The following is a 72,089-nucleotide window of genomic DNA, read 5'->3' on the forward strand; positions in this document are numbered from 1 at the left end:
GAAAGATTTTAAATATGTTATTCATTTTTATTTAAAAAATAAAAATAAAAGAAATTAAAGTATATTTAAACTTAATATAAAAAAAATGTCTTTAAGTTATTTTCTACGATTTTACAGGTTCAAATAGTACTACAGAATCTAGAAATGCTAAAGAGAGGAGAAAAATTAGAAAGTTATATTTGGATAATAGAAAATCCAAAATATTACCAAGCACATCAAACCATCAAAATTCATCTATTACATATACTTCTTACATGTCAAATAAAGGTATTTATATTCGTTTATTTTACAATTGATTTGCAAATATAAAAATTATATTAAATTTGCAAAACTATTAAATTTAGTGTATTTATAATAATTAATATTTTTTTATTATTACTAACCATTTTTCCTAATTATATATCAGATGTCTTCAATCATCGTGTTAGATTAATATCTACAGGTAACTATACAGACGTTACCTTAGATAAGGAAAATATAAACTCAGCCAAATCATGTGTATATCAACATATAAGTATTCATCATACTTCAAATGGTACGGATTTCTATATATACGAATTTAAAAATATATGTTTCACATTTATATAACTCATAACAATTAATAAGAGCCAAGGACAATCTTTATCAAATGTTGGTTTGTTTCTCAAGGATCCTGTTTTTACACATGACCAATTGTATGTTGCTTTATCCAGAGTTCAAAGTGGAGAGGGATTAAAATTGTTAATTTTAAATAAGGATGGTAGACTATAAAATAAAACATCCAATGTTGTGTATAAAGAAGTTTTTAGAAATTTATAAAAACTTTGTATAATTTTATTGTTTATATCAATTTTTGTTTTTGTTTTATTTCAATTTTAATTCAAATCTACAAAAATAATATTTTTCTAACATATCTACAAATGCAGATTGCCGATCCGATATTGAAACCACTATGCTTTCGTAATTTTAACGAATCATCATTTCACTATCACATGACTGATAAAACATCTATAATTATTACTTATTAAAAATTTTATTATGATTCTTCAATTATTAAGTATTATTATAAATAAAAATATTTTTAATTTTCTCATCTGTGGTGTCCACGGGTTATAACCTAGTTAATTATATGTTTAGACTTAAGTCTTTTGGTATAGTTTCCCCCAAATAATACTCCTTTTCAGATTATGTGTCTTCCTAGTTCCTTTAATTCTCTCTAAAGTCATTTGAACAATACATTATAGATGTTGTATGAGAAAGCACATAAAGTCTTTTAAAGGGCATTGAATTTGAACAATACATTATAGATGTTGTATGAGAAAGCAAACAAAGTCTTTTAAAGGGCATTGTTTATGACTTCATGTTTAATTATATTATGATAATTAGAATAAACCATAGTTTTATATAGACACAATTGCAAGAATGGTTCATGTGGTTAGCTGAAAAATGCTACTTTTGTCCAAACAAGTTTGGACTAGTACTAGAAGTCCAAAGTTTTTATTTTATTAAGAGTTTGGTCCAATTAACTTAAAACTTTTTGTAATGATGATTTTTCCCTTGTTTATGATTAAATACTTTTATTATTAAAAGAAAAGTAAAAAAAGAAAATCTCTCTCTCTCTCTCTCCCCAAAAATATCACCACCTACCCATATCATCTTCCTCATGACCCAAACATTCACCACCTGATTATGCACCCTTTGCATTCCTCTTCGGAGCAGTAGATCTGACATCCCCAAATTTCACGGCCAGAAAAGACCGATTTGTTTATGTTTTGTTTTAAAATCAGAGTAATCTTTTAAAGAAAGTTGTTGCGGAATTTGTTCCCAGAAAAACATGATAAATACTTTATCCAAGCATCTCTGAAGAGATGTATTTTATTCGTTTTAAAACATTTGAGATGTCCTGGTCAATATAGACACATAAGCATAAACCGTACTTACATTCATCTACACTAATGATATACATCTCTTTAATCTCTAAGTGTAATATGTCTTTGTATCGATACCTGTGATACAAAAATATTGAGTGTGTCAGGTTTGGAAAACCTGGTGAGTACATAGGGATTTCAATCCCACAATGTTGTAACATATATATATATATATATATATATATATATATATATATATATATAATTTAGAATTCACACCATATAAAATTTTCTCTTTATATATATATATATATATATATATATATATATATATATATATATATATATATATATATATATATATATAACCAACTCTTACCCCACCCCGTCAATCCTCTCAACGAGACTAAAAACTAACCTCTCGACCTGATCTATACTCCCGGATCTAAAACTAACCTCTCGACCTGATCCATACTCCTGGATCTAAAACTAACACATAACTATGTCCTGTCCATACTCCCGGACTAAGGACAACTGACTATGTCTTAATTCATACTCCCGGATTAATGACATATTATATGTCCTATCCATACTCCCGGACTAAGGACAACTGACTATATCTTAATCCATACTCCCGGATTAATGACAATTAACTAAGTGCACTTCATACTCTCGGACTAGGGACGAATAACTATGTCTAATCCATGCTTCCGGATCAATGACATATTTTAAAGTTCTATTCTCCGTATATATCTCACTCGTACTCATAAAGAGATACTACCCCATAACCATTATAACAAACCTTAGGTTTACTCTTTAACCTAAGTTATCATAAACAATCAAGTATGTTCTTTAACACTTAATTCAGACATCATCAAATAACTCACACAAAACATATATTTAATACATTCAAACAATACTTGTATTAAAATCATGTTCATGAAAGAGACTATGCACTCACTTGATAATACGATGATCGGACAAAACTACGGCTCTAAATGTAGAATTCTTCAGTGAAACTGTGATCTCTTCACACACCGGGCTTCTCGTGGACAGAGTTTCGGCTCGAAACTCTTTTCTTCTCGGGATCTCCGGTGCTTCGGGACTCGCTACGGGTCTCGGGATGATACCGGGGCTTCGGGGGTATAACTTGCACGTAAATCGAGGCAATATGGAGTGAGAGGAAAGAAATTGAGCAACAAAACTCGGCTGCCCTTCGATTCTATTTATAGGGCTGATTTTTCGATTTTCATGTCGTGAACCGCTTGTTCACGTTGTTACCTTTGACGTCATCAGGTGCGTAGTCGCGATGTGACTCTGTCAGGCTCTGAAAGGTCAAATCACTGAGTTCACGTCGTGAACCCTGACACAGGGTTGGGGTTCGTGCCCCGAACTTTAGAAATTCATATTTTTCGCATACGAGCTCCGTTTTCGACGTTCTTTATATCCACGTGTAGGTGAGATTATGATCTACAACTCTTGTTTAGACTCCGTCGGCTAATTTTGACTTAATTTTTATTATATTATTTTTAGTAGACCGAAACAGGAAAACTCCGTTAGGAATTCATAACTCCTTCATCTAACGTCCGTTTTCGTCTGTATTTTTATCGTTGGACTACTATCGACGAGATATTCGATTCTCGTTTAGAATATTTTGGCTAGAAACCACTCGATCTCATATTCGAACTTTGGGCTGCATACCGCTAAGTCGAAACTTCGAAAAATCATAACTTCCTCATATAAAGTCAGATTTAGCCGTTCTTTTTATGCACGCTCTCGGTTTAACGTACTCTACGACTTTCGTTTAGATCACTAAGGCCAAATATCTCTTTATCGTAAATTCACTATTTACGGCGCGCTGTGTCGTGCCGGTTTTGTCGCGAAACTTCGACAGGTCATAACTTCTTCGTTATAACTCGGATTTCGGCATTCTTTATATTTTCGGAATCCTTGTCACGACCACTACAACTTAGTTAAGATTATTCATTCTAAATAATCTTCTATCAAAAAGTCATTTTTGACGCTCATTGTCCTTAAATTAACTAGCCCGGATCTACGGGCGTTACAATTATCTCCCCCTTAGGATGATTACGTCCCGGAATCATCAACGAAAATAGGGCTTGTATAATGATTCCATACGTTATCTTTCCATCCTAAGTAATAACCGTGACACTAAATCTTGCACCTGTTCTTCGTACTATGTTGGACTTTCGATCGTAACCTATAAGTTACAAAATAAATCCTTATTAAGGACTCCTTCTTCTTCTTAGGATAAGTACTTCCCCTTATCTATTGTAACAAATCGATGGGCCATGCCCTAATGATCTCCCATCGTATGATGCAACGCCTAGACTCAAGTCTCTTTGAGTCAAATTCCAGAATGGAATATACCTTTCTTCATATTCTAATGTGATATAATCACATTTTAGCATATAGCATTTCTAGCTACAAGCTTCATTAACAACGAGCGCGATGCTATTGATCGCATTGATTTCAATCTTCTAACTTAAGTCAGATGTTACATCGAACTTGGTTCTCTGAACCACGTAACAAACTCATCGTAGTCGGACTCAATTTGATATGACCACTAGGGTCAGAATATCAATCATCTTTTTAGTCATTACCGAAACAATGGTAACGACATACTTGAATAAAACGAACTCAATTACAAGCTTCTTGGTAACCTTGTGACTTTCCCTGATCCAAGCGTGAGTCCTGTGCTTCCAGTAGCATAGATCTCTACTACTATTCACACCTACTCATACTCGTCCCAAGTATTGTGTCGCAGTCCCCAAGCTCTAAAATCACAAAACAATTTAACACATACGAATGTGTCCAAAGAATCATAGAAATTTTCCTAGACTCTACTAGGACTTCTTCCATGCGTATCTTCAATCATCAACTCTACTTCGACTCGGTTGGTGATGGAAATTCCAGACGATGGGACAACTTCAAGAATTACACCAATCGTTCCATCATCCTGCCAATCGAAGGTGTACTTCAGACGTACCATACTCCTCTAAACGTTCCACTATTTTATAAGACATATTCTAAAGGCAAGATACCACTCTTACGATATCTTCCGATAGGTTTCATTCACTATCATAAGCCTTTCATTTCCTCCATTTACTCAATTCTTTACGAGTCTTCACCATAACGTTTTGTACACCCCAGCAAACGTTCGGTGTACCGGGCGAGAATTTAAGATAAGAAAGCTTATTTACGATAGACGTATAAATCTCCTTATCACTCCGAAACGTTTACATGCTAGTTCTAATATCGTATTTGTACGCTTAGAATCCTAAACACATAAGGTTTCCAGATCTGGTCGGCAACAGACCATAGATCCGAAGAAATAATATCATCTATGGCAAACATATAACATTTAACACATAAAAACATTTTAGCCATCTTTCCTAAAATATACTAGTGCTCGTGTCTATTCAGGTGCATTACCTAAATTTATTAGACACACTCCTCACAATCTTCACTTAGCATTTTAAGTTTAAGTATAGAAATCCTATAAATTCCTAGTTCGCTTAAACTATTGCTCTGATACCAACTGTGACATCCCCAAATTTCACGGCCAGAAAAGACCAATTTGTTTATGCTTTGTTTTAAAATCAGAGTAATCTTTTAAAGAAAACTGTTGCGGAATTTGTTCCCAGAAAAACATGATAAATACTTTATCCAAGCATCTCTGAAGAGATGTATTTTATTCGTTTTAAAACATTTGGGATGTCCTGGTCAATACAGACACATAAGCATAAACCGAACTTACATTCATCTACACTAATGATATACATCTCTTTAATCTCTCAGTGTAATATGTCTTTGTATCGATACCTGTGATACAAAAATATTGAGTGGGTCAGGTTTGGAAAACCTGGTGAGTACATAAGGATTTCAATCCCACAATGTTATAATATATATATATATATATATATATATATATATATATATATATATATATATATAATTTAGAATTCACACCATATAAAATTTTCTCTTTATATATATATATATATATATATATATACATATATATATATATATATATATATATATATATATATATATAACCAACTCTTACCCCACCCCGTCAATCCTCTCAACGAGACTAAAAACTAACCTCTCGACCTGATCCATACTCCTGGATCTAAAACTAACACATAACTATGTGCTGTCCATACTCCCGGACTAAGGACAACTGACTATGTCTTAATCCATACTCCCGGATTAATGACATATTATATGTCCTGTCCATACTCCCGGACTAAGGACAACTGACTATATCTTAATCCATACTCCCGGATTAATGACAATTAACTAAGTGCACTTCATACTCTCGGACTAGGTTCGAATAACTATGTCTAATCCATGCTTCCGGATCAATGACATATTTTAAAGTTCTATTCTCCGTATATATCTCACTCGTACTCATAAAGAGATACTACCCCATAACCATTATAACAAACCTTAGGTTTACTCTTTAACCTAAGTTATCATAAACAATCAAGTATGTTCTTTAACACTTAATTCAGACATCATCAAATACCTCACACAAAACATATATTTAATACATTCAAACAATACTTGTATTAAAATCATGTTCATGAAAGGGACTATGCACTCATTTGATAATACGATGATTGGACAGCACTACGACTCTAAATGTAGAATTCTTCGGTGAAACTGTGATCTCTTCACACACCGGGCTTCTCGCGGACAGAATTTCGGCTCGAAACTCTTTTCTTCTCGGGATCTTCGGTGCTTCGGGATTCGCTACGGGTCTCGGGATGATATCGGGGTTTCGGGGGTATAACTTGCACGTAAATCGAGGCAATATGGAGTGAGAGGAAAGAAATTGAGCAACAAAACTCGGCTGCCCTTCGATTCTATTTATAGGGCTGATTTTTCAATTTTCACGTCGTGAACCGCTTGTTCACGTCGTGACCTTTGACGTCATCAGGTGCGTAGTCGCGATGTGACTCTGTCAGGCTCTGAAAGGTCAAATCATTGAGTTCACGTCGTGAACCCTGACACAGGGTTGGGTTTCGTGCCTCGAACTTCAGAAATTCATATCTTTCGCATACGAGCTCCGTTTTCGACGTTCTTTATATCCACACGTAGGTGAGATTATGCTCTACAACTCTCGTTTAGACTCCATCGGCTAATTTTGACATAATTTTTATTATATTATTTTTAGTAGGCCGGGACAGGAAAACTCTGTTAGGAATTCACAACTCCTTCATTTGACGTCCGTTTTCGTCTGTCTTTTTACCGTTGGACTACTATCGACGAGATCTTTGATTCTTGTTTAGATTATTTCGGCTAGAAACCACTCGATCTCATATTCAAACTTTGGGCTGCATACCGCTAAGTCGAAACTTCGAAAAATCATAACTTCCTCATATGAAGTCAGATTTAGCCGTTCTTTTTATGCACGCTCTTGGTTTAACGTACTCTATGACTTTCGTTTAGATCACTAAGGCCAGATATCGCTTTATCGTAAATTCACTATTTACGTCGCGTTGTGTCGTGCCGGTTCTGTCGCGAAACTTCGACAGGTCATAACTTCTTCGTTATAACTCGGATTTCGGCAATCTTTATATTTTCGGAATCCTTGTCACGACCACTACAATTTAGTTAAGATTATTCATTCTAAATAATCTTCTATCAAAAAGTCATTTTTGATGCTCATTGTCCTTAAATTGACTAGCCCATATCTATGGGCGTTACAGTAGAGTACGTCACAACAAACAACCCCAACTCCAATTTACCCCACCCCCAAATTTACTATTTCCACTGCACCTCCCATCCGTCGGTGAGAAGCACTATGGTTCAGTGGTCGCCGAAGATCTTGATCTAAATCTGGAATATGTGGTTGGGTCTGAAAGAGGAGTACCACCTGAGAATCTAAAGGAACTTTGTTAATCGGGTTTCACATCAGACCGAATAAGGCGAAAGTAGGTTTGGAAGAAAACGAATGTGATGACAGCGGCGATGGAAGGAAATGGTGCTTGTTCGTCGGAGTTCACATCGAAAACAACAAGGCAATGATGGCGTTGGAAGGGAAAGGTTGTGGCGATGGCGGTGGTGGAAGGAAACAATGTGATGTTCCAGTGGTCATCGGTACTTATCTACGGCTTGATAGTGTATGAAATTGATGCTACGAGAAATCTAATGGTCGGGAAAGATGATGTTGTTATATGTTTTTCTTCCCAATATTTGTTTTGTTTGCTTACTAATTTGTGTTGGTTCTTCTTCATCATGTTGATTGTTCTTCATCATCTTCAGCTTCTAGTTCTAGAATCACTGTTTGAATCTGGATTTCAAGCTCAATGATCCCGATTGAAACCTTTGTAGCTTGATACTCGAATCCATAAGTCTCTGATGTTGAAAAGATCAGGAGTGTGGGGATATCGAAAGTGTTTATTTTGTAAGCTTAATATGGGAATATCGGAATCCGAGTTTGCACCACACCTGTAATTTAGAACCCAAAAGATAGGGATGAGAGTGTTTGGGGTTGCGATTTTTTACAGCAGGAACCCATAACCTCTTCATCAATGTCAATATTAATGGAGACAGACAGACAAGGAGAGAGAGAGAGAGAGAGGTATTTTCTTTTTTATTTTTCTTTTAATCATAAAAGTATTTAGATAAATAAATAAAACTGAAAAAGCAAAAAAGCAAGGGTAAAATCATCATTACAAAAAAAATTAAAGTAAATTGGACCAAATTCGCAACAAAATGAAAACTTTGGACCTCTGGTGCTAGTCCAAATTTGTTTGGACCAAAGTGACATTTTTCAACTAACTATAAGGACCATTCTTGCTATTTTGTCTTTTATATATTTCAATGTTTTCTCTAAGGTTTGAATGAGAATAATGATTTGATTTGATGCTACTAGGTCAAATTTATGGGCTTTGACTTTGATAATGGATCTTTTAGGATTTGAAAATGGATTTTACATAGTTCTGAGCCCAAATATCTAGTATCATATATTGAATACCAACAACCGGTTCTGCCTTTGGTTCTGTATTTCATAGTTCATATCCCAAAAATATAAGGATCAATAGTTTCGGTTTCGGTCCGATCTTGAGCTAAGACAATTTTTCTTAATCTTATAGAAGATCTTTGTTAAATTTCATGATATATAATAACCGAAAAAACATTATACAAAATTTATATGCAATAAATACCATAAAGAAAAAAAAATTATTCAAATAAAATATTTATAAATATAAAAACAATATTTATTAACCAATTTATATGTAATGAATACTAAAAAATATTAATCAAATAAGATATTTTTTTTAAAGTTATTATTATTATATTTTAAATGTTGTAAAACAATATCATATTTTAACAAATGGTTCGGTGTCATATGTTTTGTAAAAGAGTATGTGTTTCGTTCGGTGCCAAATTTTGTACACATATATAGATAACCTATCCAGTAACATTGAATTTGTGGATCATTAATGTTAACAACAAAGATGTGCAGGGATGCGATCATTTCTGGTACCGGACCGAACTGACGTGGAACCGAAAACCAAAAAATGGGAAAATTGAGAACCGAGAATCGCACTAAATAAGAGGGCATGGTTCCAGTTTCGGTATTGGGTTTTCGATTCCAAAACTAAACTAAATCAGTTTTGAAAGTGCATTGCCATTTTTCTCACAATGCCTTGAGTTGTTATTTAGAATGGTTTTTGAAGGAAAAAATGAAACATATTTGTAAGGTTGTTGTATGCGTGGTTTTGAAATGGTTTAGCTTCATATTTTGTAATGCTTTTATTCATGTCTACAATCCAAATGTTTTGTTGTTTGGAATGGTTTTGAACTTGTTTAACATTTTAGATTAATGTTTTCAAATGGTTTTGCTCATGTCTATAATCCACTAATATTAATGGTTTTGGAATAGTTTAGCACTTTAGTAAGAACTACAAAAAAAAACATATAAGAAGTACTAATGTAAGCACATTAAAAGTTTTAATTAGCAACACTTTTTAACAATGAAGTTTCAAAAAAATAACTATTTGACACATACAAAAGCAAGTATCAACTCTAAAATCTCTGTAAGTTTTTTTTTCCCATTTTGTTGTCCATTTATATTGTGTATCTCCTCTTCAAGCTATAGTATAAACTGAAATAAAACAAAGTTGATGGTTAGTATGTAATCATTGATTTGTAAGAAATAAGGTGGAAGTTGTTACATATGGCTACGTCATCATCTTTTAAAATATCTTCAATATTGTCCACAATTGGTTTTCTCTATTCTCTAACCCAATCTTTGGAACAAACCAAAGCCTCTCCTATCTACGTGGACAAGTTTGTTCGCTAAGGATCTAATATGTGTCCGTTAGTACTAAATGCGGACTAGGATCCACTGTGTAGGACAATCATTTCTTTGATTCCACACCAAGTTCTTTCATGCACTCTTTAAACTTTGTGATCTTTTATGTGGATAATATAGTATATTGTACCATATTTTACAAACATTGTACATGATTCTTGTTATGACTCAACCCATCTTTCACAATAAGGTTGAGAATATGAGTCATACACCTTATGTGGAAGTGTTTGCCCCCAGTAATTTTTAGGTTTAAATTTCTATTGATTTGTAATTAGAAGTTGTATTATCTATCGTGATAGTCATCACTTTCTTGATTCCCCAACGATGAATGCACTCTAATATCTTACTTCTAGTGTTCTCTCTCTTATGAGTATCTATAGGTATAAAGTTAATGATCCTTTTGTGAGGTCAATTTCCATCAATGAAGTGTGTGGTGACTACCATATTGTTCACCATTTGACACAAGCTAGTCCAATTGCCTATGATCAAATGTACCCTATTTAGTGGACTACTTAAGTAATTAAGCAACTTATTCCTTTTCATCAACATAATAATTTGCAACATCTTTTGAAATCTTATGTCGCAATGGCAAAACAACCTTCACATTAAGTTTATTAGCGTATTCAACAAATGATTCATTTTCAACAAAATTAAAAGGTGGATCATCGGCTACAAAACAAATTTACTAAAGGCTTCATAATTTTATTTTTCATCATGCATGTTTCCAAGTAGACAACACATCCCTCTCCATAAACTTATTTCTTAATTAGTAAAGTAGTTTAATTTTTCATACTATCTTGATTTTGTTTGCACAATTACTATGTTTTTAAAACTAGATGTATCGTTCAACCACATATCGGCTTTTTTAATATTCTTGGAACAAAACTTGCATTTTTCATACTTCCATTCAACTTCCCTATCTTAATATTCTTGGAACAAAACTTGCATTTTTCATACTTCCATTCAACTTCCCTATCGTCTTTAATGAAAACCTTCTCAAAGGATTTCCATCTATCCGGCCTCTCTTTTTTTTTTTTTTTTTTTTTTTTTTTTTGTTGTTGGCTTGTTGTTGTGTTTGCTGTACATGGTCTTCTTTTTGTGTGTTTTCAACAAATGCATCATCATCATCATCATCTTAAAACACAATAAGATTTCAATCAATAACATGACACTCCAAGGTCCATGAATGATCACAATTTACACATCATAAAACTAGAACAAATTTAACTTGAATGCTACGCTACATTCCATTAATGAATAGACATTAGACATAAACATACTTGAACAATATTGAAAAAAAAAAAAAAAAAAACCTTGATGAAAAAACTTTAAAACTTACTTGAGAGTCTTCATTGGGGGAACCCAAATTTCCAGCAAAACTAAAACTAACTTGAAAATAACTTGATCTTTGGTTCATTTGTGATCTTAATATCAAACAATGTGAACTTGGGAAACAAGAAACAAGTTGCGAACATGGGTGTGTGCAGCCTAAGTCGACAACAAAGAACGAGGTCATGTCTTTTTGTTTAATCCTGTGGTTTTTCAAATTCTGATTCCAACCTGGCAACCTCCAAAAAACCAAAAACCAAATTTCAGAAAAACCAGGAACCCAGAACCGCACCGATTAACCTATTCGGTTCTGGATCTGGTTCGTTTCCTTTGGTTCTTTTTCTCATCCCCTAAAGATGTGCTTTATATGTTCTCTTGGGTTAATATATAAGAATATATATATATAGATCAGCTTATAATTTCCATATATATATGATTTAAATTGAGCATAAAGGGCTATATCGTATAATATACATAACATTAAAGCTTTCAACACCAATCGTCCAAATCCCATATATATAAACAAATATATCATGCAAAAATGTGTTTTACAACATGACATTAAGTATTAAGTATTTACCAATTAAAATTTAAGCAGCGGAAACCAACAATCCTACTGCCAAACTTCAAGATACCGAATGCCTTCGATCTTTATCAGGTTTATTCCTGCCACGTGTACTCGAAGGCAAAAACCCATCCGCATGTAAAAATGGTGTAATTTTCCCAAGCTTTTTCGTCACTGAACTTATCAACGACTTTTTAGGCAATGGTGGCTTACCACTACCAGCTGTACTCGTATTGTTATTAACCACCCTTGGTTTATTACCACCTGATCTCTCAATCTCCTTCAATCTTGTTTTCATCTTCAGAAGCTCGAATTTAAGTTCTTGATTTTCTTTTTTTAAGCTTGAAATTTCATCTGATACTGATGCTACTGAGCTTGGAGATGAAGGAGTAGTACTATTAAACGATTTGCTATTAGTTGCGCTATGATCATATTCATTACCACCTGTAGTTGTTTCTTGCAATCGTTGTTGTTCGTAGTAAAGAACTTGAACCACAGTTTGAACAGGAAGCCTCTCGTTTTGAGCTGCATGAGCACGTGCTTCACGTGATAGCTTCTGACAATCCATTAAACTGCAAACTTTCTTTCGATCCATGTCACTTATTGCTGGATGAGCCTGAAAAGATTATATTTACAAATATTAATTACAATCAGTGAATCAGACCTTTAACTTTCTTGTATTTTTACTAAAAATGTTACCTTCAAGTAGATATCAATGGCTCTATACATTCCATCTTCTGTAACCTTTACTTGAGGTGGAATACATTCAACAAAGTTTATAAATTTTGAAACCAACATGTTTCGATCAGAAGCTATTTTTGCAAGAAAGCTCTCCATGATCTTCCCGACATTTTCGTTATCAGTTTGTGTTGGTGAAACATGGTCTATAGGACACGTGTCTGTGAAATTGTTTTCAATATAAATCATCATCATTTGTTGAACTGTATCAACATCAAACAACGTGTCACCATCAAAGCAAAAGGAAGGAATCAAGATATCGTCTAAAACTGCATGCCCTAATTGTAATCCCATTCTTTTCTCTAAATCGAGCTTGCATGAGACTGTTGTGTCTAAATAATTGGAAGCTCGAAGCAACATTGAAAGAAAGCTTATTGACACTGCGTTCTTTTCTCTTGGCAAGAGCCCGACTATTGTTTCCAAAATTACCCTCTTCTCGTGTTCTTGGTTTGGCTCCAGCTTTTTCTTGGATTTTCCAAAGATTTCCTGTTTGATTGATTGTATAATGACAATTTTACCTCTTGTAAAAGATTAGAAAATTGACTACATGATTAATAAATACAAAAGTTAAATCCGAAAAGAAAAGGGGGGTAATTTAGGGATCTTACCAAACCTCGAAGACATTTTTGAGCATAAAGCATTAAAACGGGACCAAGTGCAAATTGTTTGAATCCTCTTGAAACTAATGCAAGAAGAACCCTTTCAAAGATATCGATTCTAAGAACAATCAAATCTTCAGCCCACCAATCAACTACAGATCTTGCATGAGACGAAGATGACAAAGAATTCGAATTCAAATCATTGCTGCTGTCTGCACTTCCAAACAAACAAACTTGACTTTCTTCAGTCACCATGAACGCGATAGTGTCAATACATCGATCAATCAGTTTTACTTTTTCAGAGATTGGTAAGAAATCTGCTGACGATTGCAAAATGGAAACTGCAGCTGATAAGTTTTTGAATCCTGATTCGTTTAAATAGGATTCTGTTACTGATACCAGGTTGCCAATTGCATATTCTTCGGTCATTTCTAGGTATTCTGCAACACATCTTGCCATTGCAATGTTGTCTTTTGATAACTCGATATTTGTTTCATAACAGAATTTTGCAGCAAGTTCAAATCCTTCAGGTCCTCCTGGGATATCAGGGATTTCCACTACAGAAAGATCGGAATGATTTGGGTCTGCTAATAGTTTCTTTATATAACCACACTTTGAGACTAAAGGAAACTGCACACAGTATGAAAAACGTTAACTTTTATCGTTGTTTCAAATCTTTATCAAAAAATGAGTTATAACTTATAACTTATAACTAACAAGAGTATAGAGAAAGCGTACCTTGTGTATGGAAAAAGAAACACCTCTTACACAAACTGTGACATCACTTGGGATCTCTTGGGAGAAAATCCTGCAAATTTTTGGAAGAGAAATTAATATGGAGTTATATCTAACAATATAGATTAAGAAACAAGATGAAGAGAAATGAAAAGAAACCAATCGCTAATCCTCTTCATGGCATCAGAATTAAGCTCCTTTTTTGTAGCAAGCATGTCAAATCCCTCTTGATGAACATCGACCATTGTAGATTTGTAGTAACAACCTTTGCAAAATCATGGACATGTTACTTTGTCATATACAGGGTTTAAATGAAAGTGTGGTGTATGCTATTAAGCTTAGATTCTGTAACATGTGAGTTGCGGATTAAATTCAATCGACATATGTAATGAAATACCCATAATGGGTATCATTATTAGGCTAAAAGGAGCATGGAGTAGGGATAAAAGAGTCTTATCAAAGTTAGGATTATGGTATGTGTGAATGTGTGGTGTGGGTGCGAATGTCTGTGGAGAGAATTGGCTGTTTATCAATGAGACATTTTATCAACCACATAATGCTCATCTTCTACGCAGTGAAATGAACACAGTCACCGAGTCACGATCAGGTTCTTCGTCAAATTGTGATTCAACTTGGTTAATAAATCACGGCGGCGAAAGCATCGGACCAGAATCGTGGGTAACTAATCGTCGATTCTTGGTCACACCCACATGCGAATGCCATTAATGAGTCCAAGAAATAAGAATGTGAGTTTGACATGTACTAAAAAGATGATGTATATAGGGTAATTTTGTCCTTTCTTCATTGTCCATGGATCATATTCATGATGCGGTCAATGAAAAAGCTCCATCAAATTAATTACTTTTGTTTTTATTTTGTTTTTTCTATTCAATAACAAAAATAGGTTGCCACACACGATTTTCTAATTGAATTTTATCTAATTATATTGATTAAATAATAAAATCGATTGGAATCGATTAGTGATATTTGATCTGGTTTTTAGTTCTTTCAATTCATCATTTTCGGTTTTCAGCTATTTCGGTTCCGGTAACAAACATCTTATTTGATAACACACTTACTACTAGAAATGGACAGGTTGTAACCAATTAATAGTATCTAGTCATGTTCTCAGTTCCTCATTCACTCCTTAATCGACCTTTGGTTATTTGGGTTTCGGTCCGGTTTCAAAACAGATTACATCCCTTATTATGTGTAGAATTAGAAACTCAATCTTTGGTATCTTACTATTGTCTTTTGGTTTTATTTACAAGACAAATAAAGTAATTATATGTTTAGTATTATTTTTTCATAATAACCTAAAACTTTTAGGTTATAATCTTTATGTTGGTATGTTGACGATGGTAGGTGGTGGTATTGGTGGGGGTTGACCCAATGATGGTAATGATAGTGGTGAAAAGGTAAGGGTTAAGTGGTGGTGGTGGCGGCGGTAGCGATAGCGAAAGCAATGGTGGCAGGATGGTAGTTGTGATAACGGTGGTGCTTATGGTCGTGATCGGTGTGTGTGTGTGTGTTTGTGGGGGCGGGGTGTTGGAGCTTGGGAGTGGGTGAGTGGGGGTAAGGTGGGATGGATGACGTGAGAGTAGGTGTGTATATTTTTAAGAAAAATGGAAATAGAAAATATAAAAAACAATAATTATCGGTTTTCTAAAAAAAAATTAAGTTATTTGAAAATTTAGAAAACGAAAAATTTTCGTTTTCTGTGAAGTTTAGAAAAATTATTGGATTAAACATGTTTCCAAAATTCTTATGTTTTTAGAAAATGTTTTTGGAAAACGATTTATTTTCCATAACTAAACGCACCCTTATTGTAACACCCCAAATTCAGAAGGCCAAGAAAGGAAAGGAAAACCCCTAAGTCAATGAGTCAACTCGTCGAGTCCAAGGAAGAACTCGACGAGTCGGAGCGAGTTCCGTGTCACGGATTAAGTGGCCGACTCGGCGAGTCTGGTCTGGGTTGGGAAACCCTAATTTCGGGACTTGGTGCCCTATTTAAGCATTATATTCTCATTCCCTCAGCCTCATCTTCAGCCACTAGACCCTAAACCCTCACCCACGAAACCCTAGTGCATCTTGTGAGTGTTTGACCCACCTTTGTGTGATTAGTGTGCTCTTAAAGAGGAAGAAGGAGAGGAAGGAAGTTGAAGGTTCAAGGAGGAGGAAGTAGATCCAGAAGATACACTCCATTGGCTGCAATTCTTGGTAATCAAGTCTTTATCTTGGCTTTTGGTTTCTTAGATCTAGTTATGTCCCTTTTATGAAGTTTTTGGTCCAAGAATGATTATTTGTGGGATTTGGACGTCCCCAAGCAAGATCCTTTCAGATCTGAGAGTGTTTAGGGTAGTTAAGGCATAAAGGTGGAAACCTTATGCCATTAGAACTCCCCATGCAAAGTTTAAGAGGTTGTTTTGGCCTTTTGAGCAAAAAGGGGCCATGCATCGATGTAAAGGCAGTAGCCTTGCGTGTTATTCCGACCCTAGAAGATTAGATCTGGGTCCTGGATGCTTTGTGCTTGACTGAAATCGTCTGAATAGAATTGGACATAGAGGGACTCGGCGAGTCACTTGTGGGACTCGGCGAGCCAGGCCGTTTCTTGCCCCAAAACCCTTCTGTTAAAAGGTGTGAGTTGAGTCTGGTAGGAAGGTGAGTTGAGTCTGGTACCCGAGGCAGTAGTGTATGTGTAGTTATACTTGTTGTCTTTGTGATACTTGTATGTGTCTGGTAGGAAGGTGAGTTCGGGCGAGGCTCCGTATCTCATCATTAGCTGAGTACGGACGGGGTTCTGTATCTCATTAGCAGCAGAGCAGGGGCGAGGCCCGAGTTAGGAGGGAGGTGAGTGTGGGCGAGGGCCCGCATCTCACTATCAGCAGGAGTGTGGACGGCGTTCCATGACTCATAAGTAGCAGGACAGGGACGGGGCCCAAGATAGGCGAGGCCTTAGATGAGGAGTATAGTAGAGTATGTTTAGCTTATTTGTGTTATATCATATATGCTTAGCGGGCGGGGCCCAGAGACAGGCGGCGCCTAAGAGAACAGATCTGTATACCGAGCGGGCTCGATGCCAGGCGGGGCCTGATGCCGGGTGGGGCCCGATGACGGAGCTAGTCCGATGCCGGGCAAGTCCCGATGCAGCGGGCGGGGGCCCAGTATGTGGTTATGTATGTGGTATGTGGTAGATTGGGGAACTCACTAAGCTTCGTGCTTACAGTTTTCAGTTTTGGTTTCAGGTACTTCCGGTAGCGGAGGGAGGAGCTCGGGGTGATTGCATGGCACACACCATAGTTTGTTTAGCCTGGGATGTTTTACTCTGATAAAAGAATATGTTTTGATGTTTTACTCTGATAAAAGAATATGTTTTGATGTTTTACTCTGATTTGATATAACAGTTTTGTTTATGAATGAAATGGTGGATAATTATGGCTTTCACTAATGATTTAAAAATGAAATTTTCGGACCGTATTTTTGGGATGTTACAAGTTGGTATTAAAGCCTTGGTGTGAGGGATTCAGATACACTCTCGGGTGTGTCTGAACTCAAACCGAGGACTTGGTATGAAAGTTTTCAAAGGAAAATCATTTTTATAAAAGAGCTTTGAGAAAAAGAAAAAGGATTTTGAAAAGAGAAAAGAACTTTGAAAAAGAGAAAAAGGGTGTGGTGCATGCAATCAGCCGAGCTCAAGTAAGTTCTCCCAAATTACCCATACAAGTTTATGTTATGATATGTGTATTAGAACTGCATGCTAGTTTAGGACTAAGGATCTAGGAGGATGCCTTATGTGCCTGTTATATGTGTATGAGTTGCATGCTAGTACAACTTCCTGATTAGAGGATAGAACAGCTTCATTGGATTATGTGGTTAGCTTTCCCAATGCCCGAATGCTGAATGCTTTGTGCTATTAGGAGTTCTAGTTATCTCTGATTAACTAGTAAACGAATATGTTAAGTTACATATTGCAAGGACTAAATAATTTCAGAAGGTTAGGTCTAGCCCTATTTCCCAGCTCTTGTCTGAGTCCAACCGTTGTAGGGTAGGACCTCTCATTCGAAGAATTATCTAGTCTGAGTGATATGTAATGGTATTCGTGAGTTAGTTAGGGGGAGATAACAGGAACTTCTTATGCAGCTGATGGCAGATAGTGAGTTGGAGGTTACCCTAGGGCAAGCCTAGGATGAGAGTAGTGCTGGGAGCAGTGTTAGTAGCAGTGAAAGGGACTTGGTGAAATCGAGGCAACTCTTGAGGAAAGTACGGATAGATGTGGAAGGTAGTAGGGGCCCATACTACTGAAAGCAGAGGATATGTACTCGATTCAAGAAGGGCTGAGATAAGACCAGGGAACTTGTAGTGAGTGCGTGAGATCCCTCGATAGTATTGAGCATTCAGATGGTTGTTATGATATGTCTGCAGCATGGTGACGCTACAAAGTAGACCAGTTGGCGGTTCAGACGCCGGTGAAGGATCGGGCTCAGGTTCAGGAGCCAGTCAGCTCGAGGAGCCGATGAGAGAGTTTGTATCAACTGAGATTACGCGCAGTATTCTGGATTAGACTCCTTTGATCTTCGGTACAGTCAAGGAGGGAATTTTGGAGCTTTTGGATAGCCGCCTCGAGGCCTTCCGGGCCGAGATTGCTGCGGGGAAGTTAGAGGCTCCTCTGGGGCCCGATGTTTATCGATCTTTGGGATCCCTCGGGAGGAAGGATCCGGTTATTAGCTCTTGTCGTCAGGGATCGGAGGTGGGTTATGCACCTTGTTTTCAGAAGAGTTCACTGCAGGATTGGATCGTTGTGGAGGTTTCGCGAGCTGTACGCGAGGAGTTACCCGACATTATTGAGCGTGTTACTGACAGGGTAACCACCAGGTTTCAAGGTCAGACAGCGACTGTGCAGACGGTTGATGGGGTAGTCGGGGTAACTCGAGAGCAAGAGATTGGGTTATATGTACAGTTAGGGAAAAGGAAGTGGACGCCAACATCAGGACGATTAAAAGAAGGTGGAAGGTCCGACTCGGCTGACTTGGGTGTTGGAAGTCAGGAAGATCTTGAGGTGTGTGGCAAGTGTGGGGGAACCCATGGGTTTGCTTGTCACAAGTTTAGGTGTTTCAAATGTGGAGAAAGAGGGCATGTACATCGGGATTGTAAGAAGGATCAGATATGTTTTCATTGTCACCAGCCAGGTCATTTCAAGTCCCGTTGTCCTATTTTGGAGGTGGAGAGAGTTCAGGATCTAGTGCCTATGGTCCCGCAGGAAGTCAAGATGGAGCCGCAAGAGATCGTTGGTATGTAATTTAATTCAGCTTCTGTTTATGATTTTATTGTTATGGTACTGTATCGATGTCAGTAAGTGTGTTTCAGAAGATTATGTTTCATGCTTATGATTGAGTTATATGTTATCTGCATACCATGGATGTTGGAGTAGTAGTTCGAAGATGTTTCCCTTTAGAGCAGATTCTCAGGATGCAGTCACTGTAGCAAGTGTAATTTGGGACTCGGGAAGTATTTCTCTAGTTTCCAGGGGCGGTAGCGTCACGGTATTGGTTAGTTTTGGAGCACTAGCAGCGGTAAGCATCAATTTTTTTTAGCAGATTGACTATGGAGTGGTAAGAGGGATTGGGAATCCTTTCCAGACAGTGAGCTGTAAGGAGCTAGTTGAATCGAAATGGGAGAGGAACCCCTATATAGTCAGGAACTGAAGTAAGTGTGAAGGTGGGATGAGTTCGCAACTTTGATTGAGCAGGATAATAGTCTGAGTGGCTGTTCGGATTGAGAAACGCGTGAGTTGGGAGTTTGGGAAACTTCCCATTGTTGAGTTCGTGTAATTGTGATTAGTAGATGAGTGGTTTGGGAGACCAGGTTGAAGATTTTCTCGGCAGGATGTGAGTTTAGCCAGGATGTAAGACTACGGGATAGCCGTAGCATTCACCAGTAGGTAGACAGTGCGGGAAGTGTAGTGAGGCTACGGGATGACCGTAGTATTCATGTTAGCTGATGGCTGGTTTGGAAGACCAGGTTAGAGGACCGCCATCAGGACTCGAGTGAGTCAAGATGCAGATTGAGTGAATGTCCAACATGGGATGCTTTCAGATTAGTAGTCAGTGTAGAGACCAGCATGGAGAGTCTGGTAAGACTGTGGGATAGCCGCAACATTTTTTAGTAGCCAGTTAGAGGAGTGTGGGAGAGGGCCCGTATCTCCTAGTTAGCGGAGTGTGGGTGAGGCCCGTATCTCCTAGTCAGCCTGATAGGGATCGAGAAAGGATAGTTCGTTGAGAATTCAGGATGGTTTAGGACCCGAGTAGCCCTAGATAGGTGAGACCGGGGGCAGGGTCGCTCAGTAGTATGGTTTGGGTGGGACCCGTGGGCGAGGCCCTTGCGATAGTAGCAAGACAAGTGAGACTTGCGGGAGAGACCGCTCTAAGATATAGTTTGGGTGAGACACGTGGGCGAGGCCCGTGATATTTTAGCAGCGCAGGTGGGACCTGGTAGAGACCTTAGAGTCAAGATAGGGGATCGAGGATCCCGGGACTTATGGAGCCAGAGTGGTAAGGTATATAAAGCAGTTTTAGTTAGCCGAAGTTTTCTTCAGAAGTTGCTGAGAGCGACTGAGCGATTGAGCTTGGGTGCAGTAACCGGCGGGAGTCCGGTAGCCCAGATTATGGCAGATTTGTTGGGACCAGGGTGGTCTCGGTTCATCCGGAGAGCAGATAAGAGACAGCAGAATCTTCGGACAGGGACATCGATAAGAGGATTAGTGCATGGAAGTAGTTAGTTGACTGAGAGGTGCTAAACCACTAACATTAGGATTAAATAATCTCAGGGTGAGTGATTTGACCCTGTTGCATAGCTCTTGTCTGAGTCTAACCGTTGCAGGGATGAGTCTTTTACTCGAAGGATTATCTGATCCATTCGCTGGGAGGGGTTTTCAGCATCGGGATATAGAAAGGGAACGCATTCAGTAGGTATCAGTGAAGCGACCAGCACTGGGAGTGGCTGGAGATGTAGATACGACGAAGGATATGTCCTTCACAGAAAGAGGAAAAGTTGTGATTTGGGGAGTTGCCTTGGGAAGCCCAATGAACGTGCAGGAGAAAGGGGTGAACCCCTAATATGCCCAGCATAAGTACCTGGGAGTACCGAAAGGATCATCAGGCGGGTAAGAGTAGTGTTCCCAGAATTGTTAGTGATTAGAAGAGCTCACGAGGTTTTTACCTCCAAGGAATTGCTAATGCGGAAGATTGGACGTTAGGCCAACGGAGAGGTTGTAGAATAGTAGACGTGGCGGACTTCGAGGACGAAGTCTAGTTTAAGTGGGGGAGAGTTGTAACACCCCAAATTCAGAAGGCCAAGAAAGGAAAGGAAAAACCCTAAGTCAATGAGTCAACTCGTCGAGTCCAAGGAAGAACTCGACGAGTCGGAGCGAGTTCCGTGTCACGGATTAAGTGGCCGACTCGGCGAGTCTGGTCTGGGTTGGGAAACCCTAATTTCGGGACTTGGTGCCCTATTTAAGCATCATATTCTCATTCCCTCAGCCTCATCTTCAGCCACTAGACCCTAAACCCTCACCCACGAAACCCTAGTGCATCTTGTGAGTGTTTGACCCACCTTTGTGTGATTAGTGTGCTCTTAAAGAGGAAGAAGGAGAGGAAGGAAGTTGAAGGTTCAAGGAGGAGGAAGTAGATCCAGAAGATACACTCCATTGGATGCAATTCTTGGTAATCAAGTCTTTATCTTGGCTTTTGGTTTCTTAGATCTAGTTATGTCCCTTTTATGAAGTTTTTGGTCCAAGAATGATTATTTGTGGGATTTGGACGTCCCCAAGCAAGATCCTTTCAGATCTGAGAGTGTTTAGGGTAGTTAAGGCATAAAGGTGGAAACTTTATGCCATTAGAACTCCCCATGCAAAGTTTAAGAGGTTGTTTTAGCCTTTTGAGCAAAAAGGGGCCATGCATGGATGTAAAGGCAGTAGCCTTGCGTGTTATTCCGACCCTAGAAGGTTAGATCTGGGTCCTGGATGCTTTGTGCTTGACTGAAATCGTCTGAATAGAATTGGACATAGAGGGACTCGGCGAGTCACTTGTGGGACTCGGCGAGCCAGGCCGTTTCTTGCCCCAAAACCCTTCTGTTAAAAGGTGTGAGTTGAGTTGGTAAGGGACTCAGCCAGTCTGGGTCCATAGTGGACATGATGATCATCATACTCGACGAGTTCAAGGAGGAACTCGGCGAGTCCAAGGCAATCTCCTTAATTTATGAAGGTGGACTCGGCGAGTTCAAAGGAGAACTCGGCGAGTCAGATGAAGAAGGGTCCAGATGTGTTGAAGGTGCACTCGGCGAGTTCATAGAGGACTCGACGATTTGGATCGAAGTCCAGAGTTTTGTGTGGATTGTGGGACTCGACGAGTTGGTGGGTCAACTCGGCGAGTTGGGTCAGCTCGGAGCGTTGACCTTGACCGTTGACTTTGACCAAGTTTGACCTGGGTTGACTTTTGAGGGTGTTGTAGTCTAAGTGATGTTTGGTATTGGTAGTTCGGGAAGCCGAAGGGTTAGCAGTTCAGGAATTTGGCAGTCAGCAGCCAGAGGAGTATCAGCAGGGTTCAGCAGTGCAAGGTGAGTCTCCTCACTGTGTGCATGGGTCTACGGCCATAATGCCGACCCATTATGTTTATGTTTATGTATAGTAGGAAGACCCGAGGGTTAGCCCTAGGCACTTATTGTGATATGTTTTGGATTTAGATCCGTTACTGGAGTTAGCCCGATGCAGTTTATATGTTCCGGATTTCGGTCCGATGTCGGGTGGTACCCGAGGCAGTAGTGTATGTGTAGTTATACTTGTTGTCTTTGTGATACTTGTATGTGTCTGGTAGGAAGGTGAGTTCGGGCGAGGCTCCGTATCTCATCACTAGCTGAGTACGGACGAGGTTCCTGTGACATCCCCATTTTCACGGCCAGAAAAGACCGATTTTGTTTATGCTTTATAAAAATCAGAGTACCTCTTTTAATAAAAATGTTGCGGAATTTGTTCCCAGTAAAACATGATAAATACGTTATCAAAGCATTTCCGAAGAAAAATATTTTTATTCATTTTAAAACATTTGGGATGTCATCGTCAATACAGAAACATAAGCATAAACAGAACTTACATTCATTATCACTAGTGATTTATATCTCCTTAATCTCTCAGTGTAATGTGACTTCATATCAACACCTGTGATATAAATAAACTGAGTGGGTCAGGTTGGGAAACCTGGTGAGTACATAGGGTTTTCAACCCACAATAAATAAGTTTATTAACTTTATCAAACCAAACAAACCCGATTACCCATTCCCGTTATCCTCACTTTACGTCCCTAAAACATCTAACACAAGGGACCTAGTCTAAGGACTTTCATCGGGGTGACAACACATGCTTCGGGGGTTCCTCAGCAATTCATGTCAAATAAGGCAACCATGTGGGGGATGGAGTACTGCTGGTGAGCACACAGTTCAAATAAACACCTACAGGTTGCGAGCCTGCTAGCGTTCCACTGGACTGTCTAGAATAGTCCGTGGTCGTCATCTATACTCCGCTAGATGACTGGATCATCAATAACATCTATATCGAGGCCTATCGTTATTTTATTTTGTCACAGAGCAACTATTCATCTACCCATGTTTTACCCAACACATTTTGTAGATATAAAATATATATACAGTTTAAATCATTTAAAACATGTATAAAATTGTTCATCCAACATAGATAGCAAGTATACAGATAATATGCACACACAGCACGTAATTTATATAAAATACTTCATATCTATGTGTAAGCTGAAAGGGACCATGCACTCACTTGAAAAGGTGGTGATTCCGAACTCAGACAGCGCTTCGCTTCTTAAAAATAATTTCCTTCGACGAAACCTAGTATTATTACCACTAGAGTTTAGTCTATTATTCGCCGAGACTAATTAATAGTCTAGCTATTATTACTATTATATAAGTGTTAAACAATACTTATATAACCCATAATAATAGCCCAAGTACTTATTATAAGTACCTAATAACGTTACTATATTTAAATAAAAGCTATATTAAAAATAGCGTATGCGTAGCTCACTTACAGCGGGTTTTATAGAAAACCGGGCTTTGCTTGGAGCAGCGTTCCCGAGCCGAAAATATCTTCTTCTCGGAGCCGTCGAGCACTCCGGGGCTTCTGCCTCGTGCTAGGGAGGTTCCCTAGGCTTTTCGGGGGGTTTCGGGGCTAGAGAGAGGTTCTAGAGAGAGAGTAAAGAGAAGAAAGAATGGGAAAGGTGTGAAGAAAATGAGGGTGGGAGAGATTCTATTTATACGGTGAAAAATGGCTGAACTTGGTGCCACATGTCACCATCTAGTGGCAAGACTTGGGGAGAAAGCAATGACCAAGATTGTGCCACATCACCCATTTTCGCACATCACACTTCCGACTTCTAAAATCCGTAACTTTCACATACGACCTCTGTTTTTGACGTTCTTTATATCCACGCGTAGGTAAAAATAAGATCTACAACTTTAATTTTGACTCCGTCGGCTAATTCTCGACCGATTTTAAATTTAACAGTACGAGGAGATTATACTGTTAAATGTCCGCGTAAAATTCATAACTTCTACATACGGACTCTGTTTGCGTCTGTCTTTTTACCGTTGAGTTCCTACTAATGATATCTTCAATTCTCATTTAGGTTGCGTAGGCAAAAACCGCTCGATCTAAAATTCGAGTTTCGGGCTGTGCACTGCTAAGCCAAATCTTAGAAAATTCATAACTTCCTCATACGAAGTCAGATTTGGGCGTTCTTTTTTTTGTATGTTCTCGGTTTAACGTATACTACAAATTTTGTTTAGATTTCTAAGGCTAAAAAGTTCTCCATCGTAAATTCACTATTTACGTCTCCCGATGTCGTGTCGGTTTTGCCGTAAAACTTCGACGGACCATAACTTCTTCGTTATAACTCGGATTTCAACGTTCTTTATATGTACGGAACCCTTGAGACGTGTTCTACAACTTGGTTAAGATTATTTATTCTAAATAATCTTTTGTCAAAAAGTTGTTTTCGACCCCTATTATCTCTAAATTGACTAGCCCGGATCTACGGGCGTTACAGTTTCGTATCTCATTAGCAGCAGAGCAGGGGCGAGACCCGAGTTAGGATGGAGGTGAGTGTGGGCGGGGGCTCGTATCTCACTATCAGCAGGAGTGTGGACGGGGTTCCATGACTCATCAGTAGCAGGACAGGGGCGGGGCCCAAGATAGGCGAGGCCTTAGATCAGGAGTATAGTAGAGTATGTTTAGCTTATTTGTTTTATATCATATATGCTTAGCGGGCGGGGCCTAAGAGAACAGATCTGTATATCGAGCGGGGCTCGATGCCAGGCGGGGTCTGATGGCGGGCGGGGCCCGATGCCGGAGCTAGTCCCGATGCAGCGGGCGGGGGCCCAGTATGTGGTTATTTATGTGGTATGTGGTAGATTGGGGAACTCACTAAGCTTCGTGCTTACAGTTTTCAGTTTTGGTTTCAGGTACTTCCGGTAGCGGAGGGAGGAGCTCGGGGTGATCGCATGGCACACACCATAGTTTGTTTAGCCTGAGATGTTTTACTCTGATAAAAGAATATGTTTTGATGTTTGACTCTGATAAAAGAATATGTTTTGATGTTTTACTCTGATTTGATATAACAGTTTTGTTTATGAATGAAATGGTGGATAATTATGGCTTTCACTAATGATTTAAAAATGAAATTTTCGGTCCGTATTTTTGGGGTGTTACACTTATATTTTCTGAAATGTATATATTAAGACTTTGAGATTGGTGAACTCTAGATAGCCATAAATGCTATGTAATTCATTCTTAAGGGTTTGTTGGTTACTGACCCTTAGATTATACTAAAAAAAAAATAGTATAGTGTTTTATAATGGTTTGAAAAATATATATTGGGTTTTCTGATATCACAAAGATTAAATTAGAATTTTTAAGAAAATATAGAAGTTCTAATAAAAGATAATATAATATATATATTTTTTAAATTTAATAATTTTCTTAGGATTTTACATATCTCAAATTCTCCATGACTTTTTAATATTATCCAAAACAATAGAATATAAAGCAATCATTTTTGGGCCAAAAACAGCCAAGGTGAGCCCAGCCCGTATATGCAAATATCTTCACACATACACACAAGAAATGAACACTCGGTAAAACCTTATCCACCCCCAAAACCCCAAGGAAACCTCCATTATCGACCATCATGTTTCCCCGAGTTTTGAATTCAATCTCTCGACGATCTTGATTGCTTATTAACGTAATTCAAAACTCGATACTCGATACCTCCTTCTGAATCCTTAGCAGATGGAGCTTTCTTCTCCATTAGTACCCTCAAGTTCAAACATCTTTCACCGGACCCATGACCTCTCTTTCTCCTCCTCCATTTCACCTTTCCCAGTCAAAACCCACTTCCAAAAACTCAAATTCCGAAAACCCATTTCTAACCCCGCCATTTTCGCCGTCGTGGACTCCCAGGAGAAACAGGAACAACTCCCTCAAAACAGCCCACAAAGACTTCTCAAAGAGCTCTCCCAACGCAAGCAATTCGTATCTCCTAAGAGAAGAGTACCCCCGAAGCGATTTATCCTCAAACCCCCATTAGACGACGCAAAATTAGCTCAAAGGTTCCTCAACAGCCCTCAATTGTCGCTAAAGCAATTCCCATTACTCAGCTCTTGTTTACCATCAATGAAATTGAACAATGCTGATAAAACATGGATAGATGAGTATTTGCTTGAGGCAAAACAGGCTCTTGGGTACCCTTTGGAACCATCTGAGAATTACGGAGATGATAACCCAGCTAAGCAATTCGATACGTTATTGTATTTGGCTTTTGGGCATCCGCATTGTGAGAGAACGAATGCGAGACACGTGAGATCTGGGCATTCCCGATTAGGGTTTTTGGGACAGTTTGTTCTTGAAATGGCGTTGGCTGAGTTTTTCTTGCAGAGGTATCCAAGGGAGTCACCAGGTCCAATGAGGGAAAGAGTGTATGCTTTGATTGGGAAGAAATATTTGCCCAAATGGGTTAAAGCTGCTAGCTTGCATAACTTGATTTTCCAGTTTGATGACATGGATAAGCTTCTTAGAAAAGAGCGAGAACCACCAGTGAAGTAAGTCCTTCAATTTTTGCCATAACTTATTATATCTGAAGCTATCATACTTAGGGAAAATTGGTGAGGGTGTGAGATTGAATAATGTGAATCATATTCATATAATCAATTGCAATTTGATTGAAGTGATAGTGCCCTAACATTGAATCTAAACTAAAAGATTACAATTTTATTTACAGGTCAGTAGTTTGGGCTTTATTTGGAGCAATTTATCTGTGTTTTGGTATGCCAGAAGTTTATCGTGTACTCTTTGAAGTATTTGGAATGGACCCTGAAGATGAAGAATGTCAGCCTAAATTAAGAAGACAACTTGAAGATGTTGACTTTGTCTCTGCTGAATTTGAAGGAAAAAAACTCACTTGGCAAGAAGTCGCTGCTTACAAGGCAACTTTTTTTTTTTTTTACTTTTAATATACCTCACAAGTGTACATCCATGATTATGGGTTCATATATGAATTCTAAAAGTACTTGGTTTGACCTAAAAAGTCAAAACAATTTCTTTCCACAGCTCATATTTGTATCATTTACATTTTACAGCCTCCTGAAGATGCTCTTTTTGCTCATCCAAGGCTATTCAGGGCTTGTGTGCCACCTGGAATGCATAGATTCAGGGGAAATATATGGGATTATGATTCTAGACCTCAAGTTATGAACACATTAGGGTATCCTTTACAAGTTAAAGATAGAATCCCAGAAATTACTAATGCCAGAAACATCGAACTTGGCCTCGGATTACAGGTGAAAATTTATCATCTCTCTGTTTTCATTATATATATACATTATTCTAATATATCATTTTTCAAAATCCAGCTTGCTTTCTTGCACCCTTCAAAGCACAAGTTTGAACATCCTAGGTTTTGCTTTGAACGACTTGAATACGTTGGCCAAAAGATACAGGTACTGTCATTGTCAGTCTGTCACTGTCACTGTCAGTGACGTATTTGAGAATGTTGTTGATGTTGCAGGATCTTGTAATGGCGGAGAGGCTGCTGATAAAGCATATAGATGCTCCGGGAAGGTGGTTGCAGGAGAAGCACAGGCGACTTCTTTTGAACAAGTTTTGTGGGAAGTATTTGAGGGAAAAACACCTTCACAGGTTCATAATTTACAGTGAGGAAGTTCAAGATTCTTATGAACATAACAGGAGGCTCAGGAATCCGGCCACCACCTCGGTTCAACAAGCCATTCATGGACTATCATACACTGTTTATGGGAAACCGGATGTTAGACGCCTCATGTTTGAGCTTTTTGACTTTGAACAAAGTCAACCTAAAGCCGTATGATTCATGTTCATGTTCATGTTTGTTCTTGATGATGTACATATGTCTATGTGTCATGGTGGTTGTTTTGTTACACACTTTTACATGTAAGATTAATGTACCATTTGTTGGACAAAGTAACCATATGGAATGTATAAGTAGAAAAAAGTGGTGGTGGGGTCTACATCAAAGGCAAAATGGGATTTTTGAAAAATACATGAATAATTTATTGAGAAATTAAATATTTTGCTACATTTTATTCCTACTTATCCTACTATCATATCAAATGTTGAAAATGTATCACATTTAATTACATATTTAATGAAATTAATAATCATTTAATTCACTTGTCACCATTTGATATGGTAGGAGGACAAATAGGAATAAAATGTAGGAGGATATTTAATTTCTCTAATTTATTAGAGATTTAGATCAAGTATCTTAATGTTTCGATCGACATAAAGTTTTATCTAATAATGTTCTAAAATGTGTTCAAGTTTTGCTCAAAAAATGATGTTTTATTGTTTGATCTGACTTTTATCATTATGTGTGTGCAACAATTGAGAATTTTCCGTCATTAATTGTTACTAAGAGTTAGGTTTAACTCAAAGACAAAAACTTCTCATATTGAAAGATAATATGGAAAGTTGAATCGAAAATAAAGTAATCAAAAAGTTAAAATGGTTAGCGTATTTGAAAAATACACAACCTAATGATCCCAAAAATTAAAAGCGTTCAAAAAATCTAACTCTGATTGAAAAAGTTATGACTTATGACGAATAGAAACCAACCACATTAATAACGTTATTGACGTCAAAAATAGCAAAAAGAGAACGGTTGGCTTCGGCTAACACTACAAAAAGAAAATTCGTAATAAAGTATTAGATAAGAACTTGAGAAGAAAGAAAGGCAAAAACGAAAGTCGTATTAAAGAGATATAATTTTTATAAAATATAAAAATGTGGTAAAAATGAAAGTTAAAATTAGAAGATGCAATCTAAAGGAAAGTTGTAGTTTTAGGAAAAACTAGACAAATATATAAAGAGGGTAAAAAACAAAGTTCATATGAAGAAAATATGAATTTTTAAAAAGAATCGAAGGGTGTGCGTCAATGTGCGCACCATGCTCGTCACGCACATCTGACCCCAGATTCGTCGGAGATTTGGAAACATGGACCACCAGAAATGTGACACGTGACAAGATTAGGATGGGTCACGAAGCGAGTGCACGCCGCACAACAGAGTGTCCGACGCGCACCATCACTATAAATAGAGGTGCTTGCTTCCTGGTTTTTCATCTCAAACCAACCTCCAAACTCTCTCTCTCTACTTCAATGCCCTCCCGATGGCAAAAAAACTCTGGTTGTAACAGTTCGAGCGCTCCTCGATACGCTATTAGTGTGAGTTCACGATCCCTATTTTACTGTTTTAAATGTTTTCAGGAGCGGAATACGTGATTAACAAATAATTTTATAAAAATATTTATCCTATAAAGATTAAGTCATTTTATTATATGCAGGATGTCTTATGATAGTATAACCGTAGATATTATGACTAGATTTAAGTTATGATATGTGTCTAAAATATATGATGCCCGATAATCTAAGAGTAGGTAATACCTAGATATTATAATAGTCAAATCTATATGAAACTTTAAGTACCTAGGAGTTATGTTAAACAAGATTTGGGATATGCATTGTACTTAATTGTTACGATTCCCAAATATCATGTTAAAATAACCATAATTAGGTTATATATATATATATATATATATATATATATATATATATATATATATATATATATATATATATATATATATATATATATATCAGATAATTATGAGATCATAAATATAATTATCAAATACATATATATACGATAATATATATATATATATATATACACACACACACACACACACACACTAGCCGTTTACCCGCACCAAGCGACGGGTGCGAATAGTTTCTTTCGGAAATTATTTTTATTCGAAATATGTATGATTGGACACCCAACTTTCACACAAAGGTAATGAAAAAATACACCCCTAAACAGTGAAATCTAATTTGTTATGGAAGATGATAACTTATACCTTGAAAACTAACCCATGTTCTTTAAGTCAAGATTAAAAAAACAAAAAAATAAAATAAAAAATAAAAAGATACCTGTCAGCCTGTCATTAAATGAATATATTTTGGCATTCCAGTCCGATGACTGATTGGGTCGAGGCATTCCAGTCCGATGATTGATTAGGCCGGGGGTAATCTAGCCCGATGGTTGTAGGCCCGAGGATATTCCAGTCCGATGACTTATGGGACCTACCATGCATGATTGTATATGTTATGATTGTGTGTGGTACTTTGGGGGAACTCACTAAACTTTAGCTTACGGTTTTCAGTGTTATGTTTCAGGCACTTCAGATGATCAGGAGAAAGCAAATGTGTGATAGTGCACATCCTTCCAGTTTTTATGATTTTGGATTTTGGGATACTCTGATTGTGATTGTTACTTTTGAGAACAATGTTTTGTGAACAATATATTGTGGTCTTTGGTTGGATTTTTAAAATGAAAATTTTACCTTGATTTTTGGGATGTTACAGTATCGATGATGGTAGCGGTGGTAGGGTAGTAGTGGTTGTGATAATGGTGGGTCGGTGATTGTGGTAGTAGTGGTGGTAGTTGGGGGTGTGTGTTTTAGGGGTTAGGGGTAGGGTGGGAGGGTGACATGAGAGTGGGTGTGTGTTTATATATTAGAAAAAAAATAGAATTAGAAAAAATATGGTGTTGGGTCCAAATTTGGTTTATACTTTGCTTTTCTAGGAAAATGTATTTTTATGTCTAGGACTGTAAACAGCTTGGTGTTTATGGTTGTATATGTGTTTACGGTTGTGTTTACGGCCATGAACAGGTTTACGGCCTTAAACCCGTTCACGACCCATGTCTACTATATATATGGTGAGGAGTGGTGTAAGAGTGTACGGCTGAGAGAAGAGGAGCTTAAGTGTATGAAACTCAAGGTGTTTTAGAGGGAGAATAACTAGTGTGTGTGTGTACTATGTGTATGGAGCATCATTCTATTCATTGAATACATCATAGATTCACTTGTTCTTCTTCTCCTTCTCTTCTATTTTGATCTGACATCATCCGTTTGATTGGGATTCCGCACCATCAAACAGATCTGATTGATACACAAGCAGATTTGGGACTTACAATTGGTATCAGAGCTTGGATTGTATCAATCATTTTTGTCAGATTTGGAGCGTATTTGATCTTATTTTTGAAGGATTTCTGCGTTTTTTTATAGATCTTGGCAAAATAAGGGAGGTTTGTTCGCGTTTTTCATAAAAACGAGTTTTTGATCGAGTTTTGGAGCTACAAAGTCGAAAAAACGCTGTTTTTGGTCGTAACCAGCGAGGGGGTGGCGGCGTGTACGACCAGCAGCTACGGTTTCCGAAGTGTTTGCGGCCAGAAACAGTTTACGGCCCGGAGTTTACGATCATCGGTTTACGGCCTCGGAGTTTACAGTCCGAGGTTCACGGCCAGCCTCGCCTCGGGTTTACGGCTCAGCAGCATCGCACGTGTATGGTCGGGGTTTGCGGTCCTCGCCTCGGATTCGTGGTCAGCCTCGCATAGGGTCCGAAGTTCGCACTGCGTTCATTTAAAAAAAGGGGGAACCAGTTTTTGGGCTACCAGGTTTCGAACCCTAGTCACCCGCATCCACAACAAAGGCGTCTTACCAGTTGGGCTAGACTGCTTGTTGATTTCAACCTTTGCGTTTTAATTCAAAAGGCTTCTCCAGTTCGACTAATTTCGCAAATTTGACACTTTTAGCCCAAAATTCAAATTTCTTTTATTTTTAAATTCTATTTTCTTCCAAAAATTTTAGCTTTTAATTTTTAAATTTCTAAATTGACCTTTGACTTAAAATTTTGACTTTGACTTTCAAGTTTGACCTTTGACCTTAAACTTTGACTTTCTCGTTTAACCTTTAAATTTCCAATTTTAGCTTTTCGGTTTGACTTTTAATTTTGACTTTTTAAGTTTGACTTTTTATGCTTGACTTTTAAGGTTGACTTTTGAGTTTTTAGTCAAAGGGCATATTTTTTATAAAAATGAGTTCCTCAAACATCCCGGTCACTGAAGTTTCATGTTCTCAATCTTGTGAAACTACTATTAAATTTCTTCGTGAACAAATTGAGTTACTAAAAAGGGAAAATGAGGACCTAAAGTACAATGGATATCAACTTAGGAAGGCACAAAAACCCCTAAAAGAACAATTAGAGACCAAAACCAAGGACTTCCGAAAACTACAAGAAGAATATAGCAATAAATGTGCAAACTATAGATATGTAACAGAACAACTTGCAGAGTTAACTGCTGAACTTGACACATTGAAAAATAAGTTTGAAAATGCAGATTTTAATTTCAGAAATTTTGATGTGTCGAGTGAAGTAGTTGCGTCAATGATGGAAAATAGTTTGAGATTTAAAAATAACCAGCAAAAGGGTTTAGGGTATAATAAAGTGCCTCCTCCCTTTAATCACACCTGTCAGTATAACCTTTTGACTGAAGAAGAGATGAACAGAGAGCCACTTCTTAAATATGGATTTGTGTCAAGAGGTAGTATTAATGTTGAAAATACTAATGTTTCTACTTCCCATGCAGATCACTCTTTAAGTCAATCAAAGCAAGCAACCGAAGAGAGTGTGTCTGATAATAAAATTGTATCAAAGTCAGATGACTTAAATTTTTTCGATATATTTGATGATATCTTTGATAATTTTGTCGTGGTTGTGCCAGAAAGTGTTGAGCTGAACGATTCTAATGGTTCTACTTCTTGTGCAGGTAAAGTAACGGAAGATGAGAACAAGGAGAAAACTATTTAACAAACCAATGTATCCTTGAACTCTGAATCTGTTGCTTCGAACTCAGTTGATTCTGATCAACCTGCTGTTGAGAAATACAGGCCACCAAAACAAGCGAAATAGAGTGCCTGTTGCAAGTGTGCTTGTGGGAATAATAAGAGACAAGGCATGGATACGTCACCAGGGGCAGGAAGAAACAACTCCTACGTGAAGAAGCACACTTGCTTTCACTGTGGAACACCTGGACACATTGCCAGAAATTGCCCTAATCGCGCATACATTCCCTATTACGCACAAGGCTGGCAGAAGGTGCCAAGAGGGAGATTCTCCAAAGGAAATCATTCGAGATCACAATCACGAAATGGCGACTGGAATGCCAAGAAGAGCAAGAATTCAACTCCCAAGGCCAATAATCAAAATCCCAAGGTCAAGAAGGGAATGCCGGATAAGAATCCAAGTTCAAGAGATGCTCTTGTGAAGCCAAGACCGGTTAGGTCAGAGTCATCTCGGCGATCAGCTTCAAGTTCAAAAGCAAGAGACAAGGCACCCATCGGATCGAACAAGAAATGAGTTAAACCCAACTACAGATGGGTACCAAAGGTTCAATCTCCCAAATCATCTAATGCGTCTAATATTTCTACATCTTCTGTTTGTGATAAGCAGGATATGTCATGCGAGAGAGTACCTTGAAAATATGAAAAAGGTCAACCTAGTTTCAAAATGTATTGGGTTCCAAATACCAACTGATCCCGCTCTGTGCTGGAGCAGCTATGGAGGCATATCATCAGACTTCGGTTTGTTGGTAGTGGCTGCACCTGGCACATGATAGGAGGTATCTCTCAACTGTACAACATTCAGAACTTTGTTTGAGAGTATGTGTCCTTTGCGGGAAAGGAAGAAAGGAAGGGATCACACATGGGGTTAGTGCTTAATGACATGAAGAATTTTCGGATCTGTTCTGAGATTATGTATGTTGTTCTCAGACCTTCTGGATGCAAATTCAATCGGTGACTTATGGTTTGAGTTTTCTTCTCGATTCTCCTGAGTTTATCTTACACTGTTCCATTTCAAAGACTTTTTTCTTTAATTTCCTTATATGTTTTTCTTTAGTAGGTATTGTTTAGGAAGTGATATGAAGTATAGTGCTAAAGGGAAATTTATGATGCGTGTAATGCACTAAAGTCGAATTGTCTAGACTCTGTATTCAATGTGCTGGTAGGCACAAAGGATTCAAAAGGACTAAACATTGATTGACCATGAAAGGACTTGACTAATATAAACTTATATAGTTTCATTTGGACTAACAATACGACGCTCGGGTAGATTGAGCAGTGAGATAAACACGGGAACCCACGAGATACACTAAATTAATACGCATCTAGAACTGTGGCTTAACTCTTCCTTGATGTACGGACTTATGTCCTTAATTCTGGTTCTGATAGGGCGACTAGGGGGTTTTCTGATAAAGTAGGTCTGTAGGAAATTATTTTATTGCTTTCTATATGTCAGTCATATGTTGCTTCCTTTACGTGATTGGAACATATCCGACCTGGAATGCAACGTATGCAACTCTATCTCTACGCACCTCCTTATCTATGAAATTCTTTCTATCTGTTAGACATATGCTATCTCCTCTGCGTGATTGAAATGATCCGATCTGGAACACAACATATGCAATATTATACCTCTCAATCCCTCTATCCTAGTTAGCCATATGTTGTCCCCGCTGCGTGATTGAAAGAGATCCGACCTGGGACACAACATATGCACCTATTTCTAAATCCGACTTCCTCCTTAATAACTGTTTACTCACCTAAAGTAAGGAGTTCTTTGGAAGTTCTTGATTACCGGGGTATATCAGGAAGTGGGACACATGTTCTAGTACATATAAAATTGAACCATTTAATAGGTTGTCTGTAGATCTTGTTGCTTAATTTAAGTGGACAACAATATCCTTGGTCGTCGTCAGCTAAATGTCCATTTAGGAATATATATCACAATGACTTGTCACTTATAATCTGTCCAAATTGTTAACATCTTTTGTGTTTAAGTGGACTACAATACCGGTGATTGACCAGATCTAGACATGCAGGCGTGTGCTGATAAACGATATTGGATTTCTTGACAACTTTGATCCCAAATATTTTTTTTGTTAAATTTGTTCATAGTTTTCCTCTATGCACAAATTAAGGGGGAGAATTAAAAAAATATCAAAAATCAAACAAAATTTCAAAAATCAAACAAAAATTAGAAAATTAAAAATCCAAAAATAGTGTTGTTTCTGTTTTATTTCTTGTTCAGAAAAATCAAAAATCCAAAAATATTTTTGTTTCCGTTTTGTGTGCTAAATTTTCTTTTAAGTTTTGTTTTGTCTTGAAAAGTGAATTCAGATGTAGATGAGACTCATGGAGACTGTATCGACATTTTCTTAGCCAAAGCTTCATCCGTGATCATCGAAGAATTCTCATTCGAAGGAGCAAGAAATGAAGATTATTCTTTAAACATTCAATCCTTCAACCCCAGAAGCAAGGTGAAGCTGTACTTGAAGATTATGTGACAGATTGCATTGAAGCCTCATCAATTAATTTTCTGCTATTCTTGAACCTGCTGAAGTGATCCAGAAGATTAGATCTCTCTATTGTTCTCTTTGAAGATTCTCAAGCTGAAAGCGCCATCTTTCAAGAATCATTACATCAAGCCTCCTCACCCAACGTGCGTTCAATGCCAAATTCTGAAGAAAAGCCCAAGTGCTCAAGATGAAGTCATTTATTGAAGATTCATCATGTTCATCTTGAAGTTGTGAAGAATTTGAAGATTAATGCTGAAACCAAGCTCCCAATGAAGATTGACAAGAAAATCCAGCTACTTTTTAGGGGGAGCTTGTTGGGTCAATTAGAAAAGAAAGCTATAAACCAAGGGGGAGATTGTTGGGTCTAAATTTGGTTTATACTTTGCTTTTCTAGGAAAATGTATTTTTATGTCTAGGACCGTAAACAACTTGGTGTTTACGGTTGTATATGTGTTTACGGTTGTGTTTACGGTCGTGAACAGGTTTACGGCCGTAAACCCATTCACGGCCCATGTCTACTATATATATGGTGAGGAGTTGCACACCCCAAAACCAAGAACGGCGGAAACGTTCTGGGGTGGAGGACGTCATGTACAGTATCATAACAATGCATAATAGTAAAAACAAGCAACAACATCCATTGCATTAATATAATAATTGTATTACAAGCGTGTTCTGTATAGTTTGTAAGACACCAAAAGTATAATCAAAATAAAAGATGAGTCTTATATGTGCTCCATCTTCTCAAAAGCTTCATCTGTACCTGTCTACTGATGACCTGAGAATACAAGTTATTTTGAAAGCGAGTATCAGCATAAAGCTGGTGAGTTCATAAGTATTTAGTGTCATTGCTTGTATAAAAATGTTAGTAACATTGTAGTGTAGTAATTGATTTCAAATGTTTTGGAAATAGTATACTCCCTAGAAAACCCTATGTTTCCTAGTAAAAAGTAGTCTTCTACGAAGACCCGATTGGTTGTGTGTTTGTTCTTTCGTAAATGCAAGGGTTTTTCCCCAGTGAAAACTATTAGTATAAAAATATAGTTTACTGAAACAAGTATGTGACAAAGTCACAAAGTAATGAAAATACAGACTCCAGGTGGTACTGAATGAACAATACGCCTCGAAAAGCCTAAAGTAACAATATGCAGACTCCAGGCGGTACGCCTCGAAAAGTCCTAAGTAGAATATGTAGACTCCAGGCGATACGCCTCGAAAAGTCCCAAGTAGAAATATGTAGACTCCAGGCGATACGCCTCGAAAAGTCCAAAGTAGAAATATGTAGACTCCAGGCGATACGCCTCGAAAAGTCCAAAGTAGAAATATGTAGACTCCAGGCGATACGCCTCGAAAAGTCCCAAATAGAATATGTAGACTCCAGGCGATACGCCTCGAAAAGTCCATTTTTGCCTTAAATCCTTATTTAGTTAATTTAAGGTTTGAATGTGAACTCGTATGTAACCATGCTGATCGACGGCTGAATAACTGATGACCCTCCAGGTCGCACGTAGTATGGTGACATTTTGTCACCCCTGGGCCTTAACGGCTCGGACTGTAGCTAGCAGTCAGGATGTGGGAGTGTCTGTACTGTATAGATCTATACACATAATGCCCGCTCTCCCTCCAGGAGACTCTGGTTACACGGTGATAGCACAATAAAGTGTCGTATCGAGAAGTAGTATGTCACATTCTGTTTTAGTATTTAATGTTTGTATAGTGTATAGTATGTTCTCTTGTATAGTGTATAGTATGTTCTCTCGTATAGTGTATAGTATGTTCTCTCGTATAGTGTATAGTATGTCCTCTTACTCAATGTAGTACTTAAGTAGTGACTCATAAATGTATTGACTCTTGTATGGGTCGTTGTAATAATAGTAGTGAGTAGTGGTCCCTTAACTATACCTATAATAGTTAAATAGTAAGGTTGTTTGGATGCCTTAGTTACACAAAGGTACTGAACTGAAGTGAAAAGCTTTTATATCCAACACATAAATACATGATATATAACTAAGAATTAAACGACATTCGGACAAATAACAGGGTACCCTAGGTCCACAACCAGACAAGGAACATGAAATAAGGTGAGCTATCAGTCCTAAGTCCTTCAAGTCTTACTTATAAAAATATACTGGTGTAGATATGGATGTGAAAATATTGCAAGTATAAAAGAGTTTGAAAACTGTTTTAGCATCATAAGATTTTAATAGAAGGTTGGAGAGCTTGAAAATCCATAAGTTTGATAGCAATTTGAAAGTAGTAGCAAATCTTCCTGTTTGTTCTAGTTATTAATCACATGTGATTAAAGCAATAACTAGAAGTGTTCAACTTGTATTCCCCCCCCCCCAACCCATTAAAGCATTTAAAAAATCATTTAAAAGGTTAATTCAGGGGTATGAACTCACCTGCAGTGAGTGGTTTGGATAGAAGTTCGATATAGGATTGTTGGGTGTCAAATGGAGTCTCGAGCACAAACGAATCCTATTTAACATATAATTACATATATGTGAATACATTAGTATATATAACCACTAATGGTGATAGGGACATGTCTTAATGACATAAAAACACTCAGAGTTAGGTGTTACCAACTCATAAGGTTGCACATAAGGAGTGTATGGCCCTATATTGGAGTGTAAGGCCACAAAAGCATGGATTTTGTGTGTGTGCGGCCAGAGTGTGCGGCCGCACACTCACTATGGAGTGTGTCAAAAACGTGGTTCCAAGCCTTTGGGATGCTCTAGTGAAGGTGTTTTGACCATTGCTTATCCAGATTGGGAGTTTGTGGCCACCTTGGACCCTTAAAAGGGTGTGTGCGGTTGCACATGGTGTGTGCGGCCAAGCCTGTGTGCGGCCGTACACTCCCATACAAATGTGTCCAAATCGATTTTCCAAGGCTTTGTGATGGTCCTAAGAAGGTGTTTTGGTCGATGCTAAGCTTGGATGGGTGTTTAAGCCCATTTTAGGACCAAAAAATATGTGTGCGGTCACACATGATGTGTGTGCGGCCGTACACACATGAAGATCATCTAGAATGATGATTTCATGGATCAAACTCAAGGAAAAGGCTTTCAAATGTGTTGTAGTAATGATCTAAGGATGTTTACTTGCTTGTTTTGATGATTGGAGTGGAAAACTTGAAGAATTCTTGAGAGAAAATGCTCTAGCTTTGAAGGAGTGTGAAAAAGGGTGTATGGTTGACTTAGGGTCCTTTATATAGGCTGGAGTGTGAGGCTAGGAGGGTGTGCGGTTGGCTGTGTGCGGCTGGCTGGCCGCACACTCGGGTGTGCGGCCGCACACACCTTGTTGGGTGTGTTTGGCTCGTTTTAGTGATGCTACACACATTCTCACCCTTCTTAAGACTCATATCAAGGTTATACTAAGCCTCTAGCACTCATATAGACCCAAAACTTCATTACAAAATAGCGAAACGAGGCTAACTTTAATAAAAATGAAGAATGTATAAGTTAGAAATTTCGGGTTGTCACATCATCCCTCTGTTAGAGGGAATTTCGTCCCGAAATTAGAGTTCAAGCAACTAAGTTATTACAAATAACTAAGTAAAAAGGTGAGGATATTTAAGTTTCATTTGATCCTCGCGCTCCCATGTGAATTCCGGTCCTCGTTTGGCGTTCCAGCGGACCTTCATGATCGGGATGCGGCTTTGTTTCGTTCGCTTGACCTCTCGGTCCATGATTTCTACAGGTTCTTCTACGAAGTTGAGGCTCTCGTTGATCTCGATCTCGTCGAGTGGGATTACAAGAGTCTCGTCGGATAGGCACTTTTTCAAGTTCGAGACGTGGAAGGTGGGATGTAAATTACTGAGTTCGCGGGGTAGATTGAGTTTGTAAGCTACGGGGCCGCTTCTAGCGAGAATCTCGAAAGGCCCTATGTATCTTGGATTTAGCTTTCCACGCTTTCCGAAGCGTATCAAGTCCTTCCAGGGTGAGACTTTCAAAAGGACCTGGTCTCCCACCTGGAATTCCAATGGTTTCCTTCGTTTGTCTGCGTAGCTTTTCTGTCGGTCTCTAGAGGCTTTCAATTGTTCACGAATTTGAACGATCTTCTCTGTCATTTCCCGAATGATCTCCGAACCCGTGAGAGTGCTGTCAGGAACTCGTCCTTTAGCTAATTGAGTGTCACCCACCTCAGCCCAGCACAGAGGGGATCTGCACTTCCGGCCATAGAGGGCTTCAAATGGAGCAGCCTTGATGCTCGTGTGATAACTGTTGTTGTAAGAGAATTCGACAATGGGTAAGTGGATATCCCACGCCTTCCCAAAGTCGATCACACCGGCTCGCAACATATCTTCTAAGGTTTGGATAGTCCTCTCACTTTGTCCGTCGGTCTGTGGATGGTAGGTTGTACTCATGTCCAGCCTCGTTCCTAAGGAGCTTTATAGTGACTGCCAGAACCTCGAAGTGAATCTACTATCTCTATCGGAGATAATAGATATAGGAACACCATGCAGTCGTACGATCTCTCTAATGTAGGTTCTTGTGAGTTTCTCCATTTTGTCAGTTTCTTTGATGGGTAGGAAGTGTGCGGACTTGGTCAATCTGTCGACGATGACCCAAATGGTATCAAGCCCACTCGTTGTCTTGGGTAGTTTGGTTATGAAGTCCATAGTGATCCGCTCCCACTTCCATTCAGGTATCTCCGGTTGCTGGAGTAGACCTGACGGTTTCTGGTATTCGACCTTGACCTTAGCGCAAGTAAGGCATTTACTTACGAAGGTAGCAATCTCAGCTTTCATGTTAGGCCACCAGTACGACTTTTTAAGATCCAGATACATCTTATCTGAACCCGGGTGGACGGAATATCTAGTGTTGTGTGCTTCCTTCATGACCAAGTCTCTGAAGCCACCGTGTCGCGGTGTCCAGATCCGGTCCATGAGATATAAGGCTCCGTCACCCTTGACTTCTAAGTTTTTATCCATTCCACGCAGGGATTCTCCCATCACATTTTCAGGTTTTAAGGCTTCGAGCTGAGCCTCCTTAATTTGTGAGGATAGATGCGAATGGATAGTCATTGTTAATGACTTGCCTCTTCGACCGGAATATTCTTTCCGACTTAGGGCGTCTGCTACTACGTTGGCTTTACCCGGATGATAACGAATTTCGCATTCGTAGTCATTGAGTAGTTCGACCCACCGTCGTTGTCTCATATTGAGCTCCTTCTGGTTGAATATGTGTTGTAGGCTTTTGTGGTCTGTAAAGATAGTGCTCTTCGTACCATACAGGTAGTGTCTCCAAATCTTTAGGGCGAATGCAACCGCTCCTAATTCGAGATCGTGTGTGGTGTAGTTGACCTCATGTGTCTTCAGCTGTCTTAAGGCATAGGCTATGACCTTTCCTCGCTGCATCAGAACACAACCGAGTCCTTGATTTGACGCATCGCAATAGACCACGAAGTCTTCTGTTTCTTCGGGGAGGGACAGTATCGGTGCGGTGCACAAGGCTCGTTTTAGCGTTTGGAATGCTTTCTCCTGCTTCTCTTCCCAGTCAAAGGCCACGCCTTTCTGGGTCAATGTCGTAAGGGGTTTCGCGATCCGAGAGAAGTTTTGAATGAACCTTCGGTAGTAGCCAGCGAGGCCTAGAAATTGACGAATTTCCGTGGGCGTCTTCGGTGCTGACCAGTTCTCAATGGCCTTAATTTTGGATGGGTCCACGTGGATTCCTTCTTTGCTAACCACGTGTCCTAAGAATTCGACTCTTCGGATCCAAAATTCGCATTTAGAGAACTTCGCATAGAGCTTCTCTGATCGTAAAGTTCCTAGGACTTGTCGCAAATGATCGCTATGCTCCTCCTTACTTCGAGAGTAGATAAGTATATCATTAATGAAGACGATGATGAACTGATCCAAGTAAGGACGGCATACTCTATTCATCAAGTCCATGAATACTGCGACGCATTGGTTAATCTGAATGGCATCACTATGAACTCGTAGTGTCCGTAACGAGTTCGGAAGGCTGTCTTCGGAACATCCTCCTCAAGCACTCGTAACTGGTGATACCCGGACCTCAGATCAATCTTGGAAAAGTAACTCGCCCCTTGCAGTTGGTCAAATAAATCGTCTATACGCGGAAGAGGGTAACGATTTTTTACTGTAAATTTGTTGAGTTCCCTGTAATCGATGCACATACGGAACGATCCATATTTCTTCTTCAAGAACAAGACTGGTGCTCCCCAGGGTGAGAAGCTGCGTCTTATGAAGCCCTTGCTGAGCAGTTCGTTAAGTTGACCGGACAGTTCCTGCATCTCAGCAGGTGCTAGACGATAGGGAGATTTGACTACGGGGGTCGCTCCTGGGATTAAGTCGATTCGGAACTCGACTTGACGTTGCGGGGGTAGTCCTGGGAGTTCTTCTGGAAAGACGTCGGGAAAATCGCGTACTACGGGGAGGTCTTTTAGGTCTTTTGTTTTCTGGCTCGTATCGACAATGTGTGCAAGGAATGCACGATATTCCTTACGCAAGTACTTCTGGGCTTGAATACTTGAGATGATTCGAAGGCTCGCACTGGGTTTGTCTCCGTAGATTAACAAGGTTTCGTTGTTTGGGAAAAATTACCTAACAGTAGGTCTTACATCAAACCATAAGGAAAAATGTTGGCAGTTTAGAGGTCTAGTTAGAGTACTTTCAAAGTTAGGAATGTTTACAGACAAGTGCTCCATAGAGCTTAGAAAAGAAAGGCTATTCCTTAACCAAAGGAGAAAGATGAGTCGACATTTTCTACCGGCGACGGGTATCCCTTGGGCGAACCCTCAGGTCTGTCAGTTGGCGTACAACTTCCTGAAGATGTCGTTCATGCGCCCTCTGACGCATTCGTAGTTCCATGACCTCGGCTAGGGATGCAGCTAGCTGTTGCTGCAGAGTCTCATTGGTCCTCCTAGCTCTATCCATAGCCTCCTCGAGTTGGCGAATACGGATAGTGTTAAGGCCAGAGTTGGCGTCAATTTCCACTACTCGGTCGATGGTTGCATGACCTTGCTCGACGTTCCTAGCAATCCTACGGACCATGATGGGCAGGACTCTGTCAGCTGAACCTACCTCGCTTATATTGTAAAAGCTTCGGTCTCCGCTGAAAGGTAATGGCTGACCCTGCTCATCACTCCATCGATTCAAGGTTGTTGCCCACAAGGGAGTGGTACCTTGGAATGTCGGATGGGGGTTGGGGTTTGGAGCTACTGGGGGTAGGTTGTTGACTTCTGGTTCGGAGTCGGAGCTATCAGAAAAGCCTTCTGCACGGTGATCATCCAGAGGGATTGGGTGATCATCTTCTGGCTCCTCATTAAGCCATCCACCAATGCCTTGGTTGGGATAGTACGGATCGTCGGGGAGATGGAAGTCAGCCATGCTATCTACGCGAGAATAGGGGAAAGAATACTTAATAGACATACTAATGAAGATCCTTTTCGTTTGCACATAAGTAATTATAGTAATACAAAATACTCCTATAGTATTTTAGGTTTATGTTCTGTTCTAATGCTCTTGTTGTAGTAGAGTTGGTAACTTTTTAGACTTGTTGCAACACCACAACTATCCTTAGGCACATGCTAGTCATTTCTCGGATAATATAGTTGATCAGGCTATATCTTCCCAGACTTGACTATATGTCTCTAAACCTAATTGTGATGTTCAACAATCATAATACTTTTGTTCTGTTCTAGTATGATACTGACCCTCGTACGAATAGATGTATATATATACTTAGTTAAATATTTTATTATTTAAAAGTATATATTCTTGGTCATAGTGTTTTAATCCCGATGTGTTTATAGTTCGTATATCTTTGATGGGTTGATATACTTGATTCACTATAAACAGTGCTCTGATACCAATCTGTAACACCCCAAAACCAAGAACGGCGGAAACGTTCTGGGGTGGAGGACGTCATGTACAGTATCATAACAATGCATAATAGTAAAAACAAGCAACAACATCCATTGCATTAATATAATAATTGTATTACAAGCGTGTTCTGTATAGTTTGTAAGACACCAAAAGTATAATCAAAATAAAAGATGAGTCTTATATGTGCTCCATCTTCTCAAAAGCTTCATCTGTATCAGTCTACTGATGACCTGAGAATACAAGTTATTTTGAAAGCAAGTATCAGCATAAAGCTGGTGAGTTCATAAGTATTTAGTGTCATTGCTTGTATAAAAAAGTTAGTAACATTGTAGTGTAGTAATTGATTTCAAATGTTTTGGAAATAGTATACTCCCTAGAAAACCCTATGTTTCCTAGTAAAAAGTAGTCTTCTACGAAGACCCGATTGGTTGTGTGTTTGTTCTTTCGTAAATGCAAGGGTTTTTCCCCAGTGAAAACTATTAGTATAAAAATATAGTTTATTGAAACAAGTATGTGACAAAGTCACAAAGTAATGAAAATATAGACTCCAGGTGGTACTGAATGAACAATACGCCTCGAAAAGCCTAAAGTAACAATATACAGACTCCAGGCGGTACGCCTCGAAAAGTCCTAAGTAGAATATGTAGACTCCAGGCGATACGCCTCGAAAAGTCCAAAGTAGAAATATGTAGACTCCAGGCGATACGCCTCGAAAAGTCCAAAGTAGAAATATGTAGACTCCAGGCGATACGCCTCGAAAAGTCCCAAATAGAATATGTAGACTCCAGGCGATACGCCTCGAAAAGTCCATTTTTGCCTTAAATCCTTATTTAGTTAATTTAAGGTTTGAATGTGAACTCGTATGTAACCATGCTGATCGACGGCTGAATAACTGATGACCCTCCAGGTCGCACGTAGTATGGTGACATTTTGTCACCCCTGGGCCTTAACGGCTCGGACTGTAGCTAGCAGTCAGGATGTGGGAGTGTCTGTACCGTATAGATCTATACACATAATGCCCGCTCTCCCTCCAGGAGACTCTGGTTACACGGTGATAGCACAATAAAGTGTCGTATCGAGAAGTAGTATGTCACATTCTGTTTTAGTATTTAATGTTTGTATAGTGTATAGTATGTTCTCTTGTATAGTGTATAGTATGTTCTCTCGTATAGTGTATAGTATGTTCTCTCGTATAGTGTATAGTATGTCCTCTTACTCAATGTAGTACTTAAGTAGTGACTCATAAATGTATTGACTCTTGTATGGGTCGTTGTAATAATAGTAGTGAGTAGTGGTCCCTTAACTATACCTATAATAGTTAAATAGTAAGGTTGTTTGGATGCCTTAGTTACACAAAGGTACTGAACTGAAGTGAAAAGCTTTTATATCCAACACATAAATACATGATATATAACTAAGAATTAAACGACATTCGGACAAATAACAGGGTACCCTAGGTCCACAACCAGACAAGGAACATGAAATAAGGTGAGCTATCAGTCCTAAGTCCTTCAAGTCTTACTTATAAAAATATACTGGTGTAGATATGGATGTGAAAATATTGCAAGTATAAAAGAGTTTGAAAACTGTTTTAGCATCATAAGATTTTAATAGAAGGTTGGAGAGCTTGAAAATCCATAAGTTTGATAGCAATTTGAAAGTAGTAGCAAATCTTCCTGTTTGTTCTAGTTATTAATCACATGTGATTAAAGCAATAACTAGAAGTGTTCAACTTGTATTCCCCCCCCCAACCCATTAAAGGATTTAAAAAATCATTTAAAAGGTTAATTCAGGGGTATGAACTCACCTGCAGTGAGTGGTTTGGATAGAAGTTCGATATAGGATTGTTGGGTGTCAAATGGAGTCTCGAGCACAAACGAATCCTATTTAACATATAATTACATATATGTGAATACATTAGTATATATAACCACTAATGGTGATAGGGACATGTCTTAATGACATAAAAACACTCAGAGTTAGGTGTTACCAACTCATAAGGTTGCACATAAGGAGTGTATGGCCCTATATTGGAGTGTAAGGCCACAAAAGCATGGATTTTGTGTGTGTGCGGCCAGAGTGTGCGGCCAAACCTTTGTGCGGCCGCACACTCACTATGGAGTGTGTCAAAAACGTGGTTCCGAGCCTTTGGGATGCTCTAGTGAAGGTGTTTTGACCATTGCTTAGCCAAATTGGGAGTTTGTGGCCACCTTGGACCCTTAAAAGGGTGTGTGCGGTTGCACATGGTGTGTGCGGCCAGGCCTGTGTGCGGCCGTACACTCCCATACAAATGTGTCCAAATCGATTTCCCAAGGCTTTGTGATGGTCCTAAGAAGGTGTTTTGGTCGATGCTAAGCTTGGATGGGTGTTTAAGCCCATTTTAGGACCAAAAGATGTGTGTGCGGTCACACATGATGTGTGTGTGGCCGTACACACATGAAGATCATCTAGAATGATGATTTCATGGATCAAACTCAAGGAAAAGGCTTTCAAATGTGTTGTAGTAATGATCTAAGGATGTTTACTTACTTGTTTTGATGATTGGAGTGGAAAACTTGAAGAATTCTTGAGAGAAAATGCTCTAGCTTTGAAGGAGTGTGAAAAAGGGTGTATGGTTGACTTAGGGTCCTTTATATAGGCTGGAGTGTGAGGCTAGGAGGGTGTGCGGTTGGCTGTGTGCGGCTGGCTGGCCGCACACTCGGGTGTGCGGCCGCACACACCTTGTTGGGTGTGTTTGGCTCGTTTTAGTGATGCTACACACATTCTCACCCTTCTTAAGACTCATATCAAGGTTATACTAAGCCTCTAGCACTCATATAGACCCAAAACTTCATTACAAAATAGCGAAACGAGGCTAACTTTAATAAAAATGAAGAATGTATAAGTTAGAAATTTCGGGTTGTCACAGGAGTGGTGTAAGAGTGTACGGCTGAGAGAAGAGGAGCTTAAGTGTGTGAAACTCAAGGTGTTTTAGAGAGAGAAGAACTAGTGTGTGTGAACTATGTGTATGGAGCATCATTCTATTCATTGAATACATCATAGATTCACTTGTTCTTCTTCTCCTTCTCTTCTATTTTTGGTGTAAGAGTGTACGGCCTAGAGAGAGAGTGAGGAGCTTAAGTGTGTGAAACTCAAGGTGTTATAGAGAGAGAAGAACTAGTGTGTGTGTACTATGTGTATGGAGCATCATTCTATTCATTGAATACATCATAGATTCACTTGTTCTTATTCTCATTCTCTTCTATTTTGATCTGGCATCATCCGTTTGATTGGGATTCCACACCATCAAACGGATCTGATCGATACACAAGCAGATTTGGGACTTACATATGGACAACAATAATTATCAGTTTTCTAAAATTTCTAAGTTCTTTGTAATTTTGGAAAACAAGAAATTTTTATTTTTTGAGAAAACTTTAGAGAACTTGTTAAACTAAACGCGTTTTCAAAATTCTCATTTTTCTTAGAATTTTTTTCCGAAAAATAACTTCTTTTTCCGTAACTAAATGCACCCTAAGATTTACAGTTGTTTTTTGTTTTGGTTTTTTCCCACAAGCTGTAACTTTCGAGGTGTTTGTTGGTGATTAGTTTGTTTAATTTTTCTCTAAGAAAAGTTATTTGGTTATAAACTAAACTCTAATTTTATTGAGAAAAAAGGGGGAATGACACAAAAGCCCTACAATGTTTCCAAAGTTAGTTGATTCAGTCATTAAAGTTATTTTGTTGCTTTATGTGGGCATAAAGTGGATGTCTACCTGCTTTTTTGGTCACTGCAACCTAATATAACAGGTTTCCTAAGCCACATAAGCACTTTGAGCTGACGTGGTGTCCTTCATATCCAATCCAAAGTTAAAGAAAGTGTACCACCGTCAAAAATAAAATATTTATGTCCCTAGCACACCCCCATTCATACCAAAAACAATTCATTACTCCAAATTAACCACATTGGCTAATCATCAAGTCATTGCTTCAATTCCATATATGGAAGTTTTATTATTTGGCGATGAATCCGACCAACAGAGCCAAAGGTTTGACGATTATAACCTTAGTGACGATGTTAGTGAAACAGAGAGTTATGGGACTTCCTCTTTTGATTCTCATGTCGCTTCTACTTCTCGCAATACTCCGTCGATGGTAGGACCTCAATCTGCCTCGTACCTTCTAGTCCCATCTCCAACTAATCCACTGGTCGCCATGAGCAACTGCTTGGGGAAAGTTAGGAGTGAAAACCTAATTGGTAAAATTTTGAGTTTGTTCCATCATTCCAAAATTTCCCAGATGGAGGCACCTTCGAGGTTATAGTGACTTGACGCAGGTCCGATTTATACATAAATCTTCCAACACTAAGAAATCTCGATGACATACTTGTCACCATGTGGTGAATATGGAGTAATGAATTGTGGGTTAGATGTAACTCCCCGATTCTCGATTATCAATTTATGGTTATAAATTCTCATGATTTCAAAGTCTACACGACGAGTTGGTTGCCTGACTCGTCAAGTAGCAGCGGGTTGGTCCACGTGTTATGTGACCTACTCGCCGAGTCCAAGAAGGGACTCGAAGAGTAGGAGCTGGAGGATGAAACCCTAATTTCCGGGGTTTTGCACCCTATTTAAAGGATCATTGGCCTCCTCAGCCTCCCCTTATAGCCTCTTGATAGTCCATAAACCCTAATTCATGTGAGTGTGCTCCATTTGTGTATTTTAAGCTTTCGAAGAGGATTCTTTGTAAGAAGAGCTTGGAGAGAAAGTGGCTAGAAGCAAGGAACGTGAGGGGGATTTGATATCTACCTCAGTTGGCATCTTTTGGAAGGTATCAAGTCGTTACCTTGACCTCATTTCATTCTAGATCTCATTTGGTTAAAGATTAGGGATTTTCTAGCATATTATGAAGCTATTCTTGGGTATGAGCTCAGATCTGAAGTTGTAACCTCAAATCTGAACTCTCTTTGGTCTCTAAGTTCATAAATCTCTCAGCTTTGGCAAGTATGAACCCCTCCTTAAGTGTAAAACTCCATTGCAATCTTGGTTTTGTCATTATAAGACTTTATAGCCTTGTATGCACGTAAAGTTTGCAACTTTACGTGATAAACATACCTTGGGAAGCTGGATCTGCAATCTAGAACCTTAAGATGGCTTAATAAGCATCTGCGTGGATATGGACTGAAGGGACTCAACGAGTTGCATGGTCAACTCTACAAGTCCGATGAAGATTGTCGCGGACTCGGCGAGTCAGCAGGGTGACTCGGCGAGTCAGTTAGGGTTTTCTCGGCTTTTGGCACGCATGAACTTGGCGAGTTGCAAGGGGAAACTCTACGAGTTGGCCAAGGAGTTTACAGCCGCAAACATTAGGAACTCGACGACTCGCTCAAGTGACTCGGCGAGTTGGCGAGTTATGCAAGGAACTCGACAAGTGGCCGGTTGTATCCTACGAGTCCAGTCAACATGGACTATTGACCTTGACCATTGACTTTGACATTGACTTTGACCAGGGGTTGACTAGTTGACTTATGGGGGCATTTTGGGAAAATTGGAAACTTACGAATATGGTTCTGTGGCGAATATAGGTGGTGGAGTTTGTGGCGGTGATCCGGGGGTTTGAGCTTATCTTTCGAGTCGACAGTTGCGAGGTGAGTTATCCTCACTATACTCAAGGGTCTAAGGCACCAAGGCCCGCGCTTTTGATTTGTTATTTCAGATTGTTACTGTTGTGATCTGTTAGATCGGTATCCTGGTAGATAGGATGCTTATATGCTAGTATGATTTGTTAGATCGGTATCCTGGTAGATAGGATGGTTATATGCTGGTATGATCTGTTAGATCGGTATCCTGGTAGATAGGATGGTTATATGCTAGTATGATATGTTAGATCGGTATCCTGGTAGATATGATGGTTATATGCTGGTATGATCTGTTAGATCGGTATCCTGATAGATAGGATGGTTATATGCTAGTATGATCTGTTAGATCGGTATCCTGGTAGATCGGATGTGGTTATGCTTAGTGACCTATAGTTTGGTCTGACTGTCTGTATGCTGGTAGGAGGCTACCTGTTATATGTGCACATGATTGATTGGTAGTTGAGGGTATTCCATCCCAAGGATGATAGGACCCTAAGATGTTGTCTTATATATATATATATATATATATATATATATATATATATATATATATATATATATATACGGTTATATTATTATTTGATATAGGTGCACATGTTTGATTGGTTATCTTGGCATTCCAAACCGATGGTTGATTGGACCCACGGTATGTTGGCATTCCAACCCGATGGTTGAGGGCCTGAGGTATTCCATCCCGATAGATGATTGGACCCATAGTATCTGTTATATATATGTTGTGTGTGGGCATTCCAACCCGATGGTTGTTGGCCGAGAGTATTCCATCCCGAGGATGATTGGACGCGTAGTATGTGGGCATTCCAACCCGATGGTTGAGGGCCTGGGGTATTCCATCCCGATGGATGATTGGACCCATAGAATGTTGTTTGTTTTTGTATGTGTATTGTTGTGTGTATGGGTATCTTGGGTAAAACTTACTTGAGCCCGGCCGGTCGCATGCATCACACACCTTGTTCTTTCTCAAAACCCCTTTGACTCAGATTTTAGAAAGCCATTTTCTTTGTAAAAATCTTTTAAATCCCTCGGTTTGAGTCCAGACACTCCCGAGGGTGTGTCCGAATCCCTCAAACCAGGGCTCTGATACCAACTTGTAACATCCCAATTTTCAAGTCCAAAAATTTCTTTTTAATTAACTGTCTCATAAAAACATTCATAAGAAAATACTGTGAAAACACATCATCTCATAAAACAATGTATCATGTCTGAAAACCCAAGTCATAAAATAATAACATATCAGAGTACAATCCCAGAAAACTCCATGCGGAAATCATGTGTGTGTGTGATGCGATGCTACGCTGTCGGCTCTTTCCCCTTAGACTAAGAGGTACCTGAAACCAAAACCGAAACCGTAAGCACAAAGCTTAGTGAGTTCCCCCATCATACCACATACCATACAATATCATCGGTATCTTTCAACCGGTAATCAGCGTCGGTATCTTTCAACCGGTAATCATCGTCGGTATCTTTCAACCGGTAATCATCATCGGTATCTTTCAACCGGTAGTTGTCATCGGTATCTTTCAACCGGTAATCATCGTCGGTATCTTTCAACCGGTAATCATCATCGGTATCTTTCAACCGGTAGCTGTCATTGGTATCTTTCAACCGGTAATCATCGTCGGTATCTTTCAACCGGTAATCATCATCGGTATCTTTCAACCGGTAATCATCGTCGGTATCTTTCAACCGGTAATCATCATCGGTATCTTTCAACCGGTAATCATCATCGGTATCTTTCAACCGGTAACTGGGGACTATTCCACCCCCTACCACTAGCATACAACCAGATATAAGCATACAGTCAGGCATATCTGGGTACTGACCTACCCTTCGGTCCTAAGGACCGCTGTCATGGAAACTAATCCCTATTATACACGTAACATACCATACAGATAAAACTCATGACCAAAGCATATAACCAGACCAAGATAATTATCACAAAGACAATCATCTTCTAAATATCCCTCTTTGGTGGGCCGGCATTGTGGCCTTAGACCCACCCCTACTGAAAGGTAACTCACCTCGTACGAGTAGCTGCTGATAATCTGTGCGGGAAACCTCTGTCCGCTGCTGCTCCGGAAATCCTCCGGCTACAATCCCCACAAAACACTCAGTTAGAAACTGATATCTACTCTTGGGGTAAAATGACCTTTTTACCCCTAACCAAGTCCAAGTCAAAGTCAACTTCCAGTTGACCTGACTCACCGAGTTGGGCCGTCAACTCGTCGAGTCCCTTCCCTTTACTCGACCTTATCCACGACTCGACTCGTCGAGTTTGGAAATGACTCGACGAGTTCCCCTTCCTTACAACATCAATGAACCTTCACCCGACTCGCCGAGTCGGATGAACACTCACCGAGTTCACCTTCAACTGATGAACAAGTCCTGACCTTGACTCGCCGAGTTGTATGAACAACTCGTCGAGTTCATCTTCAAACACAAGGAGATTGCCTTGGACTCGCCGAGTCTGCTCTAGCACTCGTCGATTCCCATGAACTCCAGGTCTAAAATTAAGTCCAATGCGTTGGGTCACTCTTTCTGTCCTGCTACAACCCTTCTAACACCCATCTGAGTTCTTTTGACCCTCAACAGATATGGGACTCAAAGCCTTGGACTCGTCGAGTCCCAAGAACGGACTCGCCGAGTCGATAACATCCACACCCTAAATCGTCGATTTCTGAAGTACAACACTTGACCAAATGATAGATCCAAGCCCCTAAGCTCGATCTAGCACGTAAAGTTACGAACTTTACGTGCATGCATGGGACTTTTGAGCCAAAAAGGCTCTAAAATGGCTCTAGTGTTGCATGGGGCCTTCCTTGGGTGCAAAAGCAACCCAAATCTGCCTTGTGACCCCTTTAAAGACCCGATTCCAAAGCCTCAACCCCCAACCATGTTTGCAATCATGGTTGGTTACCAAAAATGCCTTATAAAAGCCCTAAATCTCCCCAAAAAGGGATCTATCAAATGAAAGAGCAAGGTACAGACTTTATACCTCTCAAAGACTGCAAATGATGGACCAAACTCGAATCCTTCAGTTTCCTCTTGATCCTTTTATGCTCTTCCTTCTTCCTTGTGAACAAAACCCACAAAAATCACTCAAAAGCCTTAGATCTTGCACCAAAACACTTAGGGTTTGCTATGGAGGGTTTATGGGAGCATAAAGGGGCGATGGAGGCTGTATAAGGTTGTTTAAATAGGGTGCAAACCCTCAGATTAGGGTTTTGTCCAGTCAGAGCCTACTCGTCGAGTCCGGGACCCGACTCGACGAGTCCATCACTTAAATCCCGCGCCTCATCCCGCTTCTACTCGGCGAGTTGGGCTTTCAACTCGCCGAGTCCAAGGCCAAAAATGCAAAATTACTTAATTGAAATACATACCAGGAACCAGGTGCTACAAATCTCCCCCACTTATTTTAGACTTCGTCCTCGAAGTCTGTTGCTCGATCCTGGAATAGCTCTGGGTAATGCTCTATCATCTCATCCACCGGCTCTCAGGTCCATTCCGAGCCGTTCCGGTACTGCTATTGCACCTTCACGAGCTCTACCCTCTTGTTCCTCAGATCCTTCGACTTCCGGTCGAGAATCGCTACAGGCCGCTCAATGTAATTCAGGCTGTCATCGACCTGAATATCCTCTAATGGTACTACTGCCGAGTCGTCCACCAAACATTTCCGTAGCTGGGAGACATGAAAAGTGCTATGAATCTGACTGAGTTCGGCTGGCAGATCCAACCTATATGCCACCTTGCCCACCCGGGCTATAACCCTGAAGGGTCCAATATACATGGGACCCAACTTGCCCCGTTTCCTGAATCGGATGACGCCCTTCCATGGCGACACCTTCAGGAGAACCATATCCCCGACCTGAAACTCCAGGTCCGATCGGCACTTGTCGGCATAACTCTTCTGCCGACTCTGAGCAGTCTGAACTCTGCTCCGAACCTGCTGAATCCTCTCTGTCGTCTTGAGCACCACTTCGGTGCTCCCCATGACCCTCTGGCCAACCTCACGTCAACATATCGGGGTTCTACACTTCCTCCCGCATAACATCTCGAAGGGAGGACAGTCGATACTCGCATGATAGCTATTATTATACGAGAACTCCGCCAACAGAAGGTAGGTATCCCAACTACCTCCGAAGTCTAAAACATATGCCCGCAGCATATCCTCTAGCGTCTAGATGGTCCGCTCGCTCTGACCATCCGTCTGCGGGTGAAAGGCGGTGCTAAAATGCAGACGAGTACCCAGCTCGTCATGAAACTTCTTCCAAAACCTGGAAGTGAACCGCACATCCCTGTCGGAAATCACTGAAACTGGCACTCCGTGCCGAGCTACCACCTCTCGGATATAGATGTCGGCAAACTTTTCGGCCGAAATGCTCTCCTGGATCGGTATGAAATGGGCACTCTTGGTCAACCGATCCACGATTACCCAAATCGAATCCACTCCCCGTGCAGTCTTGGGAAGCTTGGTAATGAAATCCATGGTAATATCTTCCCATTTCCATAAGGGAATATCTAACGGCTGCATCTTGCCGTGTGGCCTCTGGTGCTCGGCCTTGACCTTCCTGCAGGTCAAGCACCGCTCCACATACCATGCTACGTCCCGCTTCATGCAGGGCCATCAATAATCAGGACGAAGATCTCTATACATCTTCGTCGCTCCGGGATGGATAGAAAATCTGGATTTCTGTGCCTCCTCCATCAGGATCTGGCATACGCCTCCATGATAAGGGACCCACACCCTATGGTGAAGAGTCAATAACCCTCGGCTATCATAGTCGAAGGAGGAAACCTGCCCCAAAATCCGCTCGCTCTTCCGATGTTCCTCCTTCATGGCCTCCTGCTGGACCTCCCGAATCTGCTCCAACAGCGGAGTCACCACTGTCATCCTCAGACAGATATCCCTGATCGGCGCTGCCTTGCGGCTAAGCGCGTCGGCCACCACATTGGCCTTCCCCGGGTGGTAGAGGATCTCACAGTCATAATCCTTTACCACATCAAGCCACCGACGCTGCCTCATATTCAGATTTGGCTGGTCCATGAGATACCTCAGGCTCTTGTGGTCCGTGTAAATCGTACAACGAACCCCATAGAGGTAATGACGCCAAATCTTGAGGGCAAACACAACAACCCCCAGCTCCAAATCATGCGTCGGGTAGTTCGCCTCGTGGGGCTTCAGCTGCCTCGAAGCGTAAGCAATGACATGCCCTCTCTGCATCAATACTGCGCCCAAACCCGAGATAGACGCATCACAGTACACGACGAAATCCTCCATGCCCTCTGGCAGGGCTAAGATTGGCGCCTCGCATAATCTCTGCCTCAGTGTCTCGAATGCAGCCTGCTGCTCAGGCCCCCAACGAAAGACCACGGCTTTCCTCGTCAGCCTGGTCAGGGGCACGACTATCTTGGAGAAGTCCTGTATGAATCTCCGATAGTAGCCTGCCAATCCCAAAAAGCTCTGAATCTCAGATGGAGACCTCGGGACTTCCCACCTCATCACGGCCTCAACCTTGGCCGGGTCCACCGATATCCCGTTCTGGTTGACAAGGTGCCCGAGAAACTGCACCTCGTGCAACCAGAACTCACACTTGGAGAACTTGGCATACAAGCTCTCCCTTCTCAAAGTCTCCAGAACCTCTCGCAGATGCTCCTCATGCTGCTCTCGCGTCTTGGAGTAAACCAAGATATCATCAATAAACACTATCACAGACCGGTCTAACATTGGTCTACACACGCGGTTCATGAGGTCCATGAACGCGGCAGGATCATTGGTGAGCCCGAAAGGCATCACCACAAACTCATAATGGCCATAGCGCGTCCGAAACGCAGTCTTATGTACATCCTCCTCTCTGACCCTCATCTGATGATACCCTGATCGCAAATCAATCTTGGAGAACCAAGATGCTCCCTGTAGCTTGTCAAAGAGGTCATCAATCCTCGGGAGTGGGTAACGGTTCTTCACCGTTACCTTATTCAGCTCCCTATAATCTATACACATCCGATGCGACCCGTCCTTCTTCTTCACAAATAGAATCGGGGCTCCCCAGGGTGAACTGCTCGGTCTAATGAAATCCTTGTCTAACAACTCCTGCAGCTGTGTAGACAACTCCTGCATCTCAGGAGGAGCCAACCGATACGGTGCCTTGGCTATCAGAGCCGCACCAGGGACTAGGTTGATCCTGAACTCCACCTGTCGCTCCGGAGGTATTCCAGGCAACTCCTCGGGGATGTCTGCAAACTCTCGTACCACGGGCACATCGCCCACCGTCGCCCTACCCGCCTCCCGGGTATCCATAACATAGGCGACATAACATGCGCAACCCTGCTGGAGGTAGCGCCTAGCCCTCGCTGCCGAACATAAAGCTGGTCCTCGTTGTGGCCTTTCGCCCTGAACCACCAGCTCTCCCCCACTAGGGGTCCTAATACGTACTGACTGCTGCGCGCAGTCAATCACTCCCCCATTGGGGCTCAGCCAATCCATACCAATAATAACCTTGTTCCCCCGCAAAGGTATGGGAACCAAGTCCACCAGGTAACGTTCCTCGAACAGCCTCAAAACACAATCCCGGTAGACCTCTGATGCCCGTACCGACCGTTCGTCCGCAATCTCAACCTCTAGAGGGCAATCCAAAATGCCTGAAGACTCTATAAACTTCTTGCTAAGCGCAAGAGAGACAAATGATCGGGTAGCACCCGAATCAAACAATACCTGAACTGGGATACCGTTCACATGGAACGATCCTAAACAGAGCACATACATAACATATCAAAATCACAACAGCATATCATAAAAGCATAAACAAAAAGTCATACCCGTCACCACATCGGGTGCAGCGCATGTCTCCTCGGCTGTCAGCTGAAATGCTCGGCTCCGAACCACTGGAGCCTCCAACTTGGCCTTCCGGCCATCCACAACCCGTGCTGTCGCTGGAGTCGGCGCCACTGTCGGCGCCGCTGCTGCTGTCAATCTGGGGCAACTGGCCTTTTTATGGCCCTTCTGATTGCAATGAAAGCAAATCAGGTCTGATATCTGAATCGCAGGAGCAGGGGCAGTGCAATCTCTGCCAAAATGCCCAACCTTGCTACACTTATAGCAGCCTGAACCCGGCCCAGTGCGACAAGCTCCCTCGTGTGACCGACCGCATTTCCCACAGCGGTCCCGCCCTGACTGGCCTTTCGGCCTACCATCGGATCCCTTGGGCTTCTTCCCCGAAGCCCCCATCGTCAGCCCCTCCGCTGCCTTCCTCTTCCGGATGTGCTCCAGATCAATCTCCCTTTCCCTAGCCCTGGCAATCATGGAATCCAGGGTAGGGCAAGCTGAGAAACTGACATGCTCCCGGATGTCAGTTCGTAACATATCATGGTAGCGGGTCCTCCTCATGTCCTCATCACCCGCATACTGGGGCACCAGCAATGCCCTCTCCCGGAACTTGGCGGTGATCTCCGCCACAGTCTCCATAGTCTGTCTCATGTCCAAGAACTCCCTGGCCAGCTACTGAAGCTCCACAGCTGGCGTAAACTCCACCCTGAACCGGGTCACAAAATCCGGCCATGTCATAGCCTAAACAGCCGAGGCTCCCAGAGAGTCACCAACCGACTCCCACCAATCTCTGGCCCTGTCTCTCAAGCATCCTGCTGCATACCTCACCTTCGACCCCTCGGGGCAGAAGCTAGTCAACTGTGCAGACTCAATGTCTGCAATCCATCGTCTGGCAGCAATGGGGTCCTTCGCCCCATGGAAATCCGGCGCACCGCTCCCTCGGAAGTCCTTGAAGGACAGTGTGCGCGATCCTGACTGGCTGGCCGCCATGTCATTCCTGAACGCCCTGAGGCGATCCTCCATCAGCTCAATGATCCCTTCCTTGATCGACCCGAAGATAACCGGCGTCGCATCAAGGATACCCCTCGTGATCTCGGACGCGATGAACTCGCATAACCCATCATCCACATGCTCGGATCCTGCGCCCGAGCCCGATCCTGACCCAGATCCTGAACCGCCTGCTCCATTCCGCGTGACCACCATTCTGAAAATAACATACGAATGTTAGGGTCACATATATTTTCCGGAGGTCTCGCACATTTTCCAAGTTTCCAGGTTCCATCTAGGCCCTCCTTGATTCGAGTACGGGTCCTCTGCTTTCAATAGTACGGGCCCATACTACCTTCCACATCTACCCGTACTTTCCTCAAGGATTGCTTTGACTTCACCAAGTCCCTTATACCGATACCCTTTCCACTGACCTCATCCTAGGCTTCCCTAGGGCACTCTCCGACCTACCCTCCGCCATCAGCTTCACTAGGAGTCCCCACCACTTCCCCCTAACTAACTTGCGGATACTGGTACATATTCGTTCCTTAGCTAGTTGAAGATGGCCAGAACCCCCATAGCACAAAGCAAGCAGCATTCGTGCATTGGGTAACCAAATCAGGCATAACCTACACAGGCCATCCTACTGCTGACTAAACAGTCCTAGCATACAGCTCATACAACAGGCATATAAGGCATCCTCCTAGACCCTTAGCCCTAACTAGCATGCAATTCTCAGAATCATATATCAGGCACACAAGGCATCCTCCTAGATCCTTCGTCCTATTCTAGCATGCGGATTTCTGAATCAAAACCATATAGCATAACATATCAAGTATGGGTATCTTGGGGAAAACTTACTTGAGCCCGGCCGGTCGCATGCATCACACACCTTGTTCTTTCTCAAAACCCTTTGACTCAGATTTTAGAAAGCCATTTTCTTTGTAAAAATCTTTTAAAGCCCTCGGTTTGAGTCCAGACACTCCCGAGGGTGTGTCCGAATCCCTCAAACCAGGGCTCGGATACCAACTTGTAACATCCCAATTTTCAAGTCCAAAAATTTCTTTTTAATTAACAGTCTCATAAAAACATTCATAAGAAAATACTGTGAAAACACATCATCTCATAAAACAATGTATCATGTCTGAAAATCCAAGTCATAAAATAATAACATATTAGAGTACAATCCCAGAAAACTCCATGCGGAAATCATGTGTGTGTGTGATGCGATGCTACGCTGCCGGCTCCTTCCCCTTAGACGAAGAGGTACCTGAAACCAAAACCGAAACCGTAAGCACAAAGCTTAGTGAGTTCCCCCATCATACCACATACCATACAATATCATCGATATCTTTCAACCGGTAATCATCGTCGGTATCTTTCAACCGGTAATCATCATCGGTATCTTTCAATTGGCAGCTGTCATCGGTATCTTTCAACCGGTAATCATCGTCGGTATCTTTCAACCGGTAGCTGTCATTGGTATCTTTCAACCGGTAATCATCGTCGGTATCTTTCAACCGGTAATCATCATCGGTATCTTTCAACCGGTAATCATCGTCGGTATCTTTCAACCGGTAATCATCATCGGTATCTTTCAACCGGTAATCATCATCGGTATCTTTCAACCGGTAACCGGGGACTATTCCACCCCCTACCACTAGCATACAACAAGATATAAGCATACAGTCAGGCATATCTGGGTACTGACCTACCCTTCGGTCCTAAGGACCGCTGTCATGGAAACTAATCCCTATTATACACGTAACATACCATACAGATAAAACTCATGACCAAAGCACATAACCAGACCAAGATAATTACCACAAAGACAATCATCTTCTAAATATCCCTCTTTGGTGGGCCGGCATTGTGGCCTTAGACCCACCCCTACTGAAAGGTAACTCATCGTCGGTATCTTTCAACCGGTAATCATCATCGGTATCTTTCAACCGGTAGCTGTCATCGGTATCTTTCAACCGGTAATCATCGTCGGTATCTTTCAACCGGTAATCATCATCGGTATCTTTCAACCGGTAATCATCGTCGATATATTTCAACCGGTAATCATCATCGGTATCTTTCAACCGGTAACTGGGGACTATTCCACCCCCTACCACTAGCATACAACAAGATATAAGCATACAGTCAGGCATATCTGGGTACTGACCTACCCTTCGGTCCTAAGGACCGCTGTCATGGAAACTAATCCCTATTATACACGTAACATACCATACAGATAAAACTCATGACCAAAGCACATAACCAGACCAAGATAATTACCACAAAGACAATCATCTTCTAAATATCCCTCTTTGGTGGGCCGGCATTGTGGCCTTAGACCCACCCCTACTGAAAGGTAACTCACCTCGTACGAGTAGCTGCTGATAATCTGTGCGGGAAACCTCTGTCCGCTGCTGCTCCGGAAATCCTCCGGCTACAATCCCCACAAAACACTCAGTTAGAAACTGATATCTACTCTTGGGGTAAAATGACCTTTTTACCCCTAACCAAGTCCAAGTCAAAGTCAACTTCCAGTTGACCTGACTCACCGAGTTGGGCCGTCAACTCGTCGAGTCCCTTCCCTTTACTCGACCTTATCCACGACTCGACTCGTCGAGTTTGGAAATGACTCGACGAGTTCCCCTTCCTTACAACATCAATGAACCTTCACCCGACTCGCCGAGTCGGATGAACACTCACCGAGTTCACCTTCAACTGATGAACAAGTCCTGACCTTGACTCGCCGAGTTGTATGAACAACTCGTCGAGTTCATCTTCAAACACAAGGAGATTGTCTTGGACTCGCCGAGTCTGCTCTAGCACTCGTCGATTCCCATGAACTCCAGGTCTAAAATTAAGTCCAATGCGTTGGGTCACTCTTTCTGTCCTGCTACAACCCTTCTAACACCCATCTGAGTTCTTTTGACCCTCAACAGATATGAGACTCAAAGCCTTGGACTCGTCGAGTCCCAAGAACGGACTCGCCGAGTCGATAACATCCACACCCTAAATCGTCGATTTCTGAAGTACAACACTTGACCAAATGATAGATCCAAGCCCCTAAGCTCGATCTAGCACGTAAAGTTACGAACTTTACGTGCATGCATGGGACTTTTGAGCCAAAAAGTCTCTGAAATGGCTCTAGTGTTGCATGGGGCCTTCCTTGGGTGCAAAAGCAACCCAAATCTGCCTTGTGACCCCTTTAAAGACCCGATTCCAAAGCCTCAACCCCCAACCATGTTTGCAATCATGGTTGGTTACCAAAAATGCCTTATAAAAGCCCTAAATCTCCCCAAAAAGGGATCTATCAAATGAAAGAGCAAGGTACAGACTTTATACCTCTCAAAGACTGCAAATGATGGACCAAACTCGAATCCTTCAGTTTCCTCTTGATCCTTCTATGCTCTTCCTTCTTCCTTGTGAACAAAACCCACAAAAATCACTCAAAAGCCTTAGATCTTGCACCAAAACACTTAGGGTTTGCTATGGAGGGTTTATGGGAGCATAAAGGGGCGATGGAGGCTGTATAAGGTTGTTTAAATAGGGTGCAAACCCTCAGATTAGGGTTTTGTCCAGTCAGAGCCTACTCGACGAGTCTGGGACCCGACTCGACGAGTCCATCACTTAAATCCTGCGCCTCATCCCGCTTCTACTCGGCGAGTTGGGCCTTCAACTCGCCGAGTCCAAGGCCAAAAATGCAAAATTACTTAATTGAAATACATACCAGGAACCAGGTGCTACACTCATTGTCTCTAAATTGACTAGCCCGGATCTACGGGCGTTATAGTAACTCACTAAGCTTTCGGGCTTACAGTTTCAGTTTATTGTTTCAGGTTCAGCGGATGGCCGCGGGAAGGCGAAGGCGTGACCGTACACTTCTTCGATTGATGATTATGATTTCTGGGAACTCTGATGTTTAAATTATTTTGAAAACAAATTGTAATAACTGAATGGTTTTAAATGATTTAAAAAGTTTTAAATTGGCTCGAATTTTATGGATGTTATAAGTTGGTATCAGAGCCTTGGTTTGAGTGAATTGGAGGAACAATCGTGTGAATCCAGTCTCAAATCAAGGAAAGGTTTTCAAAATGATTTCAAATGGTTCTCAAAATAAGTAAAAGAGGATGCGAAGTGTACGATCAGCTGGAGCCAGTAAGTAGACCCCAAAATACCATACAGTTATTTGATATTGTGATATGTTAGAACAGCATGCTAGTACTAGGCTAGGGATCTTCAGGAACCGCATGATAGAATTGCCTCATTACATGATGCCTGCTAGCCTAGGGTCTTCTTTATATGAAATTGACATCATTACTGTAGTTACTTGTGTATGTATCGCGACTGTACATAATTAAGATCTATAGCCCGAGAATGTTTAATTTGGCCTTATGTTCTGTTCTTATTGATTAGGGCTTAGGGTAGGATCAGATATTCAAAAGTCTATAGGGACCAGCGTTATGTATGGTTAGCATACACTAGTGCTGCAGGGTTGGTGGAAGTTTCATGGATGGGTGGGTAGTGAGAGGCCGGGAGGCCAATTATGAGATATTTAGCATTCCTCTATGAGTGAGGATTGAGTTCTCGCTATGTTTATGTATATTGTTAGGGTGTTGTGGTGATACTTGAGACAAATATGGGTAGGTGTGGAAGGTAGTATCGGCCCGTACTACTGAATGCACAGGACCCATACGCGTATCAAGGAAGTCACAACCCCTAGGGATGGGTTGGGAGTTGGTCCCCTGTCATTATATGGATTATCAGAGATCTTTCTGGTGCCTTACCAGAATGGTGGTTACGAGACGTCTGGAGACCGGATCTAGGTTAGGATCGGGAGCTGGCGGCCAGAATTAGGCCAACATTTTCAGAGGTTCGTGTCAGTGAGATCATCCGGGAGGAGGTGATCAAGATTGTCCGGGGACAGTTTCCAGAGATGTTCGGGTCTATTAAGACCTCCATGGTTGAGTATTTCTGCGAGCGTTATGCAACCGCAACAGTCGTAGCGACGGCAAGGGGAGGAGCTGGTCGAGCTTTCCAGTATTGGGACATATTCTGATGAGCTGAGGGTTGCAGTTACTTGAGATCAGGGAGGTATTCTGTACTCATTATTTTCCGCGGGCTGAGCGGGAGTGGCTATCACAGGAGTGTATGGATTTGAGGTTTCGGGGGTTTGCTCGAGGTCGAAATGTGAGTCGCGGGGACTCCGAAAAGGAGTGATGATTATGTTCAATTGGGGTTTTGCAGCTGGAAGTGGAATGGTTTATTGATGAATTGGATTGTCGTTTTATAGGTCAAGGATTGTGCCCTTTTAGTTTTTCAAACATGATCAAGTGTGATCCTCTCGGCGGTAGTGACTGCAAGGCTAAGACATCCATTGCTATAGTATATCCTACAGTTGTTAGTATTGTATGCATAATTCTTCATGAAAACTACCTGGCCATGATCACTTACCCCTTTAAGCTACCAGCATCTGATCCCAAGTATGAAATCCCAAACTGCAGCTAGTGGTCCCGGTTCGATGGGTGAGGTAGCAACAAGATCCTGGACCAATAATGTGTTGGATATAGTGTCTAAGTCCATAACTTTATTTGGTATGTACTTGACCCGACCCGGCATGGTCCATTTGGGTTGCATGGCATTGCAATACTTGGATAGACTAAATGAGAGAATAAGGCACTTATGATTATTAATATATTATAAGTTCTAATATATTAATAATAGTATTATTTAATTAGTATTGATCAAGTATTAATCTAGTATTAATTTGGTGATCAAAGTGAGACTAATTAAATATATAGGGTTGATTATGACAATCATCAATTCTTTTATGGTGGATTAATGATCCATGGTTTATGGGTTTGGTTATAACCATATGGAGCTCCACGGATAGTCCATGGGAGTTACAAACCCATGGGTCATGAGAAATCAAGAGTCATGACAATTAAGGGCATTCATGTGTAAACCCTAATTGTGACAACACTATAAAAGGAACCCTATGGCTAGCAAAATCGTGACCTAGTGACCTAGTGTTACTAGAGAGGGCATAACCGATTTTGAGTGCTAGAAGTATTCTCCCAAGTTATTCCAAGTTTTGTGGTGTTGTGTGAAGCATTTGAGGCACAACATTTGGGGTGCTAGGCTCACAAAGTCTTGAAGGAATCCAAGCAACAACAAGGTATGTATTTCTACTAGTTTTATGTTTTATGTAATCCCCATGCCATGCTAGTTAGGAAATAACCTTGAAAAGGAAATTTGCATGTATATAGAGAAAACATAGATTCAAGGTTATTAGGGTTGCATGTACACTTAGAAAGTGTTAGAATGCTCAAAACCCATCAGTGGTATCAGAGCCTAGGATTGTTTTCTGTATACTTGATGCAAAACTGCTTAAAAATCAAAAATTCTGCACTCTGACGACTGGACTAGCCGAGTCCATGAACAAATTCATTCTACTCGCCGAGTAGAATAATGCACTCGGCGAGTAGGAGCGTGTTGGGCAGTTTTTTCGAGTTTTGTTGCTGGAAATGGATTAAGATCATTATCCCAATCTGTTTTGGACTTGTAAAATCTGTTTTTCAAAATGATAATGATTATGTTAACCCATTTTACATGACTTTTATCAATTTTCAAGTATTGTATATGTTTATATGATTTTCTTGAAATTGTTTGATATGAATATTTATTCTTATGAGTTTTTAGAAGATCATAGGAATTTTGTGTAACTTACATGCTTGTTTAATTCATGATCTTAATGCTAATGATGGTGTCCATAACTTGTCCTCAAGTTATGGATAACCAAAAGTCACTTCTTTTAATTATGATTAAAGAACTAAAGAGGTTTCATAAAATGAAGAGTCTTCATTTTATGAACCATTAAAACTCATAAGTTACAAATTGAAGAGACTTGGAATAGTTTCAATTCTTGCCCTCAAGTTTTGGAATTTGAAAAGCCCTACACTTTAATTCCAAATTGAACTCTTAGAATTTTTTAAAGGTAAAATTCAAGCTTTATGGACTTCATTAAATTAATTAAAGTGTTTAATTAAAAGAGTTAATAATTCCATAAAGACATGGTTTAAGTTTAATTAAATTAAGTATAGTTTAATTAATAGATTAAACCACCAAGTATTTTAAATGTTTAAAATACACCCTTATACTATTATTATAATTTTAATTATATAGATATGTATAAGAATATGTCATTCTTACCGTTAGTAGGCCTCATTCACGAAGCCGGTCTATAAGGGGGGTATAAGGTTGTTGCCTATAAAATGGTGACTTAATGGGTGTCCACTCTCACCCACCGCTTCCTTGATCGGTGGAGGGTCGTTAGCCGAACGGGTAGGATACGACTTTAAATACTCGTTAAAAGTATAATGAATTATAAAGTAACTATACATTATAAATTCCCAATCTTAGTTACTTTAGGAAAATGTGAAATTGGTGCTAGCCCATAAAATTACACTTTGTACCTTACCAAGTCGTTAGTGGAGCGTGTGTGGTTAACCGGCACACTAACATGGACTAGTAAGAGTGGCAAAGGGTAACTTGACTTTATTATAGATCGGTGGAGCGTGTGTGGTTAACCGGCACATCGATTAGGTAATATTGTTGAGGGTACCAAGTCAATTTGTATGGTTATTCACATCTTGTTTGTGATCCTCGGCATCCCAGTCACAAACTTGAGAGGGCACAATCGAGATTCAAACATGCCATTGAAAGTTCAATGTATCTCAAAAGATGTAGGAGTTTCAAATCCAATTAAAACTTAATTATATTTCGTTTTTCATTGTGGAAATTGGTAAATCGTCATTTACCTACCTTTAACTATTTTATAATTTGGATTACGGCATCCCTCTTCCAGTTATAAATAGGTTATTGGGTCCTAGCCTTAATATTTCATATTGGGTGTTATATTAAGGACTTTAAATCAACTAACTTGAATTTCTCCCATTATAGATGTCTAGTTTAGACAGCTATGGTCTTCCCAAATCTTTAGGAAGAAGCTTTCTAATGAAGATGATATCCCGAATGGCAATCAAGGTGAAAGATCAATCCCTTTGTTATGCATTAGTGGGACTGGAAATCATACTTCACTTCCTCCACCTCCTCCAATAAATCTCCTTATCCCACAAGTTTCAAGACATGATAAGTTCTAAGTCACTCAATCCCTATTGGCAAACAAAGTCTATATGTGCTTAGGTCTTGGAGATTAAGTCACATATTGACAAGCCGGGAGAGTAGGGTGTCGAAGTCTCAAGGTAGCTGGCTGTTGACTTGGTCACTCCCTGATAACAGATCACGACATGACCCTTAATGATCTTACCTATTTGCTTGATGATGCTGAATCAGCAATGATTTGGAGCATTGGTAAAGCAAAATTTGATTGGAAGATCAACTTCCCAAACTTCCATGGACATTGACAATGGTAACATTGGAAGTCCAGAAAAACTTTCTCTTCCCAATTGAAAGGGATTGGCCATAGTCAACTCGGTTGACCAAATGGTAAAGAGAAAGGCTAAGTCTGTGATAGTCCCATGTACCGTTTCCAAAGAGTCCATATGTTTCTGTTGCCAAAGGAAGGGCATTGGTTGCGAAGCTGCCAAATTTACCTAAAAGTCCATGAGGATAGTAAAGTCAAATGTTTGACTCTACTTCAGGTAAAGTCCATTGTCTAACTCTATTAAGTTTCTATTCTGAGATTCTTATTGCATGAAGTGACTGGGTCACATGTTGATGTTTTAAGAATCAAAGAAAAGTGAAGAAACTTAAAGGAAGTATATGCTGATTCTGATCGCGAAGAGGGATTTTGATCGCATGGTTCGGTGATCAGAATTTTGAGCTATTACTTAAGAGTTGAGACATATTGCTTAGGAATAGATAACAACAAGGTTTTCATATGGGTTGTAAGGATAAGTTTTCCGCAAAGTTTTAAAATAAAGAAAAGTTTTGATTTTATTTATTTTAAGTATCCTTACAATGGCATTTGTGAAAAATTGTTGATTATATGTTTCCATTAATAGCAATATTTGAAAATGGATTTGATTCTTTCATTTGTGGTAGTATCATAATTTACCAAATAAGGAAAGATTCTCATCGCCCAAGTTTTAGTTAGATAGAAACTTGGAATCATGCAACTTGTATTGTATGATGAATGAGAAGTTTTCGTCTTTAGGAAATTAAGACTAATTCCTTGTTCACATGTACATGTGAGTCAAGTGAAGGACTAAAAGATTGGGTACACTTGGTTGTGTGCTGGTCAGGTCCACCACAAAGATAGATAAGATTATTCGTTATGATTTACTAAAGTTTAGTAAATATGGTTATGCTTACGAGTTTAAGTGTAATTCTGAAACATTGGAAAAGTTTCAATGTATGGCAGAATGAATAAGAAGAATCAAATAAGGCAGAAAGATAAAATTTTCTCCAATCTGAAGAGATGGGAGAGTACTTGTGTATTTTGTTTTATGATTATCTTAGTGATTATGGAACCATATCACAATTGATCCTCTAAGGACACCTTAGTGTGTTTGTTGCCTGAGGAGAGGAATCGTGAATTGTTGAAATGGTTAAATCAAAAGATAATTCATACTTCGTGCCAAAAACAAATCCTGGAGTTATACTCCAAGATTGTAACTTGAGTGACATAGTCTTTAGAAAGTTCATAACACTTGTCAAATGTAGAGTAAGATGTTTCCTATTCTTGTACATTTGAGATTGGTAAGTTGTGATGTTTTGGATAAAACAAAGACCAGCTAAGACCAATAGTGAGAAGTGTTTAACTTGATAAGAATCCGCACTAGATCTTGAATATTTGTTTTGTCAAGGAATGGTTCTTGACAAAGAGAAGTCTTATATGTCAAGAGGATAGTGGGAGTCTAAATGATTCTGAAATAGTTTCAAGAACTAAATCAAGAGTTTTGTTAATCACTAGCCCACGACTTGAGGTTTGTAACCTATCGTGTTGACATATTCTTGTTTCTGTGTCTGTTCCAGTTGAAAGTTGATTATGCTTGTGAGTTCTATGAGTTCTCAATTGTTTGCATAACAACCCGGAAGCAATGGTGGGCATTGTGCTACCAGGTGGCAAGAAATTAAGATTGCACAAGTTCAGTCCCTATGAATTTGGAAGTGTCACTAACCTAGTCCTGTGATTATGGTTATGACAAATTCACATGGATAGGAACACATACACCACAAAATCTAAGTGTCATAAGGTTTCTCTTCGATTCATGAAAATGATGGTGAGGAAACGCTTCCACTAAGAAGATTTTAAGTAGATAGCGGTTGTGATATTTGCATTCTCATATAGTTAGTGGAGCGTGTGTGGTTAACCGGCACACTAACTAGTGAGAATTGCAAAAGGTCTAGACAAACATGTGAGCTATCTAAGGAAAGGTGTATGTTTTTGATAAAGTCTTATCAAAGCAATCTAGTATCAGAAATATGAACTTTGGTAAGAAAGTCAATAAAGTATTGATTTCTAGAAGTCCAGTAGATTTCTGAGTACATGTCAAAGCTAGTGGGAGCATAAAGTGTTATGCTGGTAATCATTATGCTAGTGGGAGCATGACGATTATGTTAAATATTGCAGGTTAGCAATGTTAATTATAGAAAACAAAAGTTTCAATTCGCCTTGAAAAAGTTGTTTTGCTATAATTAAGGGAGAGGATTTTATACTTCACTCCAATTCTACAAGCTTAGATTGAGAATTTAATCTACTTTAGTCAAGAATATATATGAATGTTATGTTGGAATGGTTTAACATAAGGAAATTCTATATATGTTGCGTTCTCAAAATTCGATTATGATTACGGCATCCCTCTTCATAGTTCGAATTATGAAAACATGGCAAATAAAAAATTTTATAGCATAAATCATGTCCCATATGCTTTGGGTATAGGTTTGATTACATGTGTTATAATATTCATCCATTCTAAATTTTCCAAATGCCTAGGGCATTAAGATGGAAAAAGGAATAGAACTGGAAATGACTAAAATGATTAAGCAAAGTTGTCGAGGACAATCTGAGGTTTACCAAAGATTGGTTGCTCATGGACAATTAGAAGTATAGAGTAAGGACCATATTGACATATTTTGAAAATAGGCAACTCTTGTTCAGAAGTGATGGTCAAAATGGTAATATGGAATTGTCTCCATAGGTGGAAGTTATTCTTTGAATCTGTGTAAGATTAAAGAACTTAATGCTAAGAAGGATGTTCAAAGGAATGTACTTTGAATTTGAAACTTCATTTCCATGGAATTGTTTTCCATTGGAATACTTTGTAATTTCTGTTGCCAAGTCTTTGTGACTTCTGTGCATAGTCATTACAAGGGGATCATTGCATATAAGTTTAGAATCTAACAGATTACAGTAGATGGCAAGTGTTTGGTATTCTTTCATTTACAACGAGGATTGGAATTATGAAATTAGCATCATTGGAATATTGTCAATTGATCTATTTCACAAAGAGAGGACCATATGTAAACATAGTATGCATACTTGGAGTATGGCATAATTGTTGTTTGGAAAAACATAGTGTACATGCTTTGAGCATGGGACAACTAATGTTTTAATTCAAGCATAAAGTTGATTAATCGAAACATAAATAATGAGTAATCAATATGGTGCTTAAATAAAAGGTGTTTTTATTTACACTCAAAGTGTTGGGGCCATATAAGATTTAGTATTATTCTTATGTTTCACTTTGCATGTTTTGACTTCCAGAATAATTATGTTATGGTATATATCATATTATTCAAACCATCCACAGTCAGTCATATGTTGGAAGTAAATATGAATCAAGACTGTCATGAATTTGGCTTGTATGATTTGTCTAAAGTGCTTTAGACAATGCAATGGTTGCTACAACATTCATGAGTACTCATAAGGGCTGAGTATTGGATTCAACCCACGCTCACTTGCATCACTTCATGGAATTTATCTCGAGTGATCGTGAGACGGTAATATCATATAAATCTTCAAACCTAGAGATATGAGTTGTTGACTATGAGTTGGTTATTCATTGATTGTACGAAAACGCATTGGTAACTCGATGTTATAAAACGTGCCTTTGTGAATAATTCAACAAGTAGTTAGTACAAGCATATCAGTCGAAGTTTATCTGTTCCTTCTAGAAATAGAAGCGATATCTGGGCCCCTCGATGATTTGGTTTTGACTTATGTACCGGGCCCGGTCAGAACCTAATTGATGTGTTCAATTTAGTTCTATGTCGAAACAAATCAGAGATCGAGAAACAAATGCTGGACAATAAGTAAGACCATGTTCCATGTGTTTGTCCGGCTGATATCATGAGAACAGAGGATTGTATGATCACTTATCTTAAATGGCGTATCATCATCATCTCAGTTCCGAGAGACTTTGAAAGAGCTACGATTGCTAGTCGGATTTTGAAGTCATATTTGCAAATATAGTTATTAGACTTATCCAAGTGGGAGACTGTTGGATATAGTGTCTAAGTCCATAACTTTATTTGGTATGTACTTGACCCGACCCGGCATGGTCCATTTGGGTTGCATGGCATTGCAATACTTGGATAGACTAAATGAGAGAATAAGGCACTTATGATTATTAATATATTATAAGTTCTAATATATTAATAATAGTATTATTTAATTAGTATTGATCAAGTATCAATCTAGTATTAATTTGGTGATCAAAGTGAGACTAATTAAATATATAGGGTTGATTATGACAATCATCAATTCTTTTATGGTGGATTAATGATCCATGGTTTATGGGTTTGGTTATAACCATATGGAGCTCCACGGATAGTCCATGGGAGTTACAAACCCATGGGTCATGAGAAATCAAGAGTCATGACAATTAAGGGCATTCATGTGTAAACCCTAATTGTGACAACACTATAAAAGGAACCCTATGGCTAGCAAAATCGTGACCTAGTGACCTAGTGTTACTAGAGAGGGCATAACCGATTTTGAGTGCTAGAAGTATTCTCCCAAGTTATTCCAAGTTTTGTGGTGTTGTGTGAAGCATTTGAGGCACAACATTTGGGGTGCTAGGCTCACAAAGTCTTGAAGGAATCCAAGCAACAACAAGGTATGTATTTCTACTAGTTTTATGTTTTATGTAATCCCCATGCCATGCTAGTTAGGAAATAACCTTGAAAAGGAAATTTGCATGTATATAGAGAAAACATAGATTCAAGGTTATTAGGGTTGCATGTACACTTAGAAAGTGTTAGAATGCTCAAAACCCATCATAATGATACAATAACTGTGAACCTGTTCCATGGCATCTAAGGGAGGTGAGAATAAACAGACAACAAAAATGCATGAATGCTAATGCCCTAAGCTAAATGTCATGCAAAAGTAAAAGTGAAAAAGAAGAAAATAAAATCTTTTTGGAGGTTTATAAAAAAAATGAATGCAATTTATACTAAAATGCTATGCAACCTAATTAAAATGCATGATAAATTAAAAAGAAAAGGGAATACCCCACCCCAAGCTTAGAAATAAGCATTGTCCTCAATGCTTGGGGCGAGGCGAAAGTACCTAAACCGGGGGGTCGGGAGGAGGATATGGGTATTGGGGGTAGGGGTAAGGGTAAGGTGGAGGGGATAAGGGTGGGTGGGGGGAGGGTAGGGATAGGGAGGAGGAAGTGGGACATTTTGGAAATGATTTTGGGATTGGTGCCACCCCCACATATGGTGCATCTGCTGGGACATGATTTGGTTGGAGACGCAAAGAGTCTCGAACCGTTCGGCAAAATTGGGGGGAAGCGGGTAATATCCGGGAGGTGCTTGGGGCTGGGCGTGCTGTGGACCATGGGTGGGCTCATCGCCGGGCTCGTCTTCCACATGCATCTCGCCATCGTCTTGATCCTGGAGCACATCCTTATTGACTGACTGAGTGATGGTCTTCGCGAGTCTCCACTGAGTGCGATCGTGGAAGGTGAAGTTGATGACTCGAGGGTCGGGAAGAATGAGATATTCGACCCCTTGAGGACAATACCATGTGAAGCTGCTCCTGTTCCTTCGGCGGATGTGGTGCATGTTTATGAGAGCGCGCTCATCCAAAAGATTTTTGTTGTCAACAGGCTGGTATTCGTCTGGGAGCTCGATGTCAAGACCGCGAGCCAAAAGGGTGACAAATCCCCCAATGCAAATATCACCGGACGTTTTGGTTCTCATGAGTGCGCATATATGGAAAAAGAACGAAGCAAAGTCCGGGATTGGTGGGTTTTCACGTCGCGTCATGCACCAAAGGAATAAGAGCTCATTTTTTGTGACTTGGTCGGCTTCTTTGCGGGCAAAAACCGTACACACCAAGATGCGATGGGCAATGCGGAGGCACGGGTGAATGATGGAGGTTGCTTTATCCCGACCGGCACATGAAAAGATACCCCTGGTGATTTCCGTCCAAAAGGTCTCATGATTGAACTCAGCAGGTAAGACGTCGAAAACTGTGGATGTGTTTGAAGAAGGCAAGCCCAAGATGTCGTTTATTGTTGCAAAATTGATGTACCTTCGGTCCCCTAGAAGTTGGAATGCGGCTTTTCTTTTTTCGCTATCGTCCCCGGCAACGGCGCCAAAATTTGGTGGTTGTTGAGGCCAACAAAATTAATAACCCTAAATCTTTTACACTAAAATAGTGTATAGTGGTAAAGGGATCGAATCCACGGAGATTGGTTCAATTTAATATCTCTATGAAAAATCTCTTTGTAAAAATACTTGGAAAATGACAATAAATTAAAAATGGGGGTTTTGGTGTTTT

The 72,089-nt window shown here is 40.1% G+C and overlaps 2 protein-coding genes across 2 annotated transcripts; one reads left to right on the forward strand and one right to left on the reverse strand.

The window, feature by feature from the left end:
• Positions 1-12,022: 12,022 nt before the first annotated feature.
• On the reverse strand, positions 12,023-14,719 carry LOC145160295 (BTB/POZ domain-containing protein SR1IP1-like). Its single transcript, XM_079079433.1, has 5 exons — positions 14,332-14,719; positions 14,176-14,245; positions 13,447-14,067; positions 12,800-13,324; positions 12,023-12,716 (listed from the first exon to the last, which is right to left on the reverse strand). Exons 1-5 carry the CDS (start codon positions 14,415-14,417, stop codon positions 12,162-12,164), a joined length of 1,857 nt encoding a protein of 618 aa, XP_078935559.1. The 5' UTR covers positions 14,418-14,719; the 3' UTR covers positions 12,023-12,161.
• An 11,643-nt stretch (positions 14,720-26,362) lies between these two features.
• On the forward strand, positions 26,363-28,850 carry LOC145160296 (Ribonuclease III family protein). The gene is made up of 5 exons (XM_079079435.1): positions 26,363-27,339; positions 27,519-27,723; positions 27,877-28,077; positions 28,150-28,236; positions 28,305-28,850. Exons 1-5 carry the CDS (start codon positions 26,531-26,533, stop codon positions 28,620-28,622), a joined length of 1,620 nt encoding a protein of 539 aa, XP_078935561.1. The 5' UTR covers positions 26,363-26,530; the 3' UTR covers positions 28,623-28,850.
• Positions 28,851-72,089: the final 43,239 nt, after the last annotated feature.

This window comes from Lactuca virosa, chromosome 2, assembly GCF_052849685.1.
Source record: "Lactuca virosa cultivar CGN04683 chromosome 2, Lactuca_virosa_CGN04683_v6, whole genome shotgun sequence".
NCBI classification, from domain to species: Eukaryota; Viridiplantae; Streptophyta; class Magnoliopsida; order Asterales; family Asteraceae; genus Lactuca; species Lactuca virosa.

Bases quoted from the DNA above. Each gene is read 5' to 3' on its own strand.
- LOC145160295 (XM_079079433.1), bottom strand. From the start codon at position 14,417: ATGGTCGATGTTCATCAAGAGGGATTTGACATGCTTGCTACAAAAAAG. The intron at 14,246-14,331 runs GTTTCTTTTCAT...AAAAATTTGCAG, and splicing joins ATGAAGAGGATTAGCGATTG to GATTTTCTCCCAAGAGATCC. The intron at 12,717-12,799 runs GTAACATTTTTA...TAATCTTTTCAG, and splicing joins CCATTGATATCTACTTGAAG to GCTCATCCAGCAATAAGTGA.
- LOC145160296 (XM_079079435.1), top strand. From the start codon at position 26,531: ATGGAGCTTTCTTCTCCATTAGTACCCTCAAGTTCAAACATCTTTCAC. The intron at 28,078-28,149 runs GTGAAAATTTAT...TTCAAAATCCAG, and splicing joins AACTTGGCCTCGGATTACAG to CTTGCTTTCTTGCACCCTTC. The intron at 28,237-28,304 runs GTACTGTCATTG...TTGATGTTGCAG, and splicing joins ACGTTGGCCAAAAGATACAG to GATCTTGTAATGGCGGAGAG.